Source organism: Bidens hawaiensis, unplaced genomic scaffold, assembly GCF_021521415.1.
Source record: "Bidens hawaiensis isolate Kalapana, Puna unplaced genomic scaffold, B.hawaiensis_p1.1 tig00013080_1, whole genome shotgun sequence".
NCBI classification, from domain to species: Eukaryota; Viridiplantae; Streptophyta; class Magnoliopsida; order Asterales; family Asteraceae; genus Bidens; species Bidens hawaiensis.
In genome coordinates this window covers 152,094-224,182 of record NW_027492104.1, presented here as the reverse complement: position 1 = coordinate 224,182, position 72,089 = coordinate 152,094, and positions in this window count along the sequence as shown.

Sequence of the window (72,089 nt, the reverse complement as noted above, 5' to 3'; positions counted from 1 at the left end):
TGAATACCTATTCTTGATCGTCACTTTATTCAATTCTCCCTAATCAACACATATCCTAACACTTCCGTCCTTCATTTCCCAATTAAAACTGGTGCACCCCATGGTGACTAACTGGGTCGTATAAAGTCTTATCCAACAGTTCTTGTAACTGATTGGATAATTCATGCATCTCGGACGGTTCAATTCGGTAGGGTGCTTTAGCAACAGGGCCAGCTTGAGACATTAATTCGATTCTGAATTCGACCTGTCGGTTTGGCGGTAATCCAGGAAGTTTTTCTGGGAAAACTTGTGGAATTCGCGTACCATCGGGATATCTTCTATATGTTTTCTTTTAAATACTTTGGCAATCGCGTTTGTTAAGTATACCACGTCTTGTTGTCGTAAATATTATAACACCTCAAGGTGAGATTAGACTGGTAACATAATGCCGTACACTTTTCTCTGTATGTTATATATTTCTCTGTACCCAACACATATATATTTCTATATATATGTGTTCCTCCTTCTAATCATCTTCTTTTCATATTTGATTTCAGCTTCATGTTGAGTTAGCCAATCCATGTTAACTATCACGTCACAACTTCTTAACTTTACGGGTCGTAGGTCAATAAAGAAAGGTTAATCGTTCAGGATAATAGGACAATTCCGAACCATTTAGTTAACCCTTAGGGATTCGCCGTTAGAAAATCTACAGTATAGGGTTCTATAGTCTCACTAATCGGTATCTTTCCAAAGGGTAGGAGGTTAGCAGGAACTAACTTCTATCGACGACCGTAAAAGTATCACTGAAGCCAATTGATTTAAAACTACAACGTACTTAATACCCATTTTGGACCATGACGTGCTTTATTTGAATTACTCACAAAAGCACGGTTCCTTGCTTGATCAGAGGTTGATGCTCGTCATGAGGTTCATCTTCCACAACACCTTGGTTCAACTTTGGGCAATCTCTCTTGAAACGTTCTGTACTACCACATTCATAGCAAGTACAACTGTTTGGCATAATTTGATTTCTTCGGATGGATTGTTATTGAAGTTGTTGGGTTCGGAGTGGTTGTACACGAATGGGTTGGGGTTGTCGGTTCACCTGGCTTCAATTGGTTCTACAATTAGGGCATTACGTCCATCTTTACCACACCTGTGGCCTACTATCACTCGACATTCTTCTTCCTGCCGATAACCATATTTTCCACATTTAGGGAAGGACCCTTCATGCGGTTCATGTTTCACACCAGAACTAGTCTCAGTATAATTCTGGGTTGTAGGACATACCTACTTATTCAAAGGCCTATCTTGCACTATGCCTTTATCACTTCTCTTCTGTAACACTCAACGTCTCACCTAACGTCCTTCCAGTCCACTTCTCATAGAGTCAAATATATCAATGCTGGCTTGTGACACAACCCTTCCAAAGGTTGTATATTTTACAGGATTGACTATACTCCTTATCGATGGAGTTAGTCCCCAATATTGCGCTTACTTCGCTTAGTTTCAGGAGTAATTAGCCATGTTACCAGACATGACAATTTCTTTAAACGATTAGCGCGTTCTAAGTGATCAGCACACAACATTTCTATCTTTCATAGCTCAGTTTCAAATCTCTGAACTCAATTACTCGAATAAAAGTGCTCTAGCACAAGAATTTTAAATCCTGACCATATTATCTTAACAAAAATTTTCTAACTATAATTTTGTACCATCGTGTTCCATCACGATACAACATAATCTCTCAACATATCCGTAGCATATTTCACTACACAATGTTCTAAACTCTTACCAATATCCTTAACCATTTCGATCTTTTCTATCCACTCGCTAATCTATTCCTCCCTTTACCAACAGTAAACCATTAATAATCCCCTTAACACAACCAATAAACACGTCCTTCATACCGGATCTAATTCATTACGACTACCATTCATGTTTAGTTTATAACTAATACTTGTAGTCATAATAGTATTTGGTGGGACATTAACACTCTTAGTAATAACACTAATAATTGAAATATTCATAATCATGTGATTGCTCGATCTATAATTCTGTGATCACATTTGCATCAACACTAGCAGTGATCTGTGATAAGACGTTCGGTATCATCATCTGCTATCTTTGAGCAATCAACTGAATCATATCAATCTCCATCATTGGAGTTACTCTTTTTATGTCATTCTGCCGTACTCATCCCGTACGCAGTAATCAATACTAATCTCACCGTATAGCTCGTTGCCAGCTCAATCATAACAACAGGTACACATACACACCAAATATTATCATATATATTACACATACCGGCATCTAGCATATATATGTCCCATAAATATAATAACATATGGACTTAACCTGACGTCAGTTAATGTTTAAATATGCTTCATAACCCTTGTCACAAACTGACATATAGATTTTTCTCAACAAAGATTATCGTTTAATATACTTGATTTCAATATCCTTCTGCATATCAGCATAACCGATACATGCTCACCGTGAGCACCAAACGATTACATACCACGGAGTTATAATATCCGTGTTTATTCGTATATCCGGCATACACAGTATACCTCCTACGAACGAACAACCAACTATGCTATAATGATTCCAACACTTCTTTGTGTATAGGTAATCATTCTATTCGAGCATACATGGGTGTAAACATCTAACGGATGTAAGGATAACATAGGGAGTTGCAAGGTTCAAGGTAATTGTGCAACATGGGTTGCCTTCAAATATTATTAATTACTATTATGGGAAACTCTACACTCGCTCAGTCAATGTCCTCAGGCGTTCTAGGTTTGCTAAAATCGGTAATTCTCGATCTGAAGTTGGTCCGTCTCATATGTTTGTGAGTGAGCAATACATATATATATATATTTCAATATATTATTTTATTTTATTTTATTTATTTACTCCTTTACTTTAATGAAATAAGAATGGGTTCAAGTACGGATCCGTTCGTACGTGAGGGTCGACGGTTCGGGTGAACATTTGGGGTTATTAGGATATACGGTACCGATGTTGGTAGGGTAAGGGATTCATCAATTTTGGTTGGGAGTGACAGTTACTAGATATTTCTGGTTAATGTCAAACGGGAGATCTAACTTGGTACTATCATAACTATGGCCCGATAAGTCAGACTTATCATCAACCGATGCTCTAGAAATTTCGGCATCCTCGGTACTTTTTATTATTTCCTTCCCAGGTTCCTTATCCGGGTCCCATTTCTCAATACATGTACCCACAAGATATGTACACATATATATACATATTAGCACGTATAAATAATATTATATACTTTACACATATGTTGCCATTTTTACCTATTAATGTACCCCGTGACTTCCCCTGAATTCCCTCGTGCGGACAAGTCTGTTATTATGTTCCGGACCATAATAACTCACTTGTCCATCCAAGTTCATCCAGATCTCGTCAGTATAAATTATTAGTTGATATTCAGATCCTATAATACATGAGCTACTGGTTATATTTTAGGTATCTTTTAATGACATCCTAATTCTATTATAACCAATGGCTCTGATACCAAGTTCTGTAACACCCCGTAACCGCAGCGGAAACGTACACGGGATGCAACAGACACCTCTGATATCAACCACATTGTTTATAAAGAAAACCGAATGCATTAATATACTTCAAAATTACATTATCTCATCTTTCATTACCGTCTAGGTGATACACACATCATACAATACGGTTCATAATTCTATCTGTTATAATGTATCCTAACGTCCAGCACGCAAACCTTACATACATCAAGCACTTAGCACGTAATCAATCACTTTATCTTAGTTGTACCTGAAAAGCAAGTGAGAAAACGGGTCAACTACGAATAGTTGGTGAGTTTAACAATTTTAGTAAACCATGATAAATCCATATCATAATATAATATTATCTGGGGACACTGTTAACCCATAAATACATTTAATAACCTCTGGGGACACTGTTAACCCAGAAATTCCAATAACCTCTGGGGACACTGTTAACCCAGAACACTTCCACTAACCTCTGGGGACACTGTTAACCCAGAAACTTCCAATAACCTCTGGGGACACTGTTAACCCAGAACACTGTTGCGGGGCCTTACAATATTAACAACTCAAACAATTACCATTTTAATACATTACCGTACGATTCCCGTACAATAAACATTATATAAATACATTCATTTTCCATGCGTTCAGCATGTACTTAATCATTTTGATAGAAACATGCTTTCCGCCCCGGGAAAATATTTAAAACAGTTCAATAAAAAGGGGCTCGTGAAACTCACCTTAGCACATGCAAGCAGGTAACAACAATCATTATCAATTAACACGTCCAATCTGTAATATGATCCCTACGATCGTTATTATACAATTATTGTTTATATAATCTTTAACCTTATCAATCGGTACATCTGGGGACACTGTTAACCCAGTACTGTACCTGTTCCGGGGGCAATGTTAACCCAGAAATACTTCTCCGGACTCAGATTGTGATGTCGTTTAGAGTTTCATGGTCACAATTTCTATTAGTCGTTTTCTCGTTTTGCGTGCCTAGCACGAATATCCGTTTTATGTTTCAAAAATGAGTTTGGTCACACACGACCCGAAAATAGTGGTTGTCTGATAATTTGATTTAAAATGTGTAATTATAGCTTGGTTTAGACGTCCCGATTGGCCGCGGGACTCGTTTCCGTCTTTGGTGTACCGGAAACCGTTAAAATCGGTTAAAAATACCCAAATCATCCGACTTATTTTCGGATGATTCATTTTTACTTGTTTAACTCAATTATATGTAAATAGTCCATTTTTAAGGTTTTTATACACCAGTCAGCTCGCTTAAGCGAACTTCACCGGTTTACGCGTTTTAACTTTAAAAGTTTGATAATCAGCACGATTAATTATCCGTTTACTCTCGGATCTTGAAATTTTGCACAAATCACTTTTTAATAGTGGGGAATTTTATAAAAATATTTCCAGAATTAATTCTTATATTTAAAATTTATTTATCTATTTTTAAACACCATTTAAACACTAAATATGTCGTAAATACCAAACGACCTTAGAAAAATCCCAAATTTTTCCTGGATGTCCCCTGCCATCCACATAGTCCCCTGTAATATTTTCCAGAACCAAAACCTTCTTTTACATGCCCTTTTTCCAAAACCGAGCTAGATATCCCTAGAACTCGTTTAACCGAAAAGCCTACTTAGACTTCTCCAACGGACCTCAAATTTTGTGTGTGAATTATACATGATATGAAACGCTTATCTGAAATTGTCCAGAATTTTTCATGATATTTAACTATTTTTCACCATTTTTGGCCAAAACCGAGCATTAAATTCACCAAATATTCATCCTTTATCCAAAAATTACCAAAAATTCACAGAACTCATCTTTTCATGTGTTTAACACCTCTGTAAAATTTCATGACCTAACTCTAAAGCATCAACAATGTGTCCAAATTTCCCAAAACCGAACATAACCGAATATACCTTTCGTTTTCCGCCACTACAAGCTACAAACTCATCTTTCCGCCTTATCTACCACTAAATACAGAGCCTACAAACAACATAACACAATACCAAACAAGTTACACTCACGATCAAGCCATTTCTTTCATGGTTACGGTTATGATACTAAAAACAAAGATTTAACCGTAAAAATTCGTTTTTGATTCGTTTAACTCATTTCTTGGACCAAGATCCCTTGTATAACCCGTATACATCACTTGATCATGCAAGAATCGGTTTTCATCTTTGAAACCTCATTTTCTTGCAAACAAACTCAAGAAACGAAGATGGAAACGTGATTAACTCGATTCTTTACCTTGTTTTCTTGCTAATTATCTCGGGTTTTGGATCATGATCTTGAGAGGATTGATGAATCTTTGAGAGAGTTGATTGAAAAAAGAAAAAAAAAGAAAATGAGGGCCATGGAGCCGATCGGAAATGGTAATGGGGTGGGGTGGGACCCACAAGTTCATTCTTGGCCACAAACTTGGATTTCCGAAATCTGGATAATGTTTTGGATAATCTGGTTCAGTTCGTTTCTCGGTTAAATGTTTAATTCGGCTTAAAACGAGGCTAAAACGGTCGTTTTTGGTCTAAAAATTGAAATTTATATAAAACCGATTTAAAAACTTAATCCATGACATTTATTAACTTAAAACGTCATATTATTAGTTATTACGCATCTTTTTCGGCTTGATCGATCGTCTCTTGCTCGGTTTGGTATTAAAGGTTTCGTTTAACGTACCGACGTACTATTAAATCGAAATCCTTTTTCTGTGCTTTAATCCACTTATCCCGAAGCTTTAATACTTCGTAACATCACTAAATATCATATATCTCGTCTATAATTGAACCCTCGATTCATTCGGGTTTCAATAACTATCGATCGTTTGATCGCATATTCAATACGGTGAATTATATATTCACGTACAATCAATACAATGAACTATGTATTCTCGTATAATTACCATGGTAACTCTTGTACCCGACATTACATATGACGTAACTAACGTCTACCGGTTAGGGTATACCTGGTTTCGTCGGAATCGTTACAGATGACGACCCGAATCATGTTCGACTAAACTCCTTCGTGTTTTCCCTCAGATTGTAAGGTTTATTATGTTTGGTTGGTTGAATGTTTAGACAATTTCTGAGATATTAGTTTGATCTTATTGATTAAATTATTATTGTGTTGATGAATTGATTGTTAGTTTATGAGTTTATTGAGTTCGTGTTCTAAGCCGTCAATTCTTGGTTTTGTATGTAATCGAGATTAATCGGGAGGGATTTGGGATTAGATAACCTAATTGATATTTGAGTGATTACCTTATGTTGTATAATCCAAGTACTTGATCTTCATTTATCGCAATGATTTACATAAACACGAACTTTATCTATTGTTCATCTCAGTTTAAACATTAACTGTAACATTAATGGAAACCTGAAACCGAGGGAAGGCGTATTTTCTCATATTGATTAAAACTCGTTTAATTTCTTTAGTTCTTTTTGCTATTCAAATCAAACAACAAAATCATTGAATTTAATTTGTGCACTTAGTTTAATATAGAGTAAATACTGTATTACATAATAACGCATTTTCCACAAACTCCCTGTGTTCGATACCTGCTTATCGCTATCTAACATGTTGTAATCGGTTTAATTTTTATTGAGTCTTCAACCTCACGTCAGCATTTCATCCAATACCTCATGTGCACCACCTCTAACGTCACAATAGACATAAGGCACTGCAAGTTCTGCCACCATCGTATAAGAACTCGGCAATGGTCGTAATTAAAGCTCATGCGTCAGAAAACATCATCGTCTAACCTCCGGAACAACCGAAAGGCATACAACATCTTATGCAGACATTAAAATAAACAATAAAATAGAGAGGAAATTAGAAACTGTGTATAATAATAATAATAATACCGCCACCAGAGCTACTTAGGGTTCCAAATTGGAACCAACAACAATCATAATGGGACAGTGAACAACATCACCGGCTAATCTCTGGCACAACCATAGTCGTAACCTCCATCGCCTAGGGTTACAAAATGGAACATGGCAATAGCCCATCAGCGCCCTCACCAAGGATTCCAAATGGAACCCGACAATAGACGAATCAGATACGCAACATATAAATCAGAGTTAATAATGGAGAGAAACCGCTGTGACGATGGGTGAAACACATAGAGAAAATGAAAAGCTCAGATGAAGAAGTGTAATGAGGTGTGGCACGTGGTGGAAGAAATGTAATGAGGTGTGGTCGTGTGATGGACAAACGTATCTAGATATTGGTGGCGGTGGAAAACTACAACAGAAGAAGCATGACGGACCACATCTTATGTAACAATTTGAATGAAAAGTGAAATAGATAGGAGAATAGAAACTTCAAAATTATAATTATAATATAATAACTAAACGCTGATGAGTGATGTAATACAACCTCAAAACTAGATTATATACAAATATAAATTACCCTAACCAATATCTTTTATTGTATTGATCTTCTGTGGCGGGCCAATGAAGGACTTATTACTAATTTTAAAAAGGACGATCGGGAATCTCTACATTTAGAGAATAACTATTAAAAAACGTCATTCCTATTTGTGTCCTAGTTGTAGAAAGGCTTGGGTTATTCAGTGGAGACCCAAGTTCGATCCCACTTATGTCACTTGGGTTGATACCGGCAATGACGGATTTGAGCTAGGCCTTGCAAGTTGTCAGTTCGGATCCCGAGCCAACTCGTGTTTTCGTCCAACCGTGTGTTCCGCAGGGAGTTCTTCTCTTGTGGCGGCAGAACGACTGTCAAGTAGTAGCCGACGGTTTGGTTTCCAGTGGAAACACCCGAGCCAAACTCTGAAGCTAGCTTGAGCAGGGTTAAGATGTAACATTCGCTAATTTTTAAACCCGAAAACCCAACCCGTTTTAAATTTTTGGTTTTCTTTTTATTTATATATATATATATCTATATATATATTTCTTAATAATATTATTAATTACTCTCAATTTTTGTTTCATGTATTTTATGTGATCATTTTTATGCAATTATACTTTTCATCACCCTTGTAGTATTGCAGGCACATTTAAAACATTCATAATTCAGATAATTTATTCATGAATTTTTCCAATACAAATCACTAGAATAAATCTTGTATTATTATTATTACCATCTTTTTCATATGTTGTTTTTTTAACTAATAAAAATAAACCAATGAAAGTTTTAATTAAATAAAATTTATTGAAAGAGTTAAACACTTGGAAAACCTTTTAAACCATTTTATTTTTTGTTTTTAATATGATTAATTTTCATAAATTCTATAAGACATAACAACTCTATAATTTCACTATAAAAGGAGGACTTATCCTCAATTATTTTCACACGTCAATACATTCTTTTTTTAAGCTTGAGCACATTAACAAGTAAGTTTTATGATTTCATGCATTTTATAGCTTTGGTTTTGATTTTAACTTGAGTGGGCTTCATATGTTGTTCTTCATGATCATGGTACTTTTATCATAAAAATCTTATATTTGGGTTTTAAGAATCATAATGATCATGGATATCCAAGATAAACACTTTGATTTTTCAAATATTATCTCAAACCTAGTTATTTTGCAAACAGATATAAATATCATCTAAATTTTATGATTTGTTGATCATCATAAACTTATAAAACTTTTCTTTTAAATATGATGATATATATAAAATGGTTTAGTTAAAGATTTCTTCTAATTGAAACTAATATACTTAATTTCACTAAATAATTATTTGAGTAATTAATTATTTTTTATTATATTCTATTTTTATTTCAACATAAACTAATATCTATAACTTCTTTAAAATTGTTAATGCAAAACATTTAATTTAATTAATTATTTTACTAGAATAATAAAAACTTTTAATCATAAATTGGTTTTAATCTTGTTATTTAAGTTTATATTAATATGTTATATTATTCATTTATAAATAATTATTGAACTAATAAATATCAACGAGTTTATATAAACTTTAATTCATTTGAGTTAAATTAATTTTAAATAAAAAAATACCTAAACTCTCAACTTGACGTAGTATTCGTTTCATTTAAACTCGTGAAAATCTAGCATACCTATTTACTTGTTTAGGATAATCCGTTGTGATTCTCCGCCTCATTTGTTCAACTCGTTCAAACTATTATTCTCATTTTTGGGGTGAATTTGTAAGGCCCCGTTGCCGGTGCCTCACGCTGGACGTTGGATTTACACATAAACATAGTTCTATATATCAGAGTTAAATAAAACTTTCGCGGAAAATTAAAACTTCATTAAACATTTCAAGTCATTACAAAAACTTGCCTCAAATAACATCTTTTGTCTTTCAAACTTAAACATCATTTGAATAAAACGTCACAGGTCTTCAGATGCCAGCTTCTTATTCTTCCACAATGTGTCCTCCTCAAGCTAGTTGCCTCATCCTACTCACTTGCATGTATACTAAAAGTCAGCTACGATGAGTGAGCTCTAGTTAATCAAATAACATACAATACTTTCACATACTAATACATACATACCCGTAGATACATATTATATACTTAACCTTCTTATCTTACTTTCGTACATACATGAGTATATACCTTCTCCCTTTCTTCCATTCTTTCTTTATATACTTTACATCTTTTCATACTTTACATACTTATTTGTTTTAAAGAGCATTACGCCCTACTGCCTCGAGTATTATTAGGGCTCGGTCCCTTTCCTGCCTCGAATATTATTAGGGTCCGGTCCCTTTTCTGCCTCGAATATTATTAGGGTCCGGTCCTTTTCTACCTCGGGTATTATTAGGACTCGGTCCTTTTCTACCTCGAGTATTATTAGGGCTCGGTCCCTTTCTTCTATACCTTGCCATCCCTTTATATTCATTCATAACATACATATATCATCCAAACACTATATATAACATTCATATATTTAATTATAACCCAGGAAATACATGCAATATCCGAAGATCGTTCATGTACCGACAAGCAAACATTCATATCTATCACATAACATATATGGCATACACTTATCATTTAAGATAAGGGTATTAACTAATCACATCGAGTATGCACACAACCCCGAAAACGTAACAAGGAATGAGGCTAGAAACTCACCTGGATCCTGTTTCGCTCTCCGTTAATCGTTATCCCTTTCATTAATTGAACTTGGCTGATTGTACATTAATTATTTGTATCAATATATGTCCTATTCACATTATTCAAGTTTCAGCCAAAAAGGCTAAGTCGGGTCTATTCTAATGGCCTTATAAGGTATGGCCTTATACTAGAATATGATCTACTTAGAATATAATTCTATCCTCAAATACTAATGAATTCCAATACAGGGTATTCAATTACTCTAGTATTTTGATCTTTCTTTTATTTTGTAATCAATTAGTTCAATCCTTGGTTAATCTTTCTTTCTTTTCTGCTCAATTAAAATACAATCCACATGGGGTTCAAAGGACATGCAAGCACTAATCTTACCATGTATTCGAATCACCCATGCATTCGAGTCCTCAAGTGTATTTGGATATTTTTTATGCATGCGGGTGTATACATGTATGCGTATGCATGCATGTGTTCGAACATATCACATGTATGCGAATGCATACATGTATTCGAATACATATAAATGTATGCGGGTATCTGGCGTATTCGAATACACATGATATATGTGAACCCATACATTGTATCAGAAATTTCCTTGAACCCATATTGTATTCGAGTTTACAGGTTGTATTCGAACAACCAGTGTAATCGAGTATAACATGTTGTATTCGAGTCTACGCATCTCATGTGAGTCAGGCATGTATTCGAGTGACCTATTTAATGCCGAACTTACACTTGTATTCCAATCATTTCATGTATTCGAATACATGTAATTTATGCGAACTTGTTGATTGTATTCGAATCTATACGTTGTATGCGAGTTTAGCAAATGTATGCGAGTGTAAATATGTATGCGAATTCCTTTAATATATTCGAGTCTCAATGTAATCGAGTTTACGGATATATGCGAGTGCAACATTTTATTCGAGTTCTTTATTGTATGAGATTTTTTCATATTTATGCGAATGACCATTGTATTCGAAATCCATATTGTATGCGACTGACCTGGACTTGCAACACAATTTTATTCGAATGAGCTAAAGCTGTTTGGCCTTTTTATCACTATTTTCAATACATACCATCGCCTTAACACCCTATTATGGTTCGGTATTAACCCAAAAATGTTTCCCTAACCGTTTTCGGCTAAAACTTGACCCGTGTAACCATAATGCTTGGACCTTTATGGCTAAAAACGTTCAAAGATAGATCTTGGGTTCCTTTTAAGAGTCGTATATAACCACGGGTTCGTTAAGCCCATTTTAAGCATTAAGTTTGCAACTTTATGATTTATCTAGACCCGATCTACTCTAGGGTTAAGTCTCGTGGAAAACCATTCATAAAAACATAGTCTTTAAGATATAGAACGTACCTTTAGTTGTTTGTTAGGTTACGGTTAGCTTCGTTTATGAACAACAATCTTGTATCTTGCTTGTATATCCAAGATTTATCAAGATTTAGCTTGGTTTTGGCCTTGGATCTTCTCCTTTGCTTGCAGCCGTGAATAGGGTAGTGTATGTGTATTTTAGAGTGTGAAGGGGACTTATGAAAGATAGAAATGAGTTTTAGGGTTTTAGAGAGGTTTAAGGGAGTATTTATACTCTAAGGCCCATGGACCTAAATCCCATCCCACCCGTATTCCATCTTTCTCACCCAAGTCCATACTCTTTATAATATTTAATCTTAATTAAATATTAAGACACATTAACAAACGTAATTCTTTTTTATTTATTAATATAAATTATAGGATGTTACAAGTCTTCCCTCCTTAAAGAGGTTTTGTCCCCGAAACCTAACTATTACTAATACATATCCGGGTAAAATTTGCGCATCTCTTCCTCAAATTCCCATGTAGAGTCCGGTCCTTTGCGATGCTTCTATATCACTTTTACTAAGGGTATAACCTTGTGACGGAGTTGCTTTTCCTTGTGGTCAACTATCTCTATGGGTTGCTCAATGTAGTTTAATCGTTCATCAACCTCAATATCTGCCAAGGGCACGTGATACGTGTCATCAGCTAGACATTTCCTCAGATGAGAATTATGGAAGGTTGAATGAATTCCTTCTAATTCCTCCGGTAAATCTAGCTTATAAGCCACTTCACCCACACGTTCTATAATCTTAAACGATCCAATGTACCTTGGACTCAACTTTCCTCTTTTCCTAAAATGGATAATTCCTTTCAAAGGCGAGACCTTGAGCATCACATTTTCGCCAACATTTAACTCAATCGGTCGTCGCCACTTATCAGCATACGACTTCTGACGGTCTTGAGCAGCTTTCATTCTTGCCTTGATCTGATCGAACTTTGTCGAGGTTTCTTGAATAACTTCCAAACTTCCGAGCTCTTTCTGACCAATCTCACCCCAACAGACGGGAGTTCTACAAAGTCTTCCATACAACATTTCGAACGGTGGCAGACCAATACTTGAATGGTAGTTGTTGTTGTAGGAGAATTCTACTAGGTGCAGATGATCATCCCAACTTCCTCCAAAGTCTAAAACACAAGCACGTAGCATATCCCCAAGGGTTTGGACCACCCTTCAAACTATCCATCGGTTTGAGGATGATACGTCGTACTGATGTTCAATCTTGTTCCCATAGCTTCATGGAACTTCTTCCAAAATCTCGATGTAAATCGAGTATCTCTATCAGACACAATCGACAGTGGCACTCCGTGCTTAGTCACAACCTCTTTTATGAACAAAACTTGCTAGCGTTTCTGACTAAATTGCCTCTCGTATAGGGAGAAAGTGAGCACTTTTAGTCAAACGGTCCACTATCACCCAGATGGCATCATGATGTTTAGCTGTACGAGGTAGCTTAGTTATGAAATCCATGGTGATGTGTTCCCATTTCCATTCAGGTATCTCCAAGGGCTGCATCTTTCCATAAGGCTTCTGATGCTCTGCTTTAACTTGTAAACAATTTAAGCACTTACTAACATAATCTACTACATCATTCTTCATACTTGGCCACCAGTAGTCTCTTCTCAAATCCTGATACATCTTGGTGGATCCTGGATGAATCGTGTATCTTGACTTTTGAGCTTCATCTAAGATTCGACCTCTAAGATCCCCATGGAGTGGAATCCACATACGGTCAAACCAAATTTTAACACCATGAATGTTTTCCATCAGTTCGTCTTGTTGCCCAACAATTCTTTCCTTCTTCATTAGTCTATCATCTTCTAGCACCTCAGACTGTACCTTGATGATTTCTTCAAAGAGATCCGAGCTAATAATCAACTTATACGACTTCACTGTTGCAATGACTTCTTCATTCTTACGGCTTAGCGCGTCAGCGACCACATTGGCTTTTCCAGGAGAGTACTTGATATCACAGTCGTAGTCCTTTAACAATTCTAACCATCTTATTTGTCTCATGTTTAACTCTTTCTGCTCAAAGAAGTACTTTAAACTCTTATGATATGTGTAGATAGTAAACTTAGTACCATACAGATAATGTCTCCATATCTTGAGAGCATGCACTACTGCTGCTAGCTCTAAATCATGCGTCGGATACGTACTATCATGAACCTTCAACTGTCTGGACGCATAAGCTATCACCTTTCCTCGCTGCATCAACACACAACCTAACCCATGATGCAAAGCATCAGTACAAACAGCCAAATCCTCTTCACCATCGGGTAGAGCAAGGATTGGAGCTTACGTGAGTCTTCTTCTTGAAACTTACCCCAACTAAATACTACCGATTTTCGGGTCATACCGGTTAACGGTGCGGCTATTCTGAAGAAGCCTTCGATGAATATCCTATAGTAGCCAGCTAGCCCTAAGAAGCTTCGTATGTCAGTCGGGTTCTATTGAGTCTTCCAATTCGTTATCACCTCAATCTTTGCTGGGTCCACGGTAATCCCTTCTGGATTGATTACATGACCTAGAAACTGCACTTCCCGCAACCAGAACTCGCATTTTGAAAACTTAGCATACAACTTCTCTTCCTTCAGAACCGCCAATACTTCTCTTTGAATAAATCAATATATCATATATTAAAACGATAACTGACTTATCCAACATTGGCCGACACACCCTATTCATCATATCCATAAATGCTGCAGGAGCATTTGTTAGACCAAATGACATCACGAGGAACTCGTAGTGTCCATACCGAGTCTGAAACACTGTCTTAGGGATGCATGTCTCCTTCACTTTTAGCTGATGATAGCCTGATCTGAGATCTATTCGGGAGAACCAACTTGAACCTTGTAAATGGTCAAACAAATCATCAATCTGTGGCAACGGATATTTATTCTTCACTATAAGTTTGTTCAACTCACGATAGTCTATGCACATTCTCATACTTCCATCCTTCTTCTTAACAAATAACATCGGTGCGCCCCACAGGGGAACACTTGGTCGGATAAAATATTTTTCAAGGATTTCTTGTAGTTTGGACATCAATTCTTTCATCTCGGATGGCGCTAGACGATAAGGTACTTTCGTGACGGGCTGGGCTCCTGGCATTAAATCTATCTGTAATTCTATCTCTTGCTCCGGTGGCAACCCCGGAAGATCCTCAGGAAATACCTTTGGGTAGTCGCACACGATAGGAACATCTTACATTTCTTTCGTCTCCGTCGTAGCGTTGACAACATACACCAGGTAGGCACCACACCCTCGCCTTAACAATCCCTCGGCTTTTATCATCAAAATGACATTAAGCCCTGAACTTTCTTTATCACCATAAACCGTCACCACACTACCATCCAAGGACTTTAACCTTATTATCCTACTCTTACACACTATCTGAGTTTCCAACTCAGATAACCAATCCATTCCCAAAATCACATCAAACCCTTCTAAGGTCATAACATATAAAGTAACAGGGAACTCATGTCCCTCTAACTCTATCTTACAGTCCTTAGCCATTTTCATTACTATAAACGAGTTTTCACTAGCGGTTTATACTATAAACGTTTCAGACACTCGGCAACTTTCATTTTAGCTAATTCACTAAATGTTGCAGCTACAAAACTCTTATTCGCACCTGAATCAAACAACATAGAAGTGGAAACACCGTTTACTAGAAACGTACTTGTGACAACGTCTGGAATCTGCTTGGCTTGTTCTTGAGTCAGAATGTAGGCTCTAGTCCTTGGCTTAGCTCGATCACCATCCTTCCTCCCACTTCCTCCAGCTTCACCGTCGGTGCATTCCCTAGCAAAGTGATATGCCCGTACTTGTAACATGCGGACTTTGCGGTACAATCTAGAGCATAATCCCCCACCTTCCCGCACTTGTAACAAGCATTCGTACCAAACTAGCACTCACCAACATGACTCTTCCCACACTTATAATAAACGTCTGAACCCTTACCCCATCAGCACTCACCACCGTGCATCTTTCTGCAGGTCTTACATGACCTCTTCTCCCAAACTCTCAGTTGCTTGTTCTTAGGGTTCCACAACTGAGTATCGGGTCGTTTGGCATGATTGACCCACTTCTTATCCTTCTTTTCTTCCACCACAACATCATCCACATCCAAGTCATCATAAACCATCTCAGCGAGTTCCACTGCTGAGTCAAACGTAGCAGGATTATTTGCTTTGACTAGTGTGCAGACGTTTTTCTACAGTCCTATTACATAGCATTTGATCCTCTTAGATCCATTGCGGTTATCCATTAGAGAGTAGCTATTACATCTCCTAAACCAGTCAGCTTCGGCGGGTCACAGCCTTTGAAGAACTTGTACTTACACCCACCTCGGCCTCTCTTCATGTCATCAACCTTCACAGAATGAACTTCACTCGAATCACCCTTCTCTCCCTCATCATCTTTCTTACCATTTTCACCCTACCTTTTGACAATTCTTTCATGACTTCCAACAGACTTTTTAGGATTTAAGTTCTTCACTGCAGCTGCTACAGCTTGAGCAATGGCGGCTTGAACAGCATGGTCAAGTTGATACCCTTCGTTCTGGCTTGGCCCTCGCAGAGTCTCACTTGTTCCTTCAACGGAGTTAACAACTGGTTCTACAGTAGGTTCTCAAACAATACGTGGCCTACAACGACGTCCCGTACGCCCTCCCATTCCAGCTACTTTCCTAGCTCCAGCCATTCGTATTCTATAAGGAAACACAAACATTATCACTCAATGAACTATTTAGTACAAGGATAGTAAGGCTAACAGGTAATAACAGTGGCCAACTATGATTAGCTGATCACGTTACTTTCCGTGTCCTATACACTTTCCTTTACGAGTCTATTTGTGCTAAGTTCTACTTTTAAACAGTTAATCATCAGACAATCAATTAATCATATCCCTAACATTCACATATCCTTTATTTAGCAATTAAGCTAACATCAATATACGTTATTATTCATACACTTTACCTTTACAAAGCTTGCTTGAGTGAACATGACTATCTTGAACTGGCATCTTCTTTCTACTCTTACTTTAATCCCATTATCTGTTCGAGTCTAAGCATGCAGGATGCTTAATTCTCTCGAACTTTGCTCTGATACCAACTTGTAAGGCCCATTTTCCGGTGCCTCACATTGGACGTTGGATTTACACATAAACACAATTCTATATAACAAAGTTAAATAAAACTTTCGCGAAAAATTAAAACTTCAATAAACATTTCATGTCATTACAAAAACTTGTCTCAATTATCATCTTTTGTCTTTCAAACATAAAAATCATTTGAATAAAACGCCACAGGTCTTCAGATGCCAGCTTCTTATTCTTCCACCATGTGTCCTTCTCATGCTAGCTGCGTCATCCTACACACCGGTGTGCATACTAAAAGTCAGTTATGCTGACTGAGTTCTAGTTAATCAAATAACATACAATACTTTCACATACTTATACATACATATCCGTAGATACATATTATATACTTAACCTGCTTATCGTACTTTCATACATACATGAGTATATACCTTCTCCCTTTCTTCCATTCTTTCTTTAAATACTTTAAATCTATTCATACTTTACATACTTATACGTTTTAAAGAGCATTATGCCCTACTTCCTCGAGTATTATTAGGGCTCGGTCCCTTTTCTGCCTCGAATATTATTAGGGTCCGGTCCCTTTTCTGCCTCGAATATTATTAGGGTCCGGTCCCTTTCTACTTTGAGTATTATTAGGGCTCGGTCCCCTTCTACCTCGAGTATTACTAGGGCTCGGTCCCTTTCTTCTGTACCTTGCCATCCCTTTATATTCATTCATAACATACATATATCATCCATACACTATATATAACATTCATATATTTAATTATAACCCTGGCAATACATGCAATATCCAAAGATCGTTCATGTACCAACAAGCAAACAATTATATCTATCACATAACATATATGACATACACTTATCATTTAAGATAAGGGTATTAACTACACATCGAGTATGCACACAACCCAAAAAATGTAACAAGGAATGAGGCTAGAAACTCACAAGGATCATGTTTCGCTCTCCGTTAATCGTTATCCCTTTCTTTAATTGAGCTCGGCTGGCTGCACATTAATAATACGTATCAATATATGTCATACTCACATTATTCAAGTTTCAGCCAGAATGGCTAAGTCGGGTCTATTCTAATGGCCTTATAAGGTATGGCCTTATATTAGAATATGATCTACTAAGAATATAGATATATCCTCAAACACTAATGTATTCCAACATAGGGTATTCAATTACTTTTGTATTCTTTTCTTTCTTTTCTTATGTATTCAATTAGTTCAATCCTTGGTTAATCATTCTTTCTTTCTAAACTGCTCAATTAGAATACAATCCATACGAAGTTCAAAGGACATGCGAGCACTTATCTTACCATGTATTCGAATCACCCATGCATTCGAGTCCTCAAGTGTATTTGGATATGTTGAATGCATGCAGGTGTATACATGTATGCGTATGCATGTATGTGTTCGAACGAATCCCATGTATGCGAATGCATACATGTATTCGAATACATATAAGTGTATGCGGGTCTCTGGCGTATTCGAATACACACGATATATGTGAACCCATATTGTATTCGAGTTTACAAGTTGTATTCGAACAACCCGTGTAATCGAGTATAACATGTTGTATTCGAGTCTACGCATCTCATGCGAATCAGGCATGTATTCGAGTGACCTATTTAATACCGAACTTACACTTGTATTCCAATCATTCCATGTATTCGAATACATGTAATGTATGCGAACTTGTTGATTGTATTCATATCTATACGTTGTATGCGAATTTATCAAATGTATGCGAGTGTAAATATGTATACGAATTCCTTTAATGTATTTGAGTCTCAATGTAATCGAATTTATGGATGTATGCGAGTGCAATATTATATTCGAGTTCTTTATTGTATGTGATTTGGTCATATGTAAGCGAATGACCATTGTATTCGAAATCCATATTGTATGCGAATGACCTGGACTTGCAACACAATTGTATTCGAACGAGCTGAAGTTATTTGGCCTTTTTATCACTATTAAAATACATTCCATTGCCTTAACACCCAATTATGGTTCGGTAATAACCCAAAAATGTTTCCCTAACCGTTTTTGGCTCAAACTTGACCCGTGTAACCATAAAGCTTGGAACTTTATGGATAAAAACGTTCAAAGCTAGATCTAGGGTTCCTTTTATTAGCCGTATATAACCACGGGTTCGTTAAGCCCATTTTAAGCATCAAGTTTGCAACTTTATGATTTATCTAGACCCGATCTACTCTAGGGTTAAGTATCATGGCAAACCGTTCATAAAAACATAGTCTTTATGATAGATAACGTACCTTTAGTCGTTTGTTAGATTACGGTTAGCTTTGGTTATGAACAACAATCTTGTATCTTGCTTGTATATCCAAGATTTATCAATATTTAGCTTGGTTTTGGCCTTGGATATTCTCTTTTGCTTTCGGCCATGAATAGGGTAGTGTATATGTGTTTTAGAGTGTGTAGGGGAATTATGAATTATAGAAATGAGTTTTAGGGTTTTAAAGAGGTTTAAGAGAGTATTTATACTCTCTAAGGTCCATGGACCTAAAACCCATCCCACCCTTATTCCATCTTTCTCACCCAAGTCTATACTCTTTATAATATTTAATGTTAATTATATATTAAGACACATTAACAAACATAATTCCTTTTTATTTATTAATATAAATTTTAGGATGTTATTGAGTTTCCCACACCCCGTTTTAGCGCTTTTACACTTTTAGGATATTGTCTATATCCTATCAAATCAATTGTCTACTTATTCATCTACAAAACTACAATTCATTACATGGACTTGTGTGTTTAATTTATTATTTGCTCGAACTTACATGTATGTGGTAGCCTCAATAAGCATGACCATACGCCCCCTTTGCACTCAGGACCATTTTGTTATGAGAGGAAAAGGGCCTCATTATCCGAGTACATTGGTAGTTACCAACTGGAAAGGACCTTACTTGTGCGATTATTTCACAAGTTTCATGGAATTGTATGGTTTTTACGTATTTACATCAAACTTGTGTGAACTCACCAACTATTCGTTCAGTTGACTTTATTTTATATGTATGCTATAGGTACAACTCATTAGAGGATAAGACTTGGAGAAGACACTAGAACCTAATAGTGTCTTAATAAATGGGTATATTAATAAATGGGCATGTTCTTAATTGTTCTTGTTTTTCTTGTATTTCTTTATCTTCAAACCTGTGTATTTGATGCTTAAATTAATTAATGATAATATTGTCACTTAATAGTGTCACATGTGTTTTGAGCAATCTGTACGTCACACTCAGGCGTTTCCACTTAAGCCAGGGTGTTACATAAGACAACATAGCCTAGATCTCCAAATTAGGAGAGTATGGTACACAAAAAAAGAAAGTTGTCGTTCTAAGAAAGACTAATATACAACTTTAATTGGAAAAGAATGAGGGGGTTTGGAGAAACCAACAAATGAATAGAGTCATTTTTGCTCGGGTTGGACACTGAAGTCTGAACCGTCTATACCTTTCCAGGCCCAAATTACATTACACTACCTAAGTTTGGATGCATATTGAACTTTATTTTGAGAATTTCGGTTTTAGTTATCTTTTGGCTTGAATATTATTGAGAGTTTATGTTTAGTCATACTTTTTTGGTGTATATGAATAACTTTATGAGATAAATTTGCATGTCTGTCGTCTTTTTTTTTCTTTGAAAAATGTAGTTTTACCTTGCACATGCAAGGATTTGAATCCACTTATCCACATACTCACATTGGGGGGGGGGGGGGGGTGTTCACTATACCACTAGACCAATAAGACATTAACATTTTTAGGTAGAATTACTTTCTTAGATTATCTGCTATGTGGTGTGATTTGATTGTGGTTGACCAAGGAATAATCAATCATAAGGGTAGTGTTGTGATGTTGTTTAATTCAATGTCTTACCAATCTTGGAACCGGAAGGTGATAGATTGTCAATTTCATCTTTCTTTATTGTTTCATTAGACTAGGGTAGTACGAAAGTTAGTTGTACCTTATCATCCTTGATTCTTGTGATTTTGTATCTTAGATCGTGTTAGACGGAATTACCCATTTATCTAAATTACCCATTTATCTAAAGAGTTGCCGATATCAATTCTTTGTGGATAATGTGTTATTGTGATTGAAAGGTGAAACCGCAAGGTAATCCATACCAGCACCCCAGTGAGGTTTACATAGCACTTAGGTTCTTGAACTTTTTTGGATCTAGTGACATTTGATTAGTTAATCCTTAAAATAGTCTAGGCATCAATAAGATTCTTGCCTAGGTGTCTTTCCATATCTAATATCCTTCATTTCTTTTCGCTTTTCGATTATTTCCTTAGTCTCTGCTCATTTTGGTTTATGTTATTAGCTTCTTATTCGTTCGTTATATCTCTTAATGGGTTGGGAGTCTATAGAGGTTTAGTACAGAGAGCTGTCCATGGTGTCCATGGATTCAATATCCAGTCTAACTTATATTTTACCATATCATAACTGGCATAATTGCTATTGTGTTAAGTTTAATTGGCGATACCCTTTTAAAACTGAATTTCTAATTGTTGTGGTAATCGCAGCAGGGAAAATGAAGTGGTTGTGGTTGTGGGTCTTTGGTTGTGTTAGTCGGAAGAGAGGACAGAGTAGCCGGACCTAGTATGTTTTATTTGGTCCTTTTTTTTAATTTATTTATGTTTCATGGTTTTTATTTATGTTGGTTTTTATATTTTGAATAATAAGGGTAAAACAGTTTTTGCATATTGAGTTAACATATTTTATCACTTCAACTATGAAAGAACCAAATGTTTTATTCCCAAATGAACTGTCAGACGATGTGTACTAAAACGTAAAAACAAAAACAATAATATATACATACCACATCCATTGTGATGCTTATAAATGTAAATTCCATAGTTATCAAAAGTAAAAAAAATGAATACAGGTGGTTACATTTAGAGAGAATTACTCGTAATCTATTGATATAATGCTATGATATTTGCCCCTTTAAAAGAAAAGTAGTGGAATTACATCCTTGTAAATGCAATTTTAGAAAGATTTTAGGTGGATAATTTTGTTAATTTAGAAAAAATAAAAGGAAAAAGACTCTTGTTTTCTTATCTTAATCTTTTTTAATTAATTTCATCATTGTCATAAGGCTCACCGGTATACATCACCAACCATCACGAGTGATGGTTAAATATCCGACTTCGCGTCCTACGTGAAAGGGTGTCACGCGTGTGACACCCATGGAACACCTCCCTTTTTGGTCACGCATGACGTGAGGCTAGTGACCATGGTCATTCTTGTAATTCGTGTCTCCATTTCCCTTTTTTGATCGTTGCCAAACGGTTAAATACAAAAAAAGATTATTTATGTTATAAATACATAAATATAACCCATTTCAACAAAAAAACAAACCAATTTCAACCTTTATATGCTACTTATATACAACCCAAAATGGATCAAAAAAATAATCCAGAGGTAACGAAAGGTTCTGTTTTAGCTTATGACAAATGGATCAAGATAATGCATGCCTCCAACAATAAGGTTATTCAAGTCAAACCTTTAAAAATCTAAGAGGATATTCAAGTGTGGTGCCGTAAATCCAACTCGAACCTGAACAACGAAGAATAAGAAGTCGAAAATGCGGGCCACTAAAGAAACCCATGTAACACCCAAGCTAAAGCGGAATACACCTGAGTATGACGTACAAATTGCTCAAAAAACATGTGACACTATTAAGTGACATTATTATCATTAGTTGATTTAAACAAGTACACAAGTTTGGAAGTAAAGGAAATACAAAGAAATACACATATTAAAGTATTTTGTCCATTTGTTTGAAAATTGTAACATCCCGTTTCCTGTTTCGGTTAATAAAATAATAATATTAATTATTATGAGTTGGGTTGTGCTGGGTTAAATAAATGTGGGCAATGGACTTGGATTAGTAAGGAAGAAAGAAAGACTATGGTCTTAGACCCATGACTCGTGATCTATAAATATATAAACTATAATTATTCATTTATCCATTCATTTCCACCCATTCCATACACCATCCAAAACACACACTTAAGCTCTCTCTCATCTCTCTCTCTTTCTCTAGCTGAACCCAAGAGGAAACCGAGTATCAATCCGAGGTAATGATGTTATGATCTTATATGGATCCAAACCCGCTAGATATAGTAACGAAACGATGAACGGACATACTCAACCGTTAAAGTCAAGAGATCCAGATGGAATCGGGTGCAAACCGATCGAAAGACGAGCTTAGGGGTCACCCTAGCTCGGATCAGGATCGAACGAGCTGAAAACGGTGAAAAAACGAGTGAGAACTCGCTTTTCCAGCGAGATCTCGATTTTCCGGCGATGGCGGTGCCGGAAAGACGGCGCCAATGATTAGAGGAATGTTTGGATTAAGATGAAAGGACGTCTGACATTTTGTCAGATGCCCTAAACCCTTGGCACGTGTAACGAATGGGGCTATGCCCATTCTTTATGGAAGAATAGCGAAAGAACTTCATTCGTCAAGCCATTCGCTATGCCAATCGTTATGGAAAACTAACGAATGAACCCCCATTCGTTGAAAGGTTCATTCATTAGCCAAGTCAAACGAATGAGTCCATTCGTTATGAAAGACCCATTTGTTAAGAAACACTCATTCGTTATGAAGTAACGAATGAGTACTTCGTTCGTTATAGAACCCTCATTTGTTGGAGGTCATTCGTTAGACCAGACTAACGAATGAGGTCACATTCGTTAGATGCACATCCTTTAGTACAGTCAACGAATGAGCCCCCATTCGTTAAGGGCCAATGCACGAATGGAGTTTGATAAAATGACAGAAAGGTCCCTGGACTTAGATTAAGTATATAGAAGCCCTTAGACTTTATTAATTGATGAAAGATACCTTAAAGGGTTAATGAGTTAACAATAAAACATTATTAAAGAATTCTAATGGAAATTTTGTTAAGAACAGTTAATGAAAATAAAATTTTTCCAAGCTAACCTGGCAGCGTAATCCCAGCCAGGGGCTTTTCCTTGGACACTTCTAGGGGCTGCCGCCCCTAGAACCCCGCTGCCAGGGGCGCTGCCCCCGGACCCCGTTCGTTGAGGGCAATATTACACTAGAAAACAATATGAGTAAATTGATACATGTAATTATTATACAGTTAGCCATGCACAACTAAATAAAGGAATTACCATTAACTCTGAACGTAACCGCATTCAGGTGAGTTTTTAGCCCCATTTACTTGTTATGTTTTCGGGGCTGTGTGCATACTCGATGTGATTAGTTAATACACTTACCCTAAGTGGTAAGTGTATGCCTTATATGATTTATGTGATAATGATTAAGGTTATGAAAGAATGTTTGTCGGTACATGAACGATCTTCGGATATTGCATGTATCGCCAGGAAATGTGAGTTTTACATAAGATGCATGAATGATATATGAATAATTAAGAATATGTATGAATGTATATAACCGAATGTACATGTAAAGAAGCGTATGTAGGGTTGTACGGAAAGAAGGGACCAGACCCTAATAATATCAGAGATAGAATGAACCAGACCCTAATAATATATGAGATAGAGAAGACAGGGACCAGACCCAACAACTATCTAAGACGGTAAAGATAGTTATGTATGTATTATGAAACTATGAAAGTGTGATGGTATGAGAGAATGTATGAATGAATGTATGAAAGTATGAAAGAAAGAAAGAAAGTATATATGTATGAATGAAAGAAAGGTAATAGGCTAAGTATGTAATATGTATCTTCGGATACGTATATATGCAAGTATGTGAATATATTGTATGTTGGCTGATTAACTATAACTCACTCAGCGTAGTTGACTTTTAGTATGCACGCGGGTGAGTAGTATGAGACAGCTGGCTTGAAGGGGGACACGTGGTAGATGAATAAAGAAGCTGGCATCTGAAGACTTAGTTGTTTTGTTTGAACTAAAAAGACATGTTTTATATTATTTTAATTGAGACTTATGTAATGAATGGTTGACTTTTAATATTATTCCACGAAAGTTTTTAATTTACTCTGATATTTAGACCTGTGTTTATAAGTAAATCCAACGACAATGTAGGGCACCCGGAACGGGGCCTTACAAATATCCTAAGTACTAATGTCTTCTTTTCATATTATCTTCGAATAGATGTGCATGTAGCATATATATAAAAAATAAAGTCAACTAAATGAATAGTTGGTGAGTTCACACAAGTTTTGATATACGTACATATAAACCAAACAATTCCATGAACAAATGTAAATGAGCAACTAAGGTCATTTCAAGTTGGGATTGTGCACCAACGTACTCAGATAAGCGCAAGTAAAGTCCTTTCCAGTTGGATTGTGCACCAACGTACTCGGATAATGAGGCCCTTTTCCACTCATAACAACAAATGTCTTGAGCGCAAAGGGGGGTGTATGATCATACTATATTGAAGTAATCCATGTGTAGGTAATTATGAGAAAGTAACAAGTAAGCACAAAAGTCCATGTAGCGAATTGTATTTGTAAATAATGAATAAACGAAATTGTAATTTGGATATGATATATATGCTACCCCTAAAAGTAGTAAAAGAGTAAAAAGGGGGTGTGAGAAACTCACCTTTGAGATTGAAGACAACTTGAAATAATAACCGAAAGCGAGTTCAAGGAAATTGAAAGATCGAAACTCACAAACTATAATTAAAAGGAAATACAAAAATTAAAGACTAACTATTGGGATTATAAAAGTTAAATTATATTAGTTTTAGGAATTATGCATTATTTTAATATCTATATCATTAACTTATGGCAAATGGGGACTTGGGATTTTTAGTGAGTTTAAGAAAAATGAATGAAGTTTATATAAATCATTTGATGTTTATTAGTTAAAGAATGATTGGTAGATAAATATTTATAACTTATTAATATAAGATTAAATAACAATATTAATAACAATTTATGATTAAATATATTTTTTTCAAGTAACATAATTAATTAATTTACTAATTAGTTATCTTAAATGTTTTGCATGAATTCTTTTAAAGAAATTATTAATATTAGTTTATGTTGAATTAAAATAAACAATAATTAATTTACTCAATTATTAATTTAAAGATATGAAGTATGTTATATCTATTGTAAAATATTTTAAATAAAAGAAATTTTATAAATCATCTTATTTAAAAGAAAGTTTATAAGTTTATGATGATCAATAAATCATAAGATATATATATATATATTCATGCTTGTTCTTGCAAAATAACTATGTTTGATCCATGATGTAGAAAAATCAAAGTGTTTATCTTGGATATCCATGATCATAATGATTCTTAAAACCAAAACATAAGATTTTTATGATAAAAGTAACATGATCATGAAGAACAACTTGTGAACAAGTATGAACATTCAAGATAAATATCAAAACAAAAGCTATAAAATGAATGAAATGGTAAAAACTTACTTGTTTGTGCTCTTAAGCTTAAGAAAATAATGTATTGAGATGTGAAAAAGTTGAAGGATTAGTCCTCCTTTTATAGTGAATTTTTAGAGTGATTATGTTTTATAGAGTTTAAGAAATTAAATCATGTTTAACATAATTTAAACACAAATTAAAAATAGTTTAATGGCGCATTCAAAAGGTTTAACTATTTTAATAAATTTTATTCGATAATAACATTTATTAGTTTTTATTCGTTAAGTAACATATGAAAAGATGATGATGATGATGATGATGATGATGATGATGATGATGATGATGATGATGATAATAATAATATTAAAAGTAGTAGTAGTTAAATAATAATTCTAGTAAATTGAATGGGATATGTAAATAAATATCTGATCTTGATTATGAATGTTTTAAATGAGTATGTAATACTACAAGGGTGGTGAAAAGTATAATTTCATAGAAATGATCACATAAAATACATTAACGAAAATTAAGATTAATTTATAATATTATGAAAATATATAAATTTAAATAGAAACAAAACCGAAAATTTAAAATGGGTCGAGTTTTCGGTTTTGAAACTTAACGAATGTCACAACCCAACCTGAAATTGTAGAACCCCCGCCTAGAGAAAAGGTTGTCATGTGGCATTCGGCCCGAAAAAGTCGCTTTGGCAAGAGCTTGGGTTAGCGAAAGCGTAAATGTGTCAAAGGGTATTGTTTTTTATTCTATAGTTTTTTAACGATCTCAATAGTTAAATTTGTTTACGCTTTACATTTTATTTATATTTTATTAGGTAGCACACACACGGGAACAGCTTTTTGAAGGCCGCTACGAAGTAATATCATGAAGTTTTACTACTCCCTCTATCGGTGACGTGGTTCGATAACCGGAAAGTGGATGGAGATGAATAGAAAAGTAGGACGGTTTAATGATCTTTACGTCAACGCCAAGAGTAATCTAAAACGTGGTAGTAATGACTCTGAAGTTTACTAGTTGGCAAACAAACGATATGTTTCCAAACGTAAGAATGGCTTTCCCTACACACGAGTTTAAGAAATTGTTCAGTGGTTTGGATGCCCATTGTAGTCAAGACCTTAATATGAAGTTTAGCGATAACGATCCGGTTGAACCGAAACATCTGACTGGGAGGGACAAGTTATGTAACACAAAGTGTGCATCCTTTAAGCATCAAATTATCCTCATATTTATTTAAAACTCCATGCAAATTCATTGTGTTTGATACTTATTTGAGTTTTTGGTGTATTTTCAGGTCCGGGAGCTCTCCCGGCAAAAAATAAAGAAAATATTGCTATTTTCGAACAATAATCTAGAATATGCCAGATGTGTATAACCTTGCAAGGGAAGTGCATGACCTTGCCAAAGAGGTGCATGACCATGCCGGAGAGGTGTATGACCGTGCAAGGACCAAGGTGCATGACCATGCCAAAGGTGCATTACTGTGTCGGGCCCAAACTAGAGTGCAAATCAAAGGTGCATGACCATGCCAGACCCCTACACAACCGTGCACCTGATGCATGGTAGTGCACGTGCCAGTGTCGAGCCAATGTGCATGACCGTGCCAGAAAGGTGAACGACCGTGCCAACCTCTCAGATATGGCAACTGCGATTCTGGTCAGACAAAAGCATAAAGTTGACTTACGAAATCGGTGAACGACCGTGCACCTGATGTGCATGGCAGTGCACTTCATCCAGAAAATTTATAAACATCCATTTGCCTACATTTTTAAGTGTGGAGCCTTGGGGATTTTCTCTCAACCAAGTACAGAATTTTTAGAGGATTCTTGGAGGCTTCCACCAACACAAGATTCATAAATCCATCTTTCAATCCTTTCTTGGTTTTGGTTTGCATTTCAATGTTTAAGAACATGTTTTGCATGATTATTTCGAGAATGTTTGTACGTCTATCAAGCCTTATGGGCTAAATACTTTTAATATCTAGACAATGTTAAAACTCTTATTAAGGTTATATATGCCTGGTGCCCTACATTTCATGTCGGATTTACTCATAAACACAATTCTATAAATCAGAGTTGATTAAAACTTTTGCGGAAACGTTAACTTCAATCATTCGTTACAAAAACATTCAAACTTGTCTTTAAAACATAACATAAAACATCGTATTTTAAACATCATTTCTTTCATCTTCAGATGCCAGCCGTTCAGTCCATGCCATGTGCCATCCTCATGATATCCCATTAAACATATTTACCTGCGTGAATACTAAAAGTCAGCTACGCTGAGTGAGTTCTAGTTAATCAGGCAACGTACAATACATTCTCATACATTCACGTATACGTATCCGAAGATATATATCAATACTTAAACCGAAGTTCATTTCTGACACTTTATAATTATCCGTAAGAGGACCACTGCATAATATCTAGTAGAACATTTACTGTTATCCATAGAAGTAACAACTTGTACCATCCATAGAAAGATCTATATAAACTATCCTTAGAAGGATCCCTAGATATTATCCATAAAAGGATCCTTAAACATTACCCATAGAAGGGACCCTATATACTTTCCATAGAATGACCACTAAACATTATCCATAGAATGAGCCCTATACCTGATCCTAAAAGGAACCATATCTATTGCCCATAGAATGAACTCCATAGAAGGAATGCATAATCAATTATATTATATTCGTATAAGGAACACTAATAAGGTTCACAGTTCTTATTTACGCTATCATATATCAAGTCTAGGTCCAATAGAAGTTTAGAGGGATTTGCCATCCTAACTTACTATGTCGGACGTAGATCTCACATACCATTCATGTACCTGCTTACACATATCTCACATATAGAATAATTACATCATAGCATATGAATACTCTAGGCGTTTTTCACATCATTCATCTAACAATCATACTCCTTGACGATACATGCAATATCTGAAGATCGTTCACGCACCACCAGGTATTCGTTCATTACATTCATACATTCTATCACATATATCATATATAGCATATACTTACCGCTTAAGTTAAGTGTATTAACATTCACATCGAGTATGCACACAGCCCCGAAAACATAACAAGGAAATGGGGCTAGAAACTCACCTGAACTTGGTTCCTCTTACAGTTAAAGGTAACTCCTTTCTTTGACCGGGCACGGCTAACTGTATAACAATTACACGTATCAATTAATAGTCACTACCCATATCGGATTTTTAGTTTAATATAACCCTCAACGAACGGGGTTCCGGGGGCAGCGCCCCTGGCAGCGGGGTTCTAGGGGCGGCAGCACCTAGCAGGGTCCAAGAGGCAGAGCCCCTGGCTTGGGTCGCTAAATATTCCATTAAAAATTTTATTTCTATTAAAGGTCCTTAACAAAAATTCCTTTAAAATTCTTATATAAATATTTTATTCACTACCCCATTCGTTATAACGACGACCTCTGGTTTTGCCTCATTCGCTATCCCATTCGTTATGACGAATGGTTCCATTCGTTATAATGAATGGTTTGATCTTAGACGAATGACTGCATAACGAATGACTAAGGCCATTCATGCTTTCTATATGAAGAATGAGGACTCATTCGTCACGGGAGCATGCAAGTGTATTCCATAGCGAATGAAATGATTCGTTGTCTTCCCTGGCGAATGGATAGATAACGAATGGAAAGTGCCATTCGTTAACTTAATAAGACGAATTAAGAGTTCATTCGTCATAAAGACATACGAATGTGTCCCATTCGTTATGGTTGCATAACGAATGACCAGTGATTCGTTTATTATAAAGAATGAGCATCAGTTCTTATCCAAACTTTGACTATGGGGTCAAAGTCAAAATTGATAAGAACAGACGTATTCAACCTTCATTGGATCTACAATTAAACCTCAAATCATGACGAAACAACACCATTTTGGTATCAACGAGTTCGTAAACCCAGCGCCTACAAACCCTACTCCACCAATCATCCAAATATTTCATTTTAAAGGGTGCGATTGCTACATATGTACATATGGTTCTTCAAGCTAACAATAATCCCATTAATCGTTAATGAATTTCATTAAAAATCATTGTGTTTGATTCGTTTTTACCATTTATACATAGATCTAGGATTACTAAACGAGCCGACAAGTGTTTCGTTATAAACGTACCTTTAAACGAGTCGATCTACAAACACAATCTAGTCTTGATATCGTTTTGGCTCTAACACTATCAAGCTCGGGTTCTCACCTTCGGATCTTGGTTCGGGATAATGGAGGATGTTTGTGTGTGTTTTTCAAGGTGTAGGCTATTGTTTAGAGATGAATAAAAATGGAAAGGATTAGGGTTTAAGGGGTATTTATACTCCCTTAAGCGCATGGACCTTAGGCCCGTCTTTCCTTGTTGATCCATAATTAATTCCATCTAATTAGCCTATTTCACCTATCTTTATTATTTTATTATATCTTTACTAATTCAAGTAAACTTTCAATCATAAATAAATAATATATTAAATATGTTTCTTGAAAATTTCGGGACGTTACAATATATTTTGTTTTAGTCAAAAATTACCGAAGCAATAATTTAACAATTTTGTTAAGTGAGGTAGTTCTTCAAAGAGATGAGTAATATATTAGACAAGTGCGGTAAAAGTAAAGAGGAACATAGCGATGTAGCGAGGAAAAGTCTAGGATCTTGATAATGATCTTTGCAAAAAACCTTGGGAGGGGAAAACTATCCCCTGCATCAATATCGTAATAAGGTAAAACTGGTTACAAGTTGGGTACTGAATGAGAACGAAGGCTAGAATACAAGTGTCAGTGTTTTGAGTGCAAAAATATGTGTCCCTAAAATGTTCTCAACAACCCCATTTATAGAAATGAAAAATAACTAAAAATTCTATAATTCCGGGAACCCTAGCCACTATGACCATTTGAAAACATGTTCTCCAATCCCACGTGTGTTTCAACTTGGTCATCTGATCTTTCATGAAGAATTAGTCAGCTAGCCATTATAGGTCGTTATATCTTTTGAGTAGTCTGCAAGTATAACATAAAAAAAACAAACATAGTCGGTTAGTTCAAGATCCTGCAGCTAGCTGGGAATCCAAGCTATCAGGATAACCTCCAAGATCACGTTAGGGATCAATTGACCCCTAACTATTGTCCCCAAAATTATTACAACTGTCATCCACGTATATACAGTTGTTATATTTTTCCTAATTAATGACAATTTTGGTTTTTGACGGTTGAGGTAAAATGATAAGACTCGGCTCCACTCCATAAGCTACTTAACTGCTGTAACATCATACTTTTGATAATAAACAAGCCAGGTTCCCGCGCGATGCAGCAGTGGACGTGCAAACGCAACCAGTGTTAGTACATTTGTAACCTCGCAACGATATGTGTGTAACTCAATGGTGGTATGCATTTAACTTGGCATCGGACGCGTAACCGCCAACCGGTGCCAATAAGCATGCCACACAATTCCTAGATGCGAGCAAATCGATATGTACAAAAATTGTCATCTGTGGCTAGAGTGATTGGTGGCGACAATCAAGAAACAAAGATGAAATGTATAGTAATTTCAAATAAACTACTTTTAACCCAATCCGTTTTGACGGACTTGTGCCGACCAAAATTTGTTCTAACCCGAAACCCGTTTTGACATGGCTCCTTTCAATCTAAACCCATCCCGACAAGAACTAACTTAACCTTTTTTTATATTAAATTTGTCCCAACCTTAACCCGTTCCGACACCATGAGTCGAACTTGCCAAACCTGTTGCCGGTAATAACTGGTAATCACGTAACATGTTAGTTTTTTTTAATTAATAAACTATAGCAATATCATACTCAAATTAAAGAGAATACAATGCTGTTTTTTATGGTGTACTTTTTTAGAAAAAATATTAACTTGTGAAAAAGTTATGGCTGTTAAAAAGCCGTGGATGGTAGTTGGTTTATAAAGAGGGGAAAATGTGTAACTATTTAATAAATTAACTAAAATTGATTGAAGTTGAAGGACCATTATTATAAATTATTCTTGAATGAGTAAAGACTATATTACCCATACATTCTTAAAATTCTATGCATGATTACTTGTAAAATATGCAACAAAAATGATACTTCTTAAAATTTCAGAGACCTATCACTTCTATATTATATATAGTATAGATAAAAGAAATGTGTTTGTTTGAAAGTGTGTTAATATTTAACTAAGTTAAAATATTATAAAAGAGAATGGACTTGTTTAATGAAAGATGGAATAAGGGATGGTTATGGGCCTTAGGTCCATGGGCTTAAGAGAGTATAAATACTCCTTAAACCTCCCTAAAACCCTAAAACCCTCATTCTATCTCCTAGCCTCCCTACACACTCTAAAACACACACAAACACTTTCTTGAATTCGGCCAAGGTTCAAGATCAAGAACCAAGCTTGGATCTTGATAGATCTTGAATATACAAGCAAGATACAAGCTTATTGTTGCATACCGAAGCTAACCGTAGCCTAAAAACGTGAAAAGGTATGTTCTTTACACTCAAAGATTACGTTTTTAAGAACGGTTTTCCCTAAAACTTGGTACTAAGGCAAATCGGGTGTAGTTATGCCAACAAAATACAAACTTGACGTTAAAAATGGACTTAACAAACTTGTTTGTATATATGGTTCATGTAAAAAAAACCCTAGATCTAGCCTAAACGGCTTCGGGACTTATAAAGATTCAAGCTTTATGGACACACGGACTAGATCTTAGGCAAAGGAGGATATGGAAACGTTTAAGGGATGATATGATGCAATGATAGGAGGATGGATGTTAGTATATGGAGAGAAAATGAATGTAGCATCCCGATTTCTCGTTTCGATTAATAAAATAAAATATGAGTTATTATGAGTCTGGCTAGTGTTGGGTTAAATAGATTTGGGTAATGGACTTGGATTAAAAAGGAAGGAAGAAAAGATCATGGGCTAAAGCCCATAACCCATGATATATAAAACTCAATTACTGCCTAATCCATTCATTCCACCCATTCCATACAACATCCAAAACACACACTTAAGCTCTCTCTCATACTTCTGTTTCTCTAACCAAAAGCAAGAAGAAGAACCGATCCCGACCGAAGGTAATGATAGTATGATATTGTATGGATGCAAACATGCTAGATCTAGCCGTGAAACGACGAGCCGGAAACCTAAATCGTTAAAGTCACCCTAGCTCTGATCTGGATCCAACGGGACGAAAAACGGTGAAAAATGGTGTAAATCGGAGTAAAATACGCTTTTACGGCCACCGCCCGGTTTTCCGGCATGGCGGCACCGGAAAGGCGGCGTACGAGGTTAAGGTTATGTTAGAGAATGTTCTGACATTCTCTGACCTAACCCTAGAACGAATAACGAATTCGCTGTGCAATTCGTTAAGGAAGGATGACGAATTAACCCCAATCGTTATTTTAGTTTGTTAAGGAAAAATAACGAATTAGCTTCATTCGTTAGTGATTCGTTGAGAAATTCGTTATGTCCTTTGCTACAGAGAGATAACGAATGAACCCTCATTCGTTCGAAGGTTCATTCATTATAAAGGGTCATTCGTTATGATCATTCGTTAAAGGTCGGTTCGTTAAAAAGACCATATAAAGACCACTACGTTATGAGGGTTAATTCATTATAAGGTTAAGAGGTAATGAATGAACCTCATTCGTTAAGGGGCAAGATAACGAATTAGACTTTGAAAGAATGATAGAAAGGTCCCTGGACTTAGAAAAGAATGAATTAATTACATACTAGCCCTTGAACTTTATTAATTGATTAAAGATACTTTACAGGATTATCTGGTTGACAATAAAATAATAATTAAGAATTCTAATAAAAAATTGCTAAGCCATGGGCTCTGCCCCTTGGACCCTACTAGGGGATGTCACCCCTAGAACCCGGCTACCAGGTGCGCTGCCCCCAGACCCACGTTCATTGAGGGTTGTAATTAAAAAAGAAACGTGATATGGGTAGTGATAGTTAATTGATACATGTAATTGTCATACAGTTAGTCGCGCATAGCTAAAGAAAGGAATAACCATTAACGGTGAACGTAACAGGACTCAGGTGAGTTACTAGCCCCATTCCCTGTTATGGTTTCGGGGTTGTCTGCATACTCAATGTGAATGTTAATACACTTAGCTTAAGTGGTAAGTGTATGCTATATTTGATATATGTGATACAATGTATGAGTGTAATAAATGAATGCATGTCGGTACGTGAACGATCTTCAGAAATTGCACGTATCGTCATGGAGAAGAGAATGGTTGTTAGATGAATGATGTGAAGATCGCCTAGTGTGTCCGTATGATATGATGTAAGTTGCTTGGTACATTATATATATATTATTTTTGTACATGTGGTACATGTAAGCAGGGGTATGTACGATATGAAGTCTCTATGTCTAACATAGTAAGTTAGGATGGAAAATCCCTCTAACTTTTGTTGGACATAGACGTGGCATGTGATGGCGTAGTTAAGGACCATGGGCCTTATACGTGTTATAGATGATAGATGAGAACGTAGTTAAGTACTGTGGGCCTTATACATATTTTAGATAGGAGCCAGCATAGGAAAGGACTTGGACCTTATACTTGCTGTAAATGTATTGTGGTAGCATAGGGGAGGACCGCGGACCTCGTACGTTCTAGGAAATAGGTGGTAACATAGGGAAGGACTGCGGACCTTGCACGTGTTGTTTATGTAGGATGGTATAGGAAGGACTGCGGACCTTGTACGTGTTGTTTATGTAGGATGGTATAGGAAGGACTGCGGACCTTGTACGTATCATGAATGGTAAACATAGGTAAGGACTGCGGACCTTGTAGGTGTTCATGACTTTGAGTACAGGTATAGACGGCGGACTGTGAACGTACTCTCGGTTGGTTAAGGAAAGTGAACGTATGTATGTATGTATGTATGTATGTATGTATGTATGTATGAAAGAAAGGTAACGGGTTAAGTATGGATATTTATCTTCGGATACGTATGTATGTATGATATGTGAATGTATTGTATGTTGTCTGATTGACTAGAACTCACTCAGCGTAGCTGACTTTTAGTATGCACGCAGGTAAATATGTTTAATGAGCTAGCATGAGGATGGCACATGGCATGGGATGAACGGCTGGCATCTGAAGATGAAAAAAATGATGTTTAAAATATGATGTTTTATGTTATGTTTAAAAGTAAAGTTTGAATGTTTTTGTAACGAGTGATTAAAGTTAATGTTTCCGCGAAAGTTTTAATTAACTCTGATTTGTAGAACTGTGTTTATGAGTAAATACTACATGAAATGTAGGGCACCGGGATTCGGGCCTTTCAATGAAAGTAAAAGGGGATAATACCCAATAGTGGGTTATTCGAATACATGGAGGACAATTCGAATACAATTCTATGCCACATGTTGTATTCAAATACATTGTAAAGAGTTGCAATTCGAATACATGATCATTCGAAAACAATCGGTTCATTCGCATACAAAATTGCAAGTATGCTAACACAAGTTCCTTTTTTATAAAAGATCATACACAAACCCATTCGAATACATATTGTAAGCTGACACCTATCTATTCGAATACATACCATTCGAATACAAGTTGAATGCTAACACAAATGTATTCGAATCACGTGCCATTCGAATACAAATGTATTCGAATCACATGCCATTCAAACAAAAGTGTACTCTAATACGAACCTCAACTCGAACACAATCCCCTTGATTCCTTGGATACAATATACAAGTCCCATCCAAATACCATCCGAATACAAAAAGAAAGATAGATTATACAAGTGTTGTCCATTCGAATACATGGATATTCAAATACAAATTGTATTTTAACATAAGTCCACTCGAATACAAAGTATTCGAATACAAGTACATACATATGGGTTCAATGCCTTACAAGGCGATTATAATAGACCAGATTTAACCATTTCTGCTGGAACCTAAGTAATATGGTTAGGGCACATATTAATACTTATAATTGATATACAGTTAGCCGAGCCCAGATAAAGAAAGGAATCACTATTAACTCAGAAAGAAACAGAAGACATGTGAGTTTCTAGCCCTATTCCTTGTTATGTTTTCGGGGCTTTGTGCATACTTGATGTGAATGTTAATACACGTATTTTAAATGATAAGTGTATGTTATTGTGATTGTTGTGATAGTTATAACTATGATATGAATGAATGCTTTTCGGTGCGTGAACAATCTTCGGATATTGCACGTACTGTCAAGAGTATGATGTGTTGTAAGTAAGGAATGAGTATGTATGAATAATGTATGTATGCTATTATTGAAAGGATGAACAAGTATTATAATTATAAGACAAGGAAAGGTAGGGTATGGTTGTATGGTAGCAAGAGGGAACCGAACCCTAATAATATTCAAGGTAAGAGGGAACCGAACCCTAATAATATTCGAGGTAAGAGGGAACCAAACCCTAATAATATTCGAGGTAAGAGGGAACCAAACACTAATAATATTCGAGGCAAGAGGGAACCGAACCCTAATAATATTCGAGGCAAGAGGGAACCGGGCCCTAATAATACTCGAGGAAAGTAGGGCATAATGTTATTTAAAACGTAAAGTATGTGTGTAAAGTAAGATAAAATATGAAAAGTAAGAAAGTACGAAAGTATCAGCGAATGAAGGCATGAAAGTATAAAGTATGATCGAAAGTATGTATACGTGCATGAATAATGTAAAAAGAAATTAATATATGTCTTTGGATACATATATAGGAAAGGTAATGAATGTATGATTAACTAGAACTCACTCAGCGTAGCTGACTTTTAGTATGCACGCAAGTGAGTAAAATGAGGCAGCTAGCTTGAGGAGGACACATGACAAAAGAATAAAAAAGTTGGCATCCGAATAATTATGCTGAGTTCATGAACAATGTTAATGATGAAAGACAAAAGATGTTAATTGAGACAAGTTTTTGTAATGATTTGAAATGTTTATTGAAAGTTTTATTATTCCATGAAAGTTTTATTCAACTCTAATATTAGAACTGTGTTTATGAGTAAATCCAATGATCAAAGTGAGGCACCGGTAACGGGGATTTACAACTGCCAAATTCACCCCAACATCACCAGTCACAATCTCCTCCTCATACTCGGGTTCTTCATCATACTCTGGGGCCTTTTCATACTCTACAAACTGTTCATCCTCATATTCAACAAACAAATGCCTCTTACAAGCTTGTTTACAGTCAACGTGTCGATGACCTGTCTCACCACACTTGAAACACTTCACCCCGCTGCTACTAGCCCCCTTAAAAGTTGACCCAGTTTTGTTAACCCCAGGCCTCTGCTGATTAGGCAGGACACGAGGTCCTCCACCACCCGACCCCGAATTTTCTCCAGCGGAGACTGGTGAATACAATCCTTCCACCCGACGGTTTTGTTTTTCAAAAGCCAATGCCCGTTGGTGCGCCTCGGAGACTGTTAACGGATCAAAAAGATTTATAGAGTCCATGATCTGAACTCTTAAACCCCCAATATACCAAGCAACGAGTTGTTCATCGGTTTCTTGAATATCATTACGAGCAACCAAATGGTAAAACTCGCTCGTATATTCATCAACCGATCTGGATCCATGCTTCAGATTCTGCAAACGTTGATACATCAACCGTTGAAAGTTGTGACGTAAAAAGTTAGTCCGCAAACACTTTTTCATCTTGGCCCATGTCACAATCCTTGACTTCCTGAGTCTATTTCATGTCAACTTCAATTGTTGCCACCATGCTGACGCCCTCCCACGTAGCCTGGTAGCGATCAAATGTACCCGCTTATTTTCAGGAACCTCTCAAAATTCGAACACCTCCTCTATAGTAGCCAACCAATTAATGAACCCTTCCGGATCCAGATTAGTACCATCAATTTCTAGGATATCAGTTTGGATCCCAGCATCCCAACGCCGGTTGCCATATCCATGTTCTCTCCTTGGTTCCCTCCCGTACCCCTCTTCGAAAGACGAATCATCATTACCAAAAAATGGATTATAAAAGTCACGCCCTTCCCTGTTTTCAGGGGCTTGCCTTCTACGATTCATCAAGTCAGCCATTCGATCAGTGAGTTGATCGACCACTTAATCCCATCGTTTCTCCACCCGTGCCATAAATCGTTGTTCCAACTCTCGTTCATAAACCTCATCGATTGGTCTGATTCTCCTTGGAGGCATTTTTGAGCCAGGGATTCGGCTCTGATACCAACTGGTGTAGCGGTAAAATGATAACGAAGATTAAATCACGTTGATTCTATGAATGCCCGTTATGAGCTTCTCAAAACTCCCAAATCCCACTCAACGGTCAAGGAAAATGAAGAGAAAATTCTTTATTGATAAAATTCAAGTCTGACTTCTCATATTACATTAGCATCATATAAATAGGCTTACAAATTCGAAATGGGCCCAAAAAAGGCCATGGGAAAAACACAAACCCAAAAATAAAAACATAAAAAAGTGATGAAAAACATGAAAAGGCCCATAACTTTATTTAGAATGGGTTTTTGGGCTTCGGACAAGGGAAAAACTGGTGTAGGCGTTTGCCACAACGTGCTCCTCGTCTCAGAATATAACATGGCACACTCTTCAATACTTGGGCCTCCATCAGGGTTCCATCTGGATTTGCTGGAATCCTAAAGAGGTGTCCATAAAGGTCAGCATCTCATGCCCAACAGTTGCAACCACCATGGAGTCTATGTGTGGCAATGGGAAAGGATCTTTGAGGCAAGCTTTGTTGAGGTCCGTGTAGTCGACACAATCCCTCCACTTGCCATTCTTGTTATGGAATACCACCACGTTAGCCAACCATCTTGGGAACTTTACTTCCTTGATCATCCCTGATTTCAACAATCTCTCAACCTCTTCTTGGACGATGACATTTCTTTCGGGTGAAAACTTTCTTCTATTTTGTTGAATTGGTCTGAAACTTTTTTCCAAACCCAATTTATGAGTAATAATATTTTTAGAAAAACATGTCATGTCCTTATGTTACCATGCAAAGGTAGAGGTTCTTCTTTTGAGGAACTTGACCAATTGATATTCAATTTCTTCAAGAATCCTAGTTCCTATCAACACTTTGAAGTCAGGATCCTGATCATCTAGTGGTACTTCTTTAACCTCTTTTTCAACTTATTCCAAGACATCAAGTGTTTTGTTCTTTGATTGATATGCTTGATTCGACTTAGCCGTAGGTTTTCATCAACGAGGCATAACAAACTTTAGCCTCCTGTTGATCACCTTGAATCTTGACAATCCCCCAAGGTGTTGGCATTTTGATGCATTGATGATAGTTTGGGGGTACAACCTTCATATCATGGATCTAGGGCCTGCCTAAGATAACATTAAAAGAGGTTAATGCATCAATAAAACAAAATTTATGGATAGAGTTTACTCCCTCGACGTAAACTGAAAGCTTGATCTCTCCCACTGTACTCTTGGCTTCCCCGATGAATCTCACCAAGACCGAAGATTTCGATATAATCTCGGATTCCGGAGTATTCATCCTCTTCAAGGTGTCCAACTAGATGATATTTACCGAACTTCCATTGTCCACCAAGATCCTACGTACAAAACAATTAGAAATATAAAGGGTTATGACCAAACCATCGTGATGAGGATCATGAATGTTGAGCATGTCCTCATCATCGAATGCGACTCTGTATTCTTTGGGCAGGTCATCGTCTTAGTTGGTTCCTCGGGATTTTATGCTTTGGCATTCCTCCGAGCTGTTGAGTAGGATGTGCCACATATATTTGATCCTTCAGAGATAACATTTACCATCAGAGTGCCCGGTGGTGGAGATTCTGCCCTTTAGAAATCTTGCTCGGGATCCCGGTTTCGATTCTTCTTTCCCAGTAATTCTTTTAAGTGACATTTGCTGAGTAGGTAGATAATCTCCCTTTTTAGAGCAATGCAATCTTCCGTCACGTAACCGAAATCTTCATGAAAAGCACACTAATTGGATTTGTCTTTCCAGGCAACATTCTTCTCATTATTTCTTGGCTATCTTGCCTTTTCACCTAGATCATGCATAGCACATAATAATCTAGGAATATTGTAACGATTCCGGCAAATTCAGGTATACCCTAGCCGGTATATACTATTTACGTGTTATTTAATACTGAATATGTGAATTATATTGTGTATATACGAGTATGTATGATTCATGGTACGAATTATACTCGATTATACCGTTAATCGTATTGGAAGTACGGTTAACCGATTTACGGTTATTGAAACCCGAATGAATCGGATATTACGTTATAGACGAAATATATGATGTTTAGTAATGTTTACGAAGCATTAAAGCTTCGGGATAAGTGAATTATAGCACGGAAAAAGAATTTCGATTTAATGGTACGTCGGTACGTTAAACGAAACCTTTAATACCAAACCAAGCAAGAGATGATCAATCAAGCAGAAAAAGATGTGCAGTTATTAATAATATGATGTTTTAAGTCAATAAATGTCATGGTTTAAGTTTTTTAAAGTTTTTAAATCGGTTTTATATAAATTTTATTTTTAAGCCGAAAAACGACCGTTTTAGCCTCGTTTTAAGCCGAATTAAACGTTTAACCGAAAAACGAACTGAACCAGATTATCCACAACATTATCCAGATTACACAATCCGAATGTGTGGCCAAGAATGAAGGAGTGGGCCCCACCCCACCCCTTATGTAGACCGATCGGCCAAGGGGAGGCCCTTAGCCTTTCATTTTTCTTTTTTTTAAAAGCAATCCAACTCCAAAACCTTTCCCTCTCTTCAAATCTCATCCAAATCCTTGATTTTTAACAAGAATCACAAGGTAAAAACATGGTTATAATGGTTAATTCATAGTTTTAATTCCATGATCTTGAGTTGTTTGCAAGAGAATGAAGTTTCAAGTGAAAAATGGGTGGAAACCCGAGATGAAACCGATTCTTGCATGATCAAGTGATGTATACTAGTTATACAAGGGATCTTGGTCCAAGAAAGGAGTTAAAAGAGTCAAAAACGAATTTTTACGGTTAAAATCTTTGTTTTTATATCATAACCGAAACCAAGAAAGAAATGGCTTGAGTGTGGGTGTAACTTGCTTGGTGTGGTGTTATTGTGCTTGTAGGTGTTATATCTAGTTGCTAGCAAAGGCTAGAAAGCAAGATCTTGGCGATCTAAAGCTAGAAACACAAGGTAGTTCGGTTTTTTCGTATGATTTATATGATTTGGACAGATTGTGATAGACTTAGAGTTGGGTCATGAAATTTCACAGAGATGATCTACACATGAAAATTTGAGATCTGTGAAAATTTGGTAATTTTTGGATAAAGGATGAATATTTGGTGAATTTAATGCTCGGTTATGGCAAAAAATGGTGAAAAATAGCTAAACATCATGAAAAATTCTGGAAAAATCCAGATAAGCTTTTCATAACATGTAAAAGTCACACACAAAATTTCAGATCCGTTGGAGAAGTCTAAGTAGGCTTTTCGGTAAAACGAGTTCTAGGGTTTTCTAGCTCGGTTTTAGTGAAAATGGCATGAAAAATGAGCATTTGGTTCTGGAAAATTACAGGGAACTATGTGGATGGCAGGGGTCATCCCAGAAAAATTTGGGATTTTTCTAAGGTCGTTTGGTATTTTCGACATATTTGGTGTTTAAATGATGTTTAAAAATAGATAAATAAATGTTAAATATAAAAATTAATTCTGGAAATATTTTTATAAAATTTCTTACAGTCAAAAAGTGTTTTGTGCAAAATTTCAAGATCCGAGACTAAACGGATAATTATTTGTGCTAAAAAGAACATAAAAACAAACTTTTAAAGCTTAAAACGCGTAAACCGGCAAAGTTCGCCTAAGCGAGCTGACTGGTGTATAAAAACCTTAAAAATGAACCATTTTCATGAAACTAAGTTAATCAAGTAAAAATAAAGCATCCGAAAATAATTCGGATGATTTGGGTATTTTTATCCGAAATAACAGTTTCCGGCACCCTAAAGACGGAAACGGGTCCCGCGGCCAAACGGGGCGTCTAAACCGAGCTCTAAATTCACGGTTTTAACTAAAATATCACTCAAACACTATTTTCGGGTTGTGTGTGACCAAACTCATTTTTGAAACATAAAAAAATGGATAATCGTGCTAGGCACGCAAAACGGGGAAAACATAATAATAATAAATTTTGACGGATAAACTCTAAGAGATATCACAATCTAAGTCCTGAGAAGTGTTTCGGGGTTAACATTGTCCCCGGATCGTGTACGGTACTGGGTTAACAGTGTCCCCAGACGTACCGGTTAACACGAATTTAAGTTATATTAATAGAAATTGTATAGTAATGACTTAGGGATCGTATTACAGATCCGGACCGGTAGCCGTGCACAGTGTTACCTATTTGCTCACGAAAAGGTGAGTTTCACGAGCCCCTTTTTACTGAACTGTTTCAAATATTTTCCCGGGGCGGAAAGCATGTTATTATTTAAATGTTTAAGTACATGCTGATCGCATGGAAATGAATGTATTTATATAATATTTGATTGTACGGGAATCGTACGGTAATGTATTAAGATGGTAATTGTCTGAGTTGCTAACATTGTAAGGCCCGAAACAGTGTTCTGGGTTAACAGTGTCCCCAGAGGTTATTAAATGTGTTTCTGGGTTAACAGTGTCCCCAGAGGTTATTGGATGTGTTTCTGGGTTAACATTGTCCCCGGAGTGAGTACAGTACTGGGTTAACAGTTTCCCCAGATAATATTATATTTTGATATTGATATATCATGGTTTACTCGAATTAGTGAAACTCACCAACTATTCGTAGTTGACCCGTTTTCTTTACATGCTTTCTAGGTACACCCAAATTGGAATGAGTGATACGTGCTTGATGATGTGTGCTATTTTGTGGAAGCTTAAGGATCTTTATTTTGTATTAAATATGCTAATGTACTATCGGTAAAACTTATGTGTTAACGCCTAGATGATAATGAAACTCGGAACAATGTATTGAGATGTAAATTAATGTAGTGGTGTTTTCTTTATAAGCAATGTTGTTGATATCAGATGCGTCTGTTGCATCCCGTTTACGTTTCCGCTGCGGTTACGGGGTCTTACAGAACTTGGTATCAGAGCCATTGGTTATAAAGAATTAGGATGTCTTAAAAAGATACCTAAAATATAACCAGTAGCTCAAGTATTATAGGATCTGAATATCAACTAATAATTTATAGTGACGAGATCTTGATGAACTTGGATGGACAAGTGAGTTATTATGGTCCGGAACATAATAACAGACTTGGCTGCACGAGGGAATTCAGGGGAAGTCACGGGGGACTTTAATAGGTAAAATTGGCAACATATGTGTAAATATATGATAATATTGTTATGTGGTAAAGTTGTATAAGTAAGTGTATATTAATTTGATTATGGTTTACACTATGGAAAGAACTATATGTTTGATTAACTTGTGTGCAGGTAAGAATGTCGAGAACTCATAGTTTATCGGTGGAGGAGGACCTGGAGGAAGTTAGCTCCGGGAACTCTGGGAGTCTACGCATATCATCCAGCTCTGAGCCTAGCGAGGCTAGTCGTAGGAGCTCTAGCCAGTCCTCCCCAGTCAGGATTGTCAGATCCCCCACCCCACCCGCACCACAGGCCACCCCTATCCCTCCCGGATACGGACCCCGCCTCACGGCGCGGATCAGTGTCCCGCATGTCCCACCTACCTCTCCCCCACCCAGACCTGCTACCCGTCGGGGCGAGTCCTCCCGCTCCCAGCCCGAGCCTGTGACTCCACCTGTGTGGGGTCTTCCTAGGCAGGAAAGGGACGCGGCGGCATGGCTTCGAGTGCTCACCGAGCAGGTGAATGAGCACTCCGCCGCCCTGACAGTGGGAGTGCAGAGGCGGATGTATCTGGGGGACTGCATAATGGACCACCAGTATACGATTGCGCAGCTAAGGAGGGAGTGCTCATACTCCCAACTGATGATCGACCGGATGGAAACGCGGATCCGGGGTATGTTGGCGGTGATGGTGGTGTTGGTGGCTGTGTTGGTGGGGTTGGTATACCACCGTAGTTAGTTATGTTAGGATGGGAGTAATCAGGGACCGCTTTTTGATACTCTGTGTAAGCAGTTAGTGGTGATGCTAACATAGAGTGAATCTTGGGTAGTTATAATACCACCACTGGCCCTTAGGGGGTCTCTTTTGGGGTATATCATTATAGATACTTTTGGATATCATTCAAGCACTGACCCATTGCGGGTTATGTCGAGATGATGCCGACATAGGCTCTATGTATGAAAACTTAACCTATGTAATGATGACAGGAAAGTATGTGAACTGACGTTGATGTAATATGTACTGATGTTTATTAATGAATGGAATGTGGGTTGTGTGTTATGATTGGAACTTGTATTAATTATATGTATTTTCTTGATGTTGTGTAGAATGGCACCAAAACGATCAGCTCAATTGTCGGAAGTAGATGTGAGCCGTTTGATTGCTCAACAGTTAGAGGCGGCGATACCGGATATAGTATCGCGCATCGCCGCCAGTATTAACAATTCGACCAATCCAACCCCTCCGAGCAATCAAACGACCACCAATAATGACGGGGAACAAAATGATAATCCTCCACAGAACGATAACACGATTCCGAGTAATGACGCACCACCTAGGGTGGTCGTTACGGACAGTAATGGCCCTATACCAACTGTAGAAACGAACCGCACTGAACCAATTCCGGCATCCAGGGGATGTTCAATCAAAGACTTTATGTTGTGCAAGCCCCTAGACTTTAGCGGGTCTGAAGGACCAAATGGGTTAGTTAAATGGATCGAGAAAATAGAATCCGTTGTGAACATCAGCAACTGCCCCGAGGATTGTGTTGTTAAGTATGCTACCTGCACATTCACGGACCATGCCTTGACATGGTGGAACACGATAGTGCAGACTCGCGGTCAGGCGGCGACAAACCGCATGACCTGGACAGAGCTCAAGGCTCTTGTACTGGAACATTTCTGCCCGAAAAACGAATTGCAGAAATTAGAAAATGAATTGTGGAACCTGGAGATGTAGGGGGCAGACCACTTGGGTTATACGAACCGGTTTAATGAGTTGTCGCGATTGGTACCATGGTTGGTCACCCCAGAGTCGAAGAGGGTTGAGCGTTATATTGGGGGCTAACTCCAGTTGTAAGGAGTATAGTCAATTCTGGGGGACACCAGACGTATGAGGGCGCGGTGACGCAAGCTGGTATCGTCACGTATGATTTCGTAAGAAGCGGATCACTGAAGGTGACAGGAGAATCCGCTGGGGGAAAGCGGGGTACACATGACCATAGGATCCAGGAAAAGCAGCAAAATAAACGTGCTAGGCCCACTGCCCAGAACTACGCCATGACTAGTTCTGGCGGAAGGCAGGAACCGCAGACAAGGACGTTTCCCAGGTGTGGGAAGTGCGGGTATCAGCATGGGGGCGAGTTCCGGGGAGTAGTGTGCCATCGGTGTGGCAGGGAAGGGCACTCCGCACCGAGATGTAGGACAAACCTGAACAACCTGAACCGACAACCGCAACATATCTGTGCGCAGCCATTTAAGACCCAACCAGCCCGACAGCAAAACCCGCAAGGAAACCAAATGGTGACCACCAGCCGTGCTTGCTATGAATGCGGCAGCACGGATCACTTCAAAAGACATTGTCCGAAACTGAACCAGGGAGGAAACGGGAGGCAAACCACGGGTCAGGCATCGTCGTCCAATTCGGCGAGAGGCCGAGCATTCGTGATGGGGACGAGCGAAGCACGCCAGGACCCCAGCGTAGTGACAGGTACATTCCTCGTCTCTGACCATTACGCTTCTGTATTATTTGATACGGGTGCCGACAGAAGTTTTGTCTCCGTTAAGTTTCTATCGATAGCAAACCTTCCAATTGGTGAAACCATAGAACCTTATATCGTAGAAGTCGCTAACGGTAAAACCATGATAGTTAAACAAATAGTTCGGAATTGCCCTTTTATTCTGAATGAACAATCCTTCCTGATTGACTTGTTACCGGTAGAATTGGGTAGTTTTGATGTAATAGTGGGAATGGATTGGTTAGCACGTAACAAAGTAGAAATAAACTGTGAAAAGAAAATCGTCAAGATCCGGGTGTCGGATGACGAAGAGGTATTAGTGCAAGGAGAAAATTCAGGCACCATGATACCATTTATATCCCACCTTAAGGTGTTAAAATATATACGCCAGGGATGCGTGGCGTATCTAGCAAGCTTGACGGCCACTGATTCTGAGGAGAAACGGGTGGATGATATCCCAGTGGTACGCGAATTCCCACAAGTTTTCCCAGAGGAACTTCCTGGATTACCGCCAACCCGACAGGTCGAATTCAGAATCGATCTATTACCTCAAGCTGGCCCTGTTGCTAAGGCACCCTATCGACTTTCACCATCAGAGATGCAAGAATTATCCAACCAGTTGCAAGAATTGTTGGATAAAGGATTTATACGTCCTAGTTATTCCCCGTGGGGTGCACCTATACTATTCGTGAAAAAGAAGGACGGGGGCCTTAGAATGTGCATTGATTACAGGGAGTTGAACAAGTTAACAATCAAAAATAGGTATCCTCTTCCCCGAATTGATGACCTGTTCGACCAACTGCAAGGTGCGAGCTACTTCTCAAAAATTGATCTTAGATCGGGATACCATCAGGTTAGAATTCAGGAGGAGGATATCCCAAAAACCGCATTCCGGACTCGCTACGGCCATTACGAGTTCTTAGTTATGCCTTTCGGGCTAACAAATGCGCCAGCAGTGTTCATGGATCTCATGAATCGAGTCTGTAAACCCTACCTCGACAAATTCTTCATCGTGTTTATTGACGATATTTTGATATACTCGAAGAGTAAAGAAGAGCACGAGCAACACTTAAGATTAATTTTAGAGCTTCTTAATCAGGAGAAGTTGTATGCAAAATTCTCCAAGTGTAACTTCTGGTTACAAGAAGTGCAATTCCTTGGTCACGTTATAAACCATCAAGGAATACACGTTGATCCGAGTAAGGTGGAAGCAATTAAGAATTGGCAAGCACCTAAATCTCCAAAGGAAATCCGCCAATTCTTAGGCTTAGCTGGATACTATCGTCGATTTACAGAGAACTTTTCCAGCATCGCCCAACCTTTAACCCTCCTGACCCAAAAGGATCGAAAGTATGAATGGGGTGAAGAGCATGAAACGGCATTTCAAACGCTAAAACAAAGATTGTGCCAAGCGCCGATCTTAAGTCTCCCCGATGGAGACGACGGTTTTGTCGTGTATTGTGACGCATCCCGTAGAGGGTTAGGATGCGTGTTGATGCAGAATAATAAGGTCATAGCCTATGCTTCCCGACAGTTAAAAGTACACGAGAAAAATTACACTACTCATGACTTAGAACTGGGAGCGGTTATCTTCGCGCTTAAAATCTGGAGACATTATCTCTACGGTACAAAGTGCACCATCTTCACCGATCATAAAAGTTTGCAACACATATTCGATCAGAAAGAACTGAATATGAGGCAATGAAGATGGGTCGAGTTGTTAAGCGACTATGACTGTGACATCCGTTATCACCCCGGCAAGGCTAACGTCGTAGCCGATGCCTTGAATAGGAAAGATCGAGTTAAACCATTGCGTGTGCGAGCGCTGTGGATGATTGTCCAGTCGAACCTTTCGGATTTGATTCGAGTCGCTCAACGTGAGGCGTTGAAAGAAGAACAAATGGAAAACGAGGGACTTTACGGCAATGAGAAGAATTTCGAACAGTGCGAGGACGAAATTCTCTATTTCAAAAATCGGATTTGGATCCCGACCCTCCATGACCTTCGTGAATTAATCATGGACGAAGCGCATAGATCGAAATATTCCATACATCCGGGATCGGATAAGATGTACAAGGATGTGAAGGAATTCTACTGGTGGCCGGGTATGAAAAAGGATATAGCCACATACGTCGGTAAGTGTACGACGTGTGCGAGAGTTAAGGCGGAGCATCAGAAACCCTCGGGGATGTTACAACAACCGGAAATTCCCGAATGGAAATGGGAGCAAATCACGATGGATTTTGTGACACATCTCCCTAAGACGTCCCGTGGACACGATGCAATTTGGGTAATCGTGGATCGATTAACCAAGTCGGCACATTTTATTCCGATTAGAAATAATTATAACACCGAGAGACTTGCGCAGATTTATATAAATGAAATTGTGTCTCGTCATGGTATACCCATCTCGATCATCTCCGATCGGGATAGCCATTTCACCTCCAATCTTTGGCAAGCTGTCCAAGAAGCGTTGGGAACGCGTATTGATCTAAGCACAGCTTACCACCCTCAGACCGATGGTCAGTCTGAGAGGACCATTCAAACCCTGGAAGATTTGCTTCGTGCGTGCGTACTGGATTTTAAGGGAAATTGGGATCAACATCTCCCACTCGTTGAATTTTCCTATAATAACAGTTACCATAGCAGCATAAAGGCAGCACCTTACGAAGCATTGTATGGGCGGAAGTGCCGATCACCACTCTGCTGGACTGAAGCGGGTGACACACAGGTTATTAGATCAGACCTGGTCCAGGAAACGACCAGCAAAATCCTTGAAATTAGGAACAATCTGAAGGCCGCGCGGGATCGGCAGAAGAGTTATGCCGATACCCGTAGAAAACCGTTGTCATTTGAGAAATGTGATAAGGTGTATTTGAAAGTATCACCGTGGAAGGGTGTGGTTAGATTTGGCAAGGCGGGGAAGTTAGCCCCGAGATATATTGGACCATTCGATATTACTGCAAAAATCGGTGCCGTAGCTTACCGATTAGAACTACCCGATGAATTAAGTGCAGTTCACAACGTGTTTCACGTATCGAATTTGAAAAGGTGTCTGTCGGATGAGACATCGGTATTACCACTAGAGGGTGTCCAATTAAACGATAAGCTTAATTTCGTAGAGGAACCCATAGAAATTGTAGACGGGAAAATCAAGCAACTTAGACACAATAAAATTTCGTTGGTCAAAGTTAGATGGAATTCGCAACGAGGCCCAGAATATACTTGGGAACGAAAAGACGAATTTCGAAAGAAATACCCCCACCTATTTCCTCAAAAGGAAGTGGTTGACGCGTAAAATTTCGAGGACGAAATTTTTGTAACGGGGGGAGAATGTAACGATTCCGGCAAATTCAGGTATACCCTAGCCGGTATATACTATTTACGTGTTATTTAATACTGAATATGTGAATTATAATGTGTATATACGGGTATGTATGATTCACGGTACGAATTATACTCGATTATACCTTTAATCGTATTGGAAGTACGGTTAACCGATTTACGGTTATTGAAACCCGAATGAATCGGAGATTACGTTATAGACGAAATATATGATATTTAGTAATGTTTACGAAGCATTAAACCTTCGGGATAAGTGAATTATAGCACGGAAAAAGAATTTCGTTTTAATGGTACGTCGGTACGTTAAACGAAACCTTTAATACCAAACCAAGCAAGAGATGATCAATCAAGCCGAAAAAGATGTGTAGTTATTAATAATATGATGTTTTAAGTCAATAAATGTCATGGTTTAAGTTTTTTAAAGTTTTTAAATCGGTTTTATATAAATTTTATTTTTAAGCCGAAAAACAACCGTTTTAGCCTCGTTTTAAGCCGAATTAAACGTTTAACCGAAAAACGAACTGAACCAAATTATCCACAACATTATCCGGATTACACAATCCGAATGTGTGGCCAAGAATGAAGGAGTGGGCCCCACCCCACCCCTTATGTAGACCGATCGGCCAAGGGGAGGCCCTTAGCCTTTCATTTTTCTTTTTTTTACATGCAATCCAACTCCAAAACCTTTCCCTCTCTTCAAATCTCATCCAAAACCTTGATTTTTAACAAGAATCACAAGGTAAAAACATGGTTATAATGGTTAATTCATAGTTTTAATTCCATGATCTTGAGTTGTTTGCAAGAGAATGAAGTTTCAAGTGAAAAATGGGTGGAAACCCGAGATGAAACCGATTCTTGCATGATCAAGTGATGTATACTAGTTACAAGGGATCTTGGTCCAAGAAAGGAGTTAAAAGAGTTAAAAACGAATTTTTACGGTTAAAATCTTTGTTTTTATATCATAACCGAAACCAAGAAAGAAATGGCTTGAGTGTGGGTGTAACTTGCTTGGTGTGGTGTTATTGTGCTTGTAGGTGTTATATCTAGTTGCTAGCAAAGGCTAGAAAGCAAGATCTTGGCGATCTAAAGCTAGAAACACAAGGTAGTTCGGTTTTTTCGTATGATTTATATGATTTGGACAGATTGTGATAGACTTAGAGTTGGGTCATGAAATTTCACAGAGATGATCTACACATGAAAATATGAGATCTATGAAAATTTGGTAATATTTGGATAAAGGATGAATATTTGGTGAATTTAATGCTCGGTTTTGGCTAAAAGTGGTGAAAAATAGCTAAACATCATGAAATATTCTGGAAAATTCCAGATAAGCTTTTCATAACATGTAAAAGTCACACACAAAATTTCAGATCCGTTGGAGAAGTCTAAGTAGGCTTTTCGGTAAAACGAGTTCTAGGGTTTTCTAGCTTGGTTTTGGTGAAAATGGCATGAAAAATGAGATTTTGGTTCTGGAAAAATTACAAGGAACTATGTGGATGGCAGGGGTCATCCCAGAAAAATTTGGGATTTTTCTAAGGTTGTTTGGTATTTTCGACATATTTGGTGTTTAAATGACGTTTAAAAATAGATAAATAAATGTTAAATATAAAAATTAATTCTGGAAATATTTTTATAAAATTTCTTACAGTCAAAAAGTGTTTTGTCCAAAATTTCAAGATCCGAGACTAAACGGATAATTATTTGTGCTAAAAAGAACATAAAAACAAACTTTTAAAGCTTAAAACGCGTAAACCGGCAAAGTTCGCCTATGCGAGCTGACTGGTGTATAAAAACCTTAAAAATGAACCATTTTCATGAAACTAAGTTAATCAAGTAAAAATAAATCATCCGAAAATAATTCGGATGATTTGGGTATTTTTATCCGAAATAACAGTTTCCGGCACCCTAAAGACGGAAACGGGTCCCGCGGCCAAACGGGGCGTCTAAACCGAGCTCTAAATTCACGGTTTTAACTAAAATATCAGTCAAACACTATTTTCGGGTCGTGTGTGACCAAACTCATTTTTGAAACATAAAAAAACGGATAACCGTGTTAGGCACGCAAAACGGGGAAAACATAATAATAATAATAATAAATTTTGACGGATAAACTCTAAGAGACATCACAATCTAAGTCCTGAGAAGTGTTTCGGGGTTAACATTGTCCCCGGATCGTGTACGGTACTGGGTTAACAGTGTCCCCAGACGTACCGGTTAACACGAATTTAAGTTATATTAATAGAAATTGTATAGTAACGACTTAGGGATCGTATTACAGATCCGGACCGGTAGCCGTGCACAGTGTTACCTATTTGCTCACGAAAAGGTGAGTTTCACGAGCCCCTTTTTACTGAACTGTTTCAAATATTTTCCCGGGGCGGAAAGCATGTTATTATTTAAATGTTTAAGTACATGCTGATCGCATGGAAATGAATGTATTTATATAATATTTGATTGTACGGGAATCGTACGGTAATGTATTAAGATGGTAATTGTCTGAGTTGCTAACATTGTAAGGCCCGAAACAGTGTTCTGGGTTAACAGTGTCCCCAGAGGTTATTAAATGTGTTTCTGGGTTAACAGTGTCCCCAGAGGTTATTGGATGTGTTTCTGGGTTAACATTGTCCCGGAGTGAGTACAGTACTGGGTTAACAGTGTCCCCAGATAATATTATATTTTGATATTGATATATCATGGTTTACTCGAATTAGTGAAACTCACCAACTATTCGTAGTTGACCCGTTTTCTTTACATGCTTTCTAGGTACACCCAAATTGGAATGAGTGATACGTGCTTGATGATGTGTGCTATTTTGTGGAAGCTTAAGGATCTTTATTTTGTATTAAATATGCTAATGTACTATCGGTAAAACTTATGTGTTAACGCCTAGATGATAACGAAACTCGGAACAATGTATTGAGATGTAAATTAATGTAGTGGTGTTTTCTTTATAAGCAATACTGTTGATATCAGATGCGTCTGTTGCATCCCGTTTACGTTTCCGCTGCGGTTACGGGGTGTTACAAATATCAACTGAAAAAAAATAATCATGAAAGTTAGGATAAGATCTGTCATCCTTATCATCGTCTACCACATTGACCCTATCATTGCTGGAATAGGGTTTGGATCTATACAATTTAGATGATGGGGAATCCGCCTTCCTATTTGGATGGTCATAGCTGTTGTAGCCGTCCAGCCTTTGCTAAATCATTCTGTCTTCTTCCAACCTGATCAACCTTAGAGCCCCGGTCCTGATTCGTCCTGATTTTTGAAAGGATCATGATGAGATCCTCATAGAAAGAGGTATTCTTCTTGAGACCCATTTTGAAAGCTTGCATATCCATTGCAAATCCATGTTGGGATCTCTAGAGCTTCCTTGCTGAATTTGCTGACATAATCCCGATGGGATTCATCACTACCATGTATTACTCTATACAAGTCACTAGTTAACCTTTCAAAACTCATACTTCAAGAAAATTGGTTGTTAAACAAGTTAACTAAATGAGTAAAAGATTTAATAGAGAAAGGAGGGACACTTGGGAGCCATTTTAATGCAGCTCTGGTGACGGTTGAGCCAAAGCCTTTTCACAAGCAGGCTTCCTTGATATTTTGAGGTATGGGGTTGATTTTCGTCCTCTCGCGATATTGGCTGACATGCTCTTCAGGATCCTGTGTTTCATCATATATAGCTTCGTGCTAGGAGTCCGGAATCGCTTCGGGATCTCGGTATCACATATGGGAGGTGTGAATCTCAAGATCCTGTGACTGCTGGGGGCTACTTCCGAAATTGGCTGGACTATCCAATGTACGCTAGAGATTAATTTCTTCAGCTTTTGCAATTCCTTCTTAACCATTGGACTAATATCAAAATCCTGCATAGCATCAGGGTTAATCACAGAAATAATAGCATTAATGATATTACCAGTATCGAGAATCCTAGCTAGGGATCCCGAAATAACACCAAATTCTGAGTATGAGTGACCCAAGTGGCCTGGACGGGATCATTTTTCAGGACGAAGACTGTAAGGGAAGGAAATTGTCATAGTGATTCCCTTGGGATCCTGACGCATCAAAATTCAGGTTCCTAGGTAGCAAAGGAGTGAAGGACTCCTCTGTCGGCTTCTGCTCTTATGCCCGGATATCCAAGAGCTCCCTCATGACAAAGTTGTTAGTTTGCTTCTGAGTTTTCATATGCTCCATCATCTGTATTAAAACATCAAAAATAAAATTGTTAGACATAAGGACCGGTCTCGTGTTGGGATACCTAGATCTTTGGATTGTCGAAGGAAGGTCTTGTTGTGGTAGGAAGCATGTTGCTTGATCCTCCGGCTCCTAGGATGTTAACACCGGCGTTAGTCGTCTTCTATGGATAACAGGTGGAGGAGGAAGTGCTTGAGCAGCTCCGAAAACTACGAACCACATGGATGAATGAGAATTCCTTAAAACTATCAATACGATATCGATTACCTTAATATATGAATATACTTTAACGGATCTAGTTCTTGATTATGCTCTTAATTAGGTTTTATATATGTGTGTGTGTGTGTGTGTGTGTGTATTAGTGATTAGATATGTGTATTAGTAATAGGTGAGTGAACCTACCAAGGATCTAGCTGCGTCGATACATCGATTACATAATACGAGATGAATACTTTAAATACATACTTTATTGATAGATTTTGAATGAATACATTATGGTGTATGGAAATAACTTATGAAGAGCATAATTTAGATCTAGATCTCTCTAAATATGTACAATCTAATTATGAGCATGGATATGCCTATTTATAGGTCGTATGCTCTAGTTCGTTATACCTTCATAACGAATTAGACTCCATTCGTTATGCTTCCATAACCAATGGTAATACCTTAACGAACTAGCCCTCATTCGCTATGCTTCCATAACGAATGGGCTTATACCTTAACGAACTAGTCTAGATAACTAACGAATGGGCCTCATTCGCTATACAATCCATAGAGAATGGGCCATTTACAGTAAATATACATTATAGACTATCTATAACTTATTCGATCGCTACGGACACCAAAACCGTGCACTAACAATAGGTTAATTGAAGAAATGATCGAGAGAGAAATTGGACAAAGGTTCGTTACTTAATAATCAATCCTTAAATTAACAGGGTATGAAACACCTTATATATAGACGATGGAACTAATTCGTTACACATCCCGTAACGAATTGGATCCAGTTCGTTAACGTACAGACTCAAAAGGAAAAGCATAACGAATCTTCGATTCGTTATGCCCCCATTCGTCAACATTCCATGACGAATAGGAACATACATAACGAACTAGACATTACATTAGACGAGCTGGCTAATTCGTTAAACATCCTTAACGAATTAGCCTTACATTAACGAACTAATATAAATTACATATATTTCCTTCACATTAAAATATTAATAAATTACAAACGATAATTACAAAGAATCGAGACGATAAAACCGTGCACTAACAAACACCCCCTAGTCTTGAGCTCTTTGTCTTTATTTTACTTGAAGCGCTTTGACACCCAATCTAGACAACTATGAATCCCGAACTCGTAACATACACGTATGACATGCTGGAACTGCATAGCTCGGTTATAGTCTTCCTTGAACTGCACTCTATCAATATCTTATTCTTGAACAGCACGTCATTGTCAGTCTCTGATAAGTTAACGAGCCACATTGGATCGATAACTCTAATAAAGTTAGTCTTCAAACCTTTCTGAAGGACAATGACGGCCTCACCGGTACGATTGTCGTAGTACCAACAATTAGACGTTAGGTGAAGACCTTGCGGGAAAGTCTTCAGCGATACATATTTCATCGTTTTCGGTGGTTTTACCTTAAGCACGAGCTTCCTCCATCCCGTACGTGGATCTATCTCATTAATACGTTTACGGATCAGAATCTGCGGATTAAAGAATTTAAACCCGCGGTTTACCTCGAAAAGCAAATGTTGATGAAACCATTCTGCTTGACGATTTCTACCGCGGTTGATGAAAGGTCGACTCGCGATGGTACATACATCCCAACGCGGTAATGAGAGAACGTCTGTGATGTTCCGATAGTATTGAACACTGTTCTCTCATTTGATTTACATGATAATATTCTAATGCTACCTTAGTTAACAGGAAGTTAGAGAACATTTAGAAGAATCTCTACCGGGAACTCGAGGAGGAAGAAACCCTCATGATGATCTTTTAGTTAACTTCCTGTTTTTGCTTCCGGTTTTCATTTTATTGTTTTGTTATTACAGATCTTTTATACAGACGCGTTCGTTATGTGATCACGCTAGACATAGCACACTCAATCATCCATACTTCATCAAATCCCATTTTCACTTTGTACATTTAAAAAGGAATCATCATCAACTAAAATTTTGAAGAAAATAGTTTGCCCGCCAGGTGTTTGACAAAACCCCTCAATGAAATAATCTTTGTTTTTGGTGTTTTGAGGAGGGGAGGGCAACGGGTGGTTGCTCTCCTCCTTCCTCTTTGGTTTGGGTGTTCATTCCTCAAACTCAACTCGAGTTTTGTTTTATTATTATTTTTCTTGGTGTGGTACTTGGCTACCGGGGTGTTTTGTGGTTCGGGGGTGGTATGACCGGGGCTATTGAGGAGGTTGTTTGGCCGTGTCCATTTAGAGGCTTCCACTGTTGCCCGGATGGATTACCGGGGTCCAAGGGGGTTCGATTGGCCGCACATATTAAGCGGCTTCATTTGTCATCGGATGACAAGAAAGAGACCTTACGGGAGGCGATCTCGACAAATTTGGATTTGTTTATTTCGGTTGGTGAGGCTTTAAAGGTCTCGCGTAGGTGGATGTGTGGAGCGTGTATGGAGTCACATGCTCTCCGTCGGGGGTGCCATCATGATGACGGGTCGGTCTGGTACAAGTGTGTCACGGGAGATGTGGAGGAATATATAGTGGGGATTGCGAAGCCACATGTTGGGAGGGAAGTTGTCGCGGTGGGAAGGGTGGAGGTGGATGTAGCTCTCCTTGAGCGTGTCTTCACTCTTCCTATTACGACTGTTAAAAACATTCCTCATAGTTGTCGTATGGCTTTTTCCCAAGCCTTAGTGGGTGCTCTGGGTAAGGTGGCGGCTATGCCAGAGTCTGTTGAGGCGTGGGTGAAACTGTTGTTGTTACCACGTTGCACCTTACGAGTTTTCAGACCTTCTAATCGTCAGCAACGCAGGTCTGGCAATAGAAAGTCTGAGCAATGCCGAATTATTCAACGGTCGCTATCCGCTTGGGGTGACCGTGACGGTTTCTTTGAGCTCCTTATATCGCTTTTTAACCAACCCCTAGGAGATGCCCCGGGTGGTGATGCGTTTGTACCCGAGTCTGACAACGCCGGGTTGGGCGCCAATGTTAAACAATGTTTGCGAAAAGTTGCGGACGGGCATTTCACTGTTGCGGTCAAGGTATTATGCTCTTCAGGGGTTGCACCTTTCGGTAAGGATACTTTGAACGCTTTGTTGTCTAAGCATCCCATCATGGCACCTCCGATTATGCCTGCTTCCTTGCTTTCTGAGTCTCCCCTTGTCGTGGACGTTGATAGTGTGCTTGGGTGCATTAAGTCTTTCCCTAAAGGGACTTCGTGTGGGCGGGACGGTTTGCGAGCCCAACACATTTTAGATGCTTTGTGCGGTGAGGGGTCTCCGATTGCGGATGGTTTGCTCAAGGCTATCTCTGCGGTGGTTAATTTATTTTTGGGGGGGAAGGTGTCCTAAGGTGTTGGCAGAGTTTGTTGCGTCTGCCCCACTTACGCCGTTGCTTAAACCGGACAATGGGATTAGACCTATTGCCGTTGGGGCCATTTGGAGGCGGTTGGTCTCTAAGGTGGCTATGAGGGGTGTCGGGAAGGAGATGGTTAAATACCTCGGTGACTTTCAATTTGGGGTGGGAGTCCCCAGTGGGGCAGAGGCCGTGCTTCATAGCGCGAACAGGTTTCTAAATCAGTTTCATTCGGATGGGTCATTGGCTATGCTTACTGTTGATTTCTCCAATGCCTTCAACTTAGTAGATCGGACGACCCTTCTACATGAGGTTCGGAGTCGATGTCCTTCCATTTCTCTTTGGGTGGATTTTTTATATGGGCAGTCGGCTAGGTTATATGTGGGTGATACTTTCATTAAATCCACCACTGGGGTTCAACAGGGGGACCCTCTTGGGCCTCTCCTTTTTGCCTTAGCTTTGCACCCACTTGTTCACCAAATCAGAGATCGGTGCAAGCTTCTCTTTCATGCTTGGTACTTTGATGATGGCACGATTATCGGGGATACTAGAGAGGTAGCCAAAGCATTAGATATTATCAGGTCTGAGGGGCCTCGTTTGGGTCTTGAATTAAACGTTAAGAAAACAGAGTTATTTTGGCCAACATGCAATGGGGTGAAGGCACAGGAGGGGTTGTTCCCTTGCGGGATTGGAAGGCCGGTGCTTGGCGTGAAACTCCTTGGTGGTGCTGTAAGCCAGGATGCGGGGTTTATCAGCAGTTTGGCTATGAAAAGGGCATCTAGCGCTGTGGAACTGATGAGCTGTCTCCCAAGACTTCGGGATCCTCAATGCGAGCTTCTTTTGCTTCGCTCATGTATGGGAGTCGCCAAGCTTTTTTTCGGTTTGAGAACATGCCAACCTATGTATGTGGGGGAAGCTGTTTCTATATTTGACAATGGTCTTCGAAGGGCGATTGAGGACATCGTGGTTTGTGGAGGTCCGTTCTTTGGGGATCTCCAATGGAGGTTGGCGTCACTTCCGATCTGTTATGGGGGGTTGGGTCTCTGTTCGGCCGAGGATGTATCTACATATGCTTTTGTGGCTTCGAGAGCACAGTCGTGGTGTTTGCAAGACCATATTCTTCGGGGTTGTGATATTCATAGGTTGGACTCTGATTATGGGTGTGCGATGGATCGTTTACGTACTTCACTTCCAGATTTTGATCTTAGCAGGTTCTCTAATAAGGACACCGCCCCCCCTAAAGCCCAACATGTTGTGGCGAGTGCCTTATTTAGTGGAATCGTCAAGAGTTTAGAAGTGAAGTTTGATCTATCTCCTCGCCAAAAGGCGGTGTTTGAATGCCTTCGGGCTCCTCGGGCTCAGGATTTTCTAACGGCTATCCCCATTGAAGGATTAGGCCAACGTATGTCGGGTTTGGAGTATCGGGCTATCCTTAAGTACCGGTTAATGATCCCTATGTTCCCGACGGATGAACCTTGCCCAATTTGTCGCAAGGTCTGTTTGGATTCTTTTGGTGACCATGCGGTGCATTGCAAAGAATTGCCTGGCTTTAAATACAGACATGATCTGGTTAGGGATGTTCTGTGTGATGTTCTTAAACGGGCAGGGATTTCTGCTAAAAAGGAGGCCCCTGTTAACTTTCTCACGGATCCTATTGAAGGGAGGTCTACTTTACGACCAGCTGATATTCTTGTGTTCGGGTGGGCAGGGGGAAAACACGCCTGTGTGGATCTTACAGGAGTGTCTCCTCTTGTTGGGCTCAGGGACCGTGGGTTTGTTGTGGGTCAGGCTGCGTTGAAGGCTGAATCGGGCAAAGTTGTTAAACACGAGAAAGCTTGTTTAGATAATCAACATGTCTTTCTACCATTTGCCTTTGATACATTTGGTTTTCCGGCTCCAGAGGCTGTGAAATTTTTGAGTAGGGTTCAGCGCGTCGTACACGGAACCTCTTCAGCTTCTAGGTCTCAAAGCTTCGTTTTTAGCAGGATTGGCTTTGCTGTTCAAAAGGGGGTTGCGGCGCAGCTTGTTGCCCGTTTGCCTGCCACTTTATTGTAATCGTTTTATAGTAAATTATATAAAACTTTGATTATTTAAAAAAAAAAAAAAATTATACATACCTTAAGCTTAGAATCATAAAGACAGGAAACGATATCACCTTTAACAGTCGACACGGCTTTGAACTTTGTGTTCTGATTGGCTTTAGCGCGTGCGATCGCATCCTGCTTCTGCTCTTCATTCACATACCGATATGCTTCAATAATCTTACGAGCTCGCTTGCTTCAGTATGCAAACCAACCCTGAATATCCTCAACCGACGGATCAGGATTCCAATCAAACTTCTGGCCCTTGCCCTTCGAGACCTTCTCCAAATTATATTCAGCAGCTTTTACATTTTCTTCGTTGAAAGTAAGAATACCCTCATCAATATTGGATCATTGATAATGGTGGGGTATTCCTCTACTGTCACATCTTCTATCTCGATCTCCTCATCTTCATAAATAAACGACGTATTCATCTCAGGAATCATCGGATCTTGTAAGATTTCTTCATCGTTTATCACCTCCACATCTTCCTCAGCTTCTAGCACATCAAGTTCATCATCGTTTAGTCCCAACAATAAAGCAATTTGTTAACGTGTCAGGGACTGATCGACGAAGTGCCCTTCTTCAATATCGTCAAGGTTGGAAGAACTCATCATGATGCCTATCTTGTCATCCATGAACAAGATGGTGTTGGCTTTGATCGACTCAATTGGTTGAACGTTAGTCGAGTCATGATAAACCATTAACTGTTTATCACCGCCAACACCGCTACTCGTACCAACACCAGATGATGAGCCGTGAGTTTGTTTCGGCTCTTGCCTCCAGCACCCGAGGCATCAGGATCATTGTCATCATTCTTTAGCTTCTTAAGTTGATCGTCCTTGCACGTGAGCTGAAGAATTAGATACTCATATTCCTTAATTTTCACCCCCTGAGCCGTGACAATCTCGCGCAGCTCCTTTGTCTCCTTCTGGCAACACGAGACAAATCCCATCAAACGGCTTTGATTGTTTAACATATGCTCTTGATCTTGACGAACAGCCTCCATTTAATTCTCATAAAGATGAATCAAACTCAAGAGCATGTTCATTTGATTCTCCTGAGGCATAGCATGGAAAGATGGAGATATCGGCTGCACATGACCTTGAGGACGATTAAGCCTCATGAATGAAATGTCCATAGGCTGTGTTGGCATCATGGTTGGTGTTGGAGAAACCACCGATGTAGCAGCAGTAGGCCTTGGTAATGTAAATAAGACGGATTGAGGAATCATACCAAGCCTTGGATCAGATGTCAGAGTTGTTGTCAATGTGTTTTCCGGGGTGCTTGTAGTAAGCGGCACCGCCGGGCTTTGAATAATATACGTCCTAGGCTCACGAGAACCTATTTCAACTCCATATCCATAACGAACACGACGTGAGGACGGTTCGTAAGAAACAAGCTCCTTTCCCTTACGCTTATGTTGTGCACTAGATGAACTAGCCGCCACAACCTCAACTTGTTGTTGGTCACCCCCTTGACCACTATAGCCACCATCTCCCCCATCATCTCCATAATCACCTTCACCGTTCCCACATAGACCCTCTTCACGTTTGGAATCCGAATCTTCGTGGATCCAACGATCATCAGAAGGACAGACATATGCCGGATTTGAAATGTGACCAATCAAGCATTTGGCCCTCAGCGTATCCTGACGATACAACTTCATTCTCCTTATCGTGTTAGCATTCATATGATCAAGCTTCAGCACATCGTTGCGAAGCATTGCATCAATCACCAGATCAGGAATAGAATCTTGAATAAATAATTGGATAAATCGTGGATACATAAGGAATTTATTTTGTCGATGCTTGACTAAACAATTTTTCTTAAGATGATAGAAGATCATCTCGGAGAAATTGAACAGTATGTTCAAAATCAACACGACAAATGACGATTGAAGCATAATTTGGCATTCATTAGATCCACCCTTACGTCCACCAAGGCAATGAATGAGGACGTGTAATAAGTACTTGTGCGTAGGGCACAAGTTTGCCTTGTTATACATGGACTTGTCCAGTTCTCCAGCATAAAATACTCGGCCGAACAGACCACGAATCAACCACTTATCAAATTCACACAGGTTATCCACATTATCACCAAACCTCAACACCCGTCGTATCACCTCGGTTGATATCACAACCAGTCTTCCATTCACCTCAGCAACTATATGATCCTCAGACTCCACGTATCGAGCTGAGTTCCAAAACGGATGGATAAGGCTAAACCGAATCTTCGGGCGTGTAGTGACTGCATAGCTTATACATGAACGGCGTATAAAAGCTAGCATATCCCCAAAAATATCTTCATCAGCAAAGTTCATTTCGAAAAAATCACAGATGATATGCTTCTTGTCGAACGATAGCAACGGTGGTTCCGGCTCTTGTTGTTGTTGTTGTACCGGTTGTTGCTCAGTAGCGGGAACATCTTGAACTATTTCTTCTGCCATTACTGAGAAATATAAAAATTCGAGATTTAGTAAAAACGAAAAACATATAATATAAATATTATTATAATATGTTTTTGATTAAAAAATATTTAAAATAAATTTAATTGTAATTCATTATGCTTTCTGATTCGTTATAACGAATTGATTAATTCTTTATCATGGAAAAAGCACGAACTTGATATAATGAATCATTGTTGAAAAGATAACGAATTAATGAACGAATGTGAAGTAATTCGTTATGGAATCTCACAAGGAGGTTGATTCGTTAAGTTATCAATAATGAATTGAACACAAATGAGTTTCAATTCGTTAGCCTATAATGAAAGGTCACCAATAATGTTTAATTTTGACTATCTAGAGTCAAAGTCAAAATTGGTATGAACATTGAAGGTCAACATTCAACCCAGTTTCAATTACATCATAATATATGATGGAATAATCTACAAAGGACTTTAATCAACTCGGAAACACATCGACTATTGATCTGTGTTGTCCATTTTGACAAGATTTCAGTGGACATTAGGTTAAATAAGTTTTCTTTTTATAAGGTAAAAACGATTATAAAATCGATTAATTAACCCTTGTAAAGACCATTTATTTCGACAAAAATCATTACGGTATGATCATCTTTACCTTACGAAGTTTGAATGATGATCAGAAACAAGTTTAGTTAATGTCAAATTTTCTGGAAAATTTTGCCAGAGCATTGCTTAGTGAAGTAGAAATGAAAACAGTGAATGAAGATGGATCGTTTGGAACAGTTCCCTAAATAAAACGAATTGGCACATTTTTCAAAGCAACGAATCAGCTGAATCATTAATTTTGAATTAACGAATTAGTATATTCGTTATCACGTTCGTTACACGTGGCAACAAATTCATTACACGTGGCAACAAATTCGTTACACGTGGCAGATTCGTTATAACTTGCACGAAGTAATAACGAATCAAATGTAATTCGTGCTTAATTTGTTATAAATTAGATGACGAATTGGGTTATATGTTAAAGAGTGTCATATGCGAATTAGATGTTAACGAATTGAAGTAATTCGTTATTGGAATTAACTCAATTCGTATTGTTGGGTCAAGAATTTGACCCAAATGAGGAGATTTGACCTAAACGAAGAATATGGAAGATTGGAATCTTCTCAACCTCCTCAGAAACTGCTACGTATTGAATCCGAGCACACCTTGGACATTCGAGTAAGCTTTTACATAGCCGAGTACGAGATTTTACCTCCCGAGCAAGGTTTACTTCAAATAGTCTTCTTAAGTGGATATCCGAGCAATGTATGCTTTTTAGTGATTTCCGAGTAAGGATCATTGATTTAGCATATCCGAGTAAGGTTCACTTTATCAAGCAGGGTTGTTCTTCAAGACCAAGTATTTTACTCTTCCGAGTAAGGTTTGGTCAACCAAGTCCATGAAGCCAAGTGATTGGAAGACCAGGCAAGGTATTCTTTAATAATTATGGTCCGAGTATACTTGATGAGTTAATAGAATATCTCTAAGTTATTTCGAGTAAGGTTCTGCTCAAGTAAGGTATGTACTCCCGAGTACGCCTTATCAATAAGTTGTTCAACTGACAATGAGCCGAACAGGATCATAGAAGAACAAGGTTGCTCGTAAGGATTTGTCGAGCAAAGTTTGATAAGTCCAAGAAGATTGAAGTCTACTCGGTGAATATTTTACGTGGTAAAATATTCTTTAAGTAAAGTCTACCGGGAAACTGATCCCGAGTACACTTCTATGTTTACAAAGTCTGAAGGAAGGCCGAGTACACTGCGTACTCGGAGACTGAAGTTTAATGAAAAGCCTACCCGGAAGACTTGTTTTACACTTAGTTTTATTTTTGAATATGTAATTTGAATATGTACTATCGGATAGGGTTTCTAGAAGGAATGACAGCTGTCCTAGGTTGGCAGGCCTATAAATAGAATAATTAGGGCACGCCGCCGGAGGACACCGGAGAGACCGAAAAATAGAGACACAGAGAGACAGAATACACACGACACATTAATTGAGAATATTTTGTGTGTGTAACGGCTCTCCTATGATTCCTTATAAACCTTAAATCGATTACTCCTTTTGTATGATTAACATTATATAAATGGAAATCTTTTGAGTGAATCCTGTGTGTGTCTTCGATCTTTGAATACTCATTGCAACCGTATGTTTGTTATTGATTCCGCCTTTAACAAACAGATATCTTTCTAAATACAGCAACCCGTCATTAACTCTCTTGTCGACACGATTAATTTTGTGTGAGTTATGACATGATTGATTAAAGATCCGAGCCGAATCGACCATCCAAATTCGAGACCTGACAAGTGGTATCAGAGCCTGTTACTGCTATTTTTTAGAAAGATTGTTGCTGATTGAAGATTTGAAGAAGAATAACATAAGCAGAGCACTGTTCGATTGATTTGTGACGTCAGCTGCCCTGTTTTTCATTTTTCTTCCAGATCTACAATTTTCCGGTGTTTTCTCTTCCTTGTTTCATTTAAAGTTTTAATCTTTATATCTAAATCTTGTTCTAATCACATCAGACACATCAGATCTGAGCATTCTGGTTTCAGATCTGATTATTTTGAAAACCTTTTTATAAGAAACTGATTTTTGTTTTCTCAAAATGTCTGGATATGAGGGACAAGAGGTGTCTACCAACAAGATACCTAGGTTGTATGGACAGGAAAACTTTATCAAATGGAAGGTACTCTTTGAAGCAGCCGTATGCTACAATGACATTGACATTGACATGTGAAACTCCATCAAGAATGGTCCACAAACTACTGTTGAAGAAGGTGCAAATGCTACTGCCACTGCTGCTATAAGAGAAAAGATGAGAAAGGTGGATGACAAAGCCTTGGCTATGATTAAGCTAGGTTTGTCTTGGGAGATTCTGACCAAGGTGGCTCATCACACAACTGCAAACAAATGTATGAGTTGAGAACAACTGATTATGTAATGACTGACTATGATTTGAATACAAAGTTGCTCAACTCAATGCCAAAAAATGGTATACTGCTTGCAAATTCATCCTTCAAAAGCAGAATTTCAATGAATTGAAATTGGATGATGTGGTATGTTTTCTTCAAGCTGCTGAACTTGAAATGATTGAAAATGAGATGATCAAGGAAGATAGACCAAGTTTTCATGTTTCAAATGCTTTGATTACACCAATGGGAAATCTGTCTATCAAGAACCAGCAGCATATTCCCATAATAGAACAACCAGCTGAACATAATGTTGTGACTCCAAAATCTTTTATTGGGGGTAGCACAAGCACTCAAGGAAATCAGCAAAGGTTCAATGTGCAATTGATTGATGATTCTGACTCTGCCTCTGTGTCTAATGGAAATGTTCCTAACCCTGGAACAGGACATGTTCAAAGCAATGAGACACAAGCTTTGTTTTCTATGTTTACTGAGTCATATAATGCATTTGTTGTAAAGAACATGATTCACACAAGTGTGGTTCAAGATGATTTAGAACAAACTGATGCAGATGACTTAGAAGATATGGATTTGAAATGGCAAGCTGCTATGTTGGGATTGAGAAGTAGAAGGCTGTACAATAGAACTGGTAGATCTCTGGTTTCTGGTCCAAATGGCAGGATTGGGTTTGACAAGTCAAAAGCAATATGCTACAATTGTCAGCAACCTGGTCATTTTGCAAGAGAATGCAATCAACCAAGAAACTTTCAAATGAATCAATTTCAGAATCAACAACCAGGAGGTCAACCTCAATATCAACAGAATCAATCAAGAAGTCAACAGCATTACCAGCAAAATCAGCCAAGATTCAACAACAACAGCAATCAGATGAACAATTTCAACAACAACAGCAGTTACAATCCAAACTTCAATAAATTTCAGTCTCAAATGAACAATCAACAACAGGGTATGCAACAGAGTCAAGGATTTTAGCCTCAAATGAATCACAATCAAAACCTTCAAGCAACTCAAAATAGTCAAAACAACACTGTTCCAGCAAATCAAAATCAGATCAGAAATCAAGGAAATGTGGCAGTGACTACACAACATGAAGGAAGTTTTGATTGGAGCAGTCATGAGGAGGATATTGCTGATGACATCAGAAAGGCAAATGTGGCATTCATGGCCATAATTGAGAAAGAAAAGGGAACCTCCTCTCAGGTACACTCTGCTCCTACAGTTGATTTGAATGAACTTATTAGTGAACTAAAAACAAAAGTAGGCAAGCTGGAAGGTGAGTGTTTTAGAAAGCAAAGTATCATAAATGTGTATGAGGCAAGTGAAATAATAAGTGATGAAAAGATTAAGAGCCTTGAAGATGATTGTATGATCATATATAGATCTCAAACAAGATACATCACTGAGATTGATGGTCTAAAGAAGATGTTGATTGAATAAAAGGTGCAAAACACAAGACTAAAGGTTGAAATTGAATTTCTTAAGAATTTGGTCTCAACTGGGAACATTTGTGGAATACTGAATCAAGTGAAAGAACAGGACAAATACAAGACAGTTCCACCTCCATTCAACAACAACTTTATGCCAAATGTTGACAAAGAGAAAAGAGATGCATACTTACAACAATTCAAAGATGTCTTTCAAGACAGGGAAGAATTGGTTGATTTATACAAAAAGGTAGAAGTGAATGAAGATGGAGAGTTTGTGATTAAGAAAGAAGCGAAAATGGAAAAGTCAATTGGAGTTCAAGTCTCTGAGGATGACTTTGATTCAGATGAGTTGGATCAAGATGATCTGAGTGGAGTGATCAAATGACTGAAAAGGAAATTCAAGTTGCTGAAAAAGGAAGAAAGTATAAAAAACCTGAATCTGTTGATAAGCTTCCAAAGTATCCACCAATCCCACCAAAATCAAAGAAACAAAATGATAACATTAAAAGGGAACATGTCTCTTTTGATATCTGTGAAAGGAGAAAGATAAACTACAATGCAGTCAGACCTCCAAGCAAGACTGTATTGAATAGGATAAAGCAGAACAACAAGAAGAAGAAGGTGAATGAAAAGACTAATACAGAAATCTTTATCCCAATTTATCCAATCTTTTCTAGTCGTGAAGTGTTGGATGTTGGAGAAGTGGAGACAATGGAAGAATATGAGAAAAGACAGTCAAGGGTTAGAGAAAGCAGTGATGAAGAACCTATGATTATGAAGAAGATTGTCTTTGTCAAAAGCAATGTTGAAAGACAAGACATCAAGATTGAGGAATTTGTTCCTTTTTCAATTGACTTTGATGGTTTGAAGAATCAGAAAACTTTAGGAGTCAATACACCTAAGCCAAGTGAAAGATTCAAGAAACCAAAAGAACATGAAGTCTTCAAAGGAAAGGTTTAGTGCAAAAAATGTGATGAATATGGTCACCACACAGATTCATGTCATGAAAGATTCAAACTCAAACCATTTCATGTACCAGATGGAAAAATGTATGGTCAAGACTTTGCATTGTACAAACAGAAATATGAAATGTATTTGGGAAAAGGGAATGTCTGTGGAAAGAAGACAATTAATGAAGAGAATGTTGAAATCAAAGGAAAAAACATGTGACTGAGTGTGCAAGAAGAAGTAAGTCACCATAGAAGCACAAGAACATGACAAAGAAGAAAAATCAGTCATTGAAGATTAATCAAGACATTCAATCAGTTAAGTCTGATGAATCATATGGATCATCAAACAGTGAAAAGACAAGAAGAAAAGATACTTATCAGAGAATGAAATCAACTGAGCTTACTGGTGATGAGAAGTTCTTGATGAAACATGGATATGAACCACAAGGTTTCACTTGGAAACCTAAAGCAGAAACTAAAATTGAAGCTGTGGCTGATGTAAGAGACTACTCAGAAACAAAGGACTATGTCTTGAAAGAAAATGTCACTGACTCAGTTGAGCCTCAATGTTCAGTTTCACTTTTCAAAACACCAAGAGAATGTGGCTATGAAACTGATCATTCTGATAATCTGGAAATCACTCATGCAGATCCTGAATCTACAACACTCACTTCCCAGGCTGTCACTGAAATTGACACTGATAAGTTGCAAGTTGATGAAACTTGCACCTCATCACTTAACTAATCAAATTTCTCTTTGTGCAGGAACAGGCCACTACATTGAATGACATATGATATATGGATAGTGGTTGTTCTAGGCACATGACTTGTGACAAGAGGTCACTTGTGAACTATGAAGAGATATATGAAGGTCCTGTTGCCTTTGGGAGTGATGAAAATGGTGGAAAGATTGTGGGTAAAGGAATCTTGACAAATGGAAAGGTGTCATTTGATAATGTGTTTCATGTTGAGGGACTTCAATACAATCTTCTGAGCATATCACAGATGTGTGATAAAGGTTACAAAGTTAGTTTTGATGATTCTCATTGCTTCATCTTAAAACCTGAATTTGTGATTCCACCTGAGATGATTATGAAGATGGCACCCAGAAATGGCAACTTATATGAGTTGAATATGAAAGAAGCCATTTCAAGAGGTGGTGCATGTTTTGTTTCCAAAGCCACTGAAAATGAATCAAAATTGTGGCATAGGAAATTGTGTCATGTAAACTTAAAGAACATGAATAGACGGGTCAAGGGTGAACATGTGATTGGTTTACCTACAAGAGAATTTAAGTTTGATGATCACTGTGATTCATGTCAAAAGGGCAAGCAACACAAGTCTACTCATAAGACAAAGCTCATAAATTCAATTGATCAACCACTTGAGTTACTTCACAAGGATCTTTTTGGTCCTGTGAGTGTGCCAAGTATTGGAAAGAAAAGATATTGTCTGGTGATCATTGATAACTATTCACGATATACTTGGGTCTATTTCCTAAGTACCAAGGATGAGTCTGCTGAGTTGATTATGGGTTGTGTTACAATGATTGAGAACAAGCTGAATAAGAAAGTCAAAATGATGAGAAGTGACAATGGTACAGAGTTCAAAAATGGAGTTATGGAAGAATTCTGCACAAAGAAAGGAATATTTCAACAATTCTCAGCTCATAGAACTCCTGAACAAAATGGTGTGGCAGAAAGAAGAAACAGAACTTTGATAGAAGCTGCCAGAACCATGTTGACTGATGCAAATCTGCCTGTCACTTTTTGGGCTGAAGCAATCAATACAGCATGTTATGTTCAGAACATGGTACTTGTAAACAAAAGGCATAACAAGACTCCATATGAAATTTTCAATAACAGAAAGCCTTACATCAAGTTTTTCAAGCCCTTTGGTTGCAAATGTTTTCTATTGAACACTAGAGATTATTTGAACAAGTTTCAAACTAAGTCACTAGATTGTTTCTTTGTTGGATATTCTACTCACTCAAAGGCATACAGAGTTTATGTGAAAGATCACATGAGTGTGATAGAGTCATCTGACATCATTTTTAATGAAAATCAATTCAATACAGTCAGTGGTGCAACATGGCTGTTTGATCATGAGAGACTAATAAAGTCATTCAAGATTTATTCTGAAGACTTTGATGATTCATTCTACAAGACCAGTGTGATTGAAGAGAATAAGAAGAAAGAACTGGACTTGGAAGAATTGTGGAAGAAGGTTGCTAGAAAAGAAAAGGAATACACTTTTATGAAGAGCTCCTCAAGCAATGCAATTGAACAAGATTTGGAGATAACAAGTCAAGACAGTCCTAATGTGCAAAATGATCATGTTCAGAATGGGAGTGACACAGGCAACCAATCAAATGAAGATGAAGCTGCAACAACAGCAAGATTTCAAGACTTGTTTCAAAGCTTGAATCTGGGAAACAATGGTGCATCTACTTCAGGACAAAACAATGATGAAGCACCAGAGTTTCATGATGGAGAAGCTGATTTGATCATTGAAGAACCTGAACTTAATGAATCAAATCTTGACACAAATTTGTCTACAAATATGATAATACAAACTCCTACTGTTGAAAAGAATCATCCTGCTGAAAATATCATTGGTGACTTGCATGAAAGAGTAACAAGAAGTCATTCTGAGATAGCAAACATCTGTCTTTACTCTTGCTTTCTATCCCAATTAGAACCAAAGAATATTGCTCAAGCTTTAAAAGACAATAGTTGGGTAGAGGCTATGCAAGAGGAATTGGCCCAGTTTAGAGATTTACATGTATGGGATCTTGTAGACAAGCCACATGATAGATATGCAATTGGAACCAAATGGGTATTCAAAAACAAAAGGGATGAAAGGGGTTTGGTGATTAAGAACAAAGCAAGACTTGTAGCACTGGGATGTCTTCAAGAAGAAGGGATAGACTTTGAGGAAGTGTTTGCACCAGTTGCAAGACTGGAAGCCATAAGAATTTTCTTTGCATATGCTGCCTCAAAGAACATAAGAGTATTCCAGCTTGATGTTAAATCTGCATTCCTAAATGGAAAGATTGATGAAGAAGTGTATGTGGCTCAACCACCAGGTTTTGAGGATCCCATGTATCCAAACAGGGTGTATAAGTTAAACAAAGCCCTTTATGGATTGCATCAGGCTCCTAGGGCATGGTATGATGAGCTATCAAATCATTTACTTGAAAATGGTTTCACAAGGGGAGTCATTGACAAGACACTCTTCTACAAAAGAAAAGGGTCAGATTTGCTGCTTTTACAAGTCTATGTTGATGATATCATCTTTGGATCAACAAATGAAAATATGTGTTTGGAGTTTGAAGAGGTGATGAAGTCCAAGTACAGCATGAGTTCCATGGGTGAAATGAACTTCTTTTTGGGGCTGCAAGTTCAACAAAAGGCTGAAGGGATCTTCATTCACCAAACTAAGTATGTGCAGGACATTTTGAATAAGTTCAACTGTCATGATTACAAGACTGCTTCAACTCCAATGGACACCAAAGAAACGATGATAGCTGATGAAAAGGGGGAGTCAGTTGATGAACATGAATACAGAGCCAAGATTGGATCTCTGATGTATCTGACTGCAACAAGACCAGATATCATGTTTGCTGTGTGTGTGTGTGTGCTAGGTTCCAGTCAAATCCAAAAGTCTCCCACATGAATGCTATTAAAATAATATTCAGATACCTGAAGGGAAGACCAGACTTAGGGATTTGGTATCCAAAGAACCAATCCTTTGATCTGATTGCATATACAGACAGTGATTATGATGGATGCAATATGAGTAGAAAGTCAACATCAGGGGGATGCCAGTTTTTGGGAGAAAGGCTAGTGTCATGGCAATGCAAGAAACAGACTACAGTATCAATCTCCACTGCATAAGCTGAATATGTTGCTGCATCTGCCTGTTGTGCACAAGTTCTCTGGATTCAAAATCAGATGCTGGACTATGGTTTGAATTTTCTAAACACCCCTATTCTAATTGATAATACTGCTGCATATTTTACTGTTAAGAATCTTGTGCAACATTCTAAGACTAAGCACATTGAAATCAGACATCACTTCATCAGAGATTGCAGTGAAAAAGGTTTGATTGAAATGCAAAGAGTTGATACAAGTGATAATTTGGCTGACCTATTCACCAAACCACTTGATAGAACCAGATTCAACTTTCTTTTGAAAGCCCTGGGGATGATCAACTCTGATGAAATCTGATTAAGGATGTGTGCTTGGTTGGGTACCTCTATGTGCTACTTGAATATGTTCTTAATCTGATCTTCTGAAGTTGTTAAGATAGGATAGACATTGAATGAGAGTACAGTCTGTTTTTCATAATGATGTTAAGAATGATTAAGATTTGAGTATATGATGCAACTGTTTGTGTCAAAATGTGTTTTATGTCAAAATTAAGTGATTCAATGAAATTTATAATGGATTTTGCATAAATACTATATTTTGGTCAAAACATGAGCAAGTTGATTAATGGTGTTGAGATATGATAAGATTATTCAGTTCAAGCTTTTAAGAAGCTTAAAAGAAGGATTTTTTTTAAAGGGAAAGTCTCAAGTAGTTATTTTTGCTGAAAATTATGTCATTTGCCCAGTTAGAAGGACATGCACTTGTGTATGTTTGGTCCTTAAATCTCTACAGATTCAAAGGATAGCCATTGACCTGAAAACTTAATGCATTTTGGGCAATTATGACTTGTTTCTTATTTCCTCACTTAAAACTATGTCAATA